At 43.2% G+C, this 72,089-nt stretch overlaps 1 protein-coding gene across 1 annotated transcript; it reads left to right on the forward strand.

Annotated features, from left to right (window-relative positions):
• The first annotated feature begins 5,368 nt into the window (after positions 1-5,368).
• On the forward strand, positions 5,369-54,016 carry dpysl3 (dihydropyrimidinase like 3). Its single transcript, XM_068332125.1, has 14 exons — positions 5,369-5,571; positions 20,880-20,968; positions 21,817-22,001; positions 22,750-22,914; positions 23,467-23,528; positions 35,884-35,964; positions 36,629-36,697; positions 37,581-37,701; positions 38,493-38,649; positions 39,403-39,544; positions 40,787-40,957; positions 43,262-43,441; positions 49,666-49,819; positions 52,499-54,016. The coding sequence occupies exons 1-14, from the start codon at positions 5,533-5,535 to the stop codon at positions 52,591-52,593; spliced, it is 1,710 nt and encodes a 569-aa protein (XP_068188226.1). The 5' UTR covers positions 5,369-5,532; the 3' UTR covers positions 52,594-54,016.
• The last annotated feature ends 18,073 nt before the right edge of the window (positions 54,017-72,089 follow it).

The following is a 72,089-nucleotide window of genomic DNA, read 5'->3' on the forward strand; positions in this document are numbered from 1 at the left end:
TCAGCTACAATGTGAAAGTAAACAGACAGAAAGTTGTAGACAACAAGGCAAAAAAAGTCTCCAGACCACAATGTTCCTTCATTTTTCTTTTCATTTTTTTTTGCAGCCCTGAAAGGACATTCTTCACATATATGAAATCAAAGTGAGTCAACTCAGGGTCATGAGGCCAGAAGATGTTTCAGTACAATGAAGACCCAGGATGAACTTGCCTTGGTTTTTGTCAAATTGGCGCTTACACAAGGCTACTTGGACTCTCCAGAAGTTGTACTGCCAGAAGGATGGTAGTACACAGCATAGACTGATGTGTACAGACACTTAAGGGGGACAAACGACACTCAGGTTGACACATCCTCGTCAGAATGGCTGTCATGAAGAGATACATAAAAATATAGTAAGAGAGATTGTGAAGGAAATGACACTTTGATCCAGTCCATCTCAAAATGGATCTTCACAGAAAAACAGCAGATCATCAGACGGCCAATGGATTTCTTAAAAACCAGGAGACTTCAAGAGATTGACTTTGATTATTGTTATTCTCCTTTCTTTACTTTTTACAGCTCCACCCACTTATACACCACCTCCTAAGATCTCCACTGAGAACAAAATTATACATTTGTCCATATGTACATGAGTCATTGAATCATTTCATGTAGTTTCCCCTGTTCAGTTTTTGTGAATAGATGCTCTTGCTTTTATTCTATGAAGGAGCATGAATACTTCATTTACCTGGCAGCTTATGATGAGCAATGAGTAGGTTCCTATGTTTTACTCTGGTGAAGGCTGCAAAGATTAATTTTATTTTATTGAAAGTTATATCTGAAGAGTTATTGGAACATGAATGTGGAACAGTGAGGCATTTGCTTCCTCTTTCTTTTGTCTTCTGCCCAAAATCACAAAGAAAATTTTATTTATTCTTTTCCTGCCTGAATGATGTGAGATGCTGTGATTGACCATTAGGAAGTGCTGGTTACACTTTAACAACTATCCATGCTCTGTTTAAAGAAATATGATCTTGAAGGAATTGTTTCACTACCGTGCAGAATGTCTTCATCAACTAGGTTTGGATGATTGGATTGAATTAAAATATAAACATAAACTTGTCAGTACTTGTCAAAAAGAAACGGGACAAAAGTACGAAGTTTTTGAAAATTAATTCATTCATTTTGAAGATGAGATGATGTGACAACATCAATCCTGCAGGCTCTCTCACTACTCCCCTTTTCAACCGTAACACTTTTGATAGTAATGACCATCTTATATTAAACATGACTCAACCTTCAGCGTAATAATAATGAATTGGATTTATACAAATTGTTTTCTAGGGGAGTCAAAAGTACTTTTACACTGAATCCACACTGCTGGTGATAATTTACATTAGTATCCGCACCTGCTCTGGGGCAAAATAACAGGAATGTATCTGCCATTTCATGCCGATGGTCTCTCCAACCACTACCAAACAATGTACAGTACATTCACATTCATAAACCACTGTGACTGTCATTGGAGGTATGATGGGTCTTCAACAAAGGATACAATGGCAGAGAATGGGATGGAGCAGGATTCCAATTCAACAGAAGAAAGTCATTGCAACACTCCGCCTGCTCCGCATCTCTTTTCTTAGACACAGTTTCTGCAATATTTACCAGTTGACCATTCTAGCAGAGGTTACCTCTGAAACTCAGAATTCTATCCCCCATCTCCAACTGTTATGTTTTTCAGGCAGTTAATATGATAATGTAGTTGTATTAAAAATATTTTTTTTATCTTTACCCCATCTGTTTTCTGATGAGAATTTAAACCTTCCCATCAATTCTATATCTAGATTATTAAATAAACTAGAAAAAAGAGAGGCTGTTTGTCCTTCTTTGACATTCACACATTTAGCAGACATTTTCTTTGCTATCAGTTTTGAATCATGAGCTTGCCTGAGAATTCACTCCACCTGGTACATTTAGCATCCTGTCACAAATGTTACATGTAACCCCAATGGAGAGATTCGTTTTCCAGTTGTCATGGTGTGTGTCCCCTTCATAATTTGAAAGATTTTCCGACCTGTTCCTCAGCCATGACTGAACATTCTTTATGACTATTCATTCTTTAAGTTGGAAACAACAGTTCTGCAGCTTTCTAAAGAATTGAAATGCTCAGTCATAGATATTTTGTTTGATTCTGGCAACTGTTTCTAAGCTGAAAAACAAAGCCTCCTCATTTTTTGCAGTGCACCTATGAGTCTGTTAACTCAGTTCTTATAGGCAAGAGCTGGGGTAGACCCCAAATGAGTTGCCAATTTATTGCATTGCTATAAATTTGACAAACTGTCTTTACACTGCATTCTTGCGATCAAGCTTGGAACCAGAAGGGTATGAGGACTTACTCTGGGCACAGACGAAGCAAACTGAAACAAAGCCCCTGGTACAGTATCTCTAGAGACGCAACAAGACCCAACTAGTGCATCCATCCCCAGAGGGGCTGGACTACCAGCTTCATGTCCCATTGGGCCATTCCGGCCACACAGGATGAGGGGATGATGGACTCCACCACAAGGAGTGCAAACTGTTGAGAGTGGGTGTCTGGCTTTCTGTTTCCGTATTCGGGATGGTAGGTGAAGGTGTCATCGAATAGGTCCAGAAACAAAGCCCATCAGGTAACTTTTGTCTGAAGTGCTTTGGGCCAATTATGACATAAATTTGGTGATAAACCAATTCACCAATGCTCTGTACTCCCCTTCCTGTCCATTCCCTACATACCCAACACCTGCAGTGTCAGATGAGAGCTTCTGCAGGTGTTCTAAGTCCAAGCTGTATTCAAATCAGTGGTTTACAGGCTGAACAGTAAGGGAGATAGCAGTCATTCACGTAAGTGTAGTGGAATATCTCAGTGTTTTACAGCTTGGCTTAGTCTCTACACCCCCCTAGGAGAAAATTAATTCAACAGAGGCAGGAATGTAAAAAAAGAAAAGGTATCTGTATTTCCGGAATACAGTATTTGTATTTAGTGAATCTGGGCGATACAGTGGCGCAGTGGGTATAGCGCTGTCGCCGCATAGCAGGGCGACAAATTGACCGTAGGTATGAGTGGGTGCGCGCATAGCTTCGTGTGTCTCTCTTTGGCTCCGCGGAGCACTTGCGTCACGCCTGGAGTTTCCCCGCCCCTCACCCCAAGCCAGATGGAATAGGCTCCAGCTCCTCATGACCCGCGACAGCAGATGAAGCGGTAGAAAATGGATGGATGGATAAAGTGAACGTTTTTTCCTCTAAAATTCCCAGAGAAATCTGTTTCAAAATATTGGCAATAAAATGATGATATATTCGGAATAGAATAATCACAAATCCAATTGTGTGTGCGCACGTGGGCGCGTGTGCTTGTTAGCGCGCATGCAGGCACGCCCTCAGTCACATGTTTCCTCATGGCATGCGTTAGTGCTAAGGAAAGGAGTCAAGGCAGGGCTCGAAATTAACTTTTTTTCTTGGTAGCACTGGTGCTGCCAAATTTAGATGTTAGTAGCAACCAGTAAAGACTTTAGGAGCACCTACCCGTCAAGCAAGGCAGTGACGGAGCGATAGAGACCGCTCCGTCCATCTCCGTTCTCTCTCCCTCGTCCAAGGACAGCAGCCGCAGCAGTGTTCTCATTGTTTCCTGGCAGGACCGTGGTCCTGCTCAGACTGTCGCGCACATTCTCCGGGAGGTCCACACTCACGTGTCCGCATCAAACAAACTGTCGCGGAAGTGCGTTCGAGGGTGCACACTCGGCGCCTACGCGTTTTCCCCACATTCACACAAAACGGTATGAGAGGTGCTCACCTGAGGATGCTGCGTTGGGCCGCCTCCGGGTCAGGGGCCCAACCTAGGCGCTACCTGGGCGTGGCTTAAATAGCGTGTTGTGGCACGCTGTCAGGCAAGCCCGGTACCTGTACTGAACCATTTTGGTTATTATTGGATTGTTTTGTATTTTAACATCACTAAAAGATGTTTTATGTTGCCCCCAAATCCACCATGCCTTTAGTGAACATTCGTTTGCATTGTCCTCGGTCATTTTGCCCTCAGCTCGGAATTCAGGGGATAATTCTGCTAAAAAGGTCTGTGCTTTGTTTCATCGTGGCACTTCATGTTACCACTTTTAATTCATGCTACGTGTTCAGACCATATGAGGTAAAATGGTTTTGAACTGCCTGACGGAGGAATAAACATAAATTTCGTCCACTCATTGTTATCCAGTGGTATTCCTCGTTAACCTCCCTTCGTTTGGAGCTATTCTGTCTCCCTTCTGCTGTGCTCTGCTGTAGGGTAAACTCACAGCGGCAGCAAGCAGTCTCAGTTCCTGGTGCACTTACAGCGCAGGGTAGATGAACGATCTGATTGGCTGAACTAAGTAGAGCTATTACCGTATTAACTGGAGGAGCAGCGCCCGTCGTCTGTAGCCGCGAACTGCAAGTAAAAATGATCCAAGAAAATCTACTCTCGTGAATTTATCATGGTGTGGTTGGGGGTCCTGACAGAAATATCACGCGGTCCGGATCCGGACCGCGGCCCGCCATTTGGTGACTCCTGCTCTATAGAGAAAGAGAAAGAGCGAGAGAGAAGATGAAAAAAAAGGCACACCAGATTTTTTTCCGTAGTCGCACCGGTGCTCCGAAATATATTTAATAGTCGCACTGATAAAAATTTGGGCGCATATGCGACCAAAATGGTCGCAGTTTCGAGCCCTGAGTCAAGGGAATGACTAGTGAAGTGAGGGTGGGAACTGCTGGTCGAAACATAAGAGAAACATGGCTGGGTGGGGCATATAAAGAGGGTGTGTGTGTTTGTGTGTGATTGTGTGTGTGTTTGTGTGTGTGTGTGTGTGTGTGTTTCAGAATATAGATAAACATGAATAGGAAATAATTATTAAATGATCCTAGTTGAATTAAATTATGCTGTGTCTCTTTGGTTAACAATATTCTAAATGGTGAGATTAGACTTTCACATGACCAAATACTTTAAAATTTGATGTTAAAAATGAGAATGACAACAATGATGGTGTCTTGTATCCTGCAGACATTGTTGTTTGTATTTGGGGCTGCACATTATCTTCTATCCCCTCAGCAGTCTTATCTTGAGGAATTCTTTCCATAGCAACAGTGTCATAGTTTAGAAAATAGTCGTGAATGACTAACAAGCTGGTTGAGATAAATCTGGTTTTAAGACAACAAACATTGCGGGTCAACACTGATCTCCATGTGTAGGATACGTTATCTGCTAATGGCAATATTTTTACTGTAATAAAAATGTCTGACAGTTCTGTAATGCAGACAACCGAGTGGGTGGAGGCTGAAGTCGTTGTCCCACGGCGCTCTCTAGTGGAGAGCTTTGCTCATTGCCACTGGAGGGAGGGGCCGGGTGACAACCGCAGACGCGCTCCTAGAGGCACTTTACATCGCGCTGGCAGGGCGACCATTCCCCGAGGCTTCCGTTCAGACGAGGATCTCTGCAGCATCCGTAAAGAGGAAATACGAACCAACCAGGCTTCATTTGTCAGGTGGGATTGGACGGAAAATGTCTTATCAAGGAAAGAAGAACATCCCAAAGATCACAGTGAGTATGAGGAGTTACTAATGCTTCAAATACTGATGGGAGTTTAATGCATGGTTTCTGTGAATCATCGTGTTTCACTGTCGTTTAACGTCGTCGCAGTGGTGAATCGTGATTATTTTTATTCACCGGCACGACTCAGCTTCGGGATTCCTAGTTTTTATTCAAGAACGGAACAAAAAAATCGGCACCATGAAATAAGTCGACTAACTGTCGTAGTGACGGTCAGGCTAGAGACGAGGCGTGTTCTTAAAGGTGTCCCGCATCTTCTTTGTTGAGGGATCCATGCATGCGAGCCGGCTCGCCCATGAAAATCACTGTAACGTGCCTGTTATTCGTGGACTTCAGATTGTCAGAGCGCGCACGCGCGCACACACACACACACATGCAAATGTAAAGGCCCATATATATTTGATGTAGTTTATTAGCATATATGTACAAAATTACATCAATCTGCAATGGATACATTTTTTCTGCACAATAAGCAATTAAAATTCTGTGTTAACCATGTAATGTTCAGCCATTTCTCTCAAATGGAAAAATGTTATGACCTCATGGGTGCCTCAACATTGATGTTTAATTTAATTTAAGACTTTTGTATCTAATGTTTTTAGTGACATGCTTTAATTTAGGCCCATCTTAATGATGCAATAGCCAAATGATGTTTTCCCTTAGCTGCTGTTTGGCAAATGAATGGTTAAAATGAGCGGTGTCAAATATTTACATCATCTCTTTAGTATTTGGGATCTTATTAATATTTTTGTTCAGGATAGAATTCGGCCCCTGCAGGCTGTGGACATGTTTGCGTTGCAGGCTTGTAGGGATGGAGGGAAGACACGCCCATTTGCGTTGCGCTGTGATTAGCTGGTTCCTTAATGAAGCGTTTGTGTTCCTGCACCAGAGAGAAGGATTCATTCTGGTCGGACTATCAAGAGTGGATTGTAGATCAAGTTCATGTGACGCAGTCAATTTGCTGGTTGTTGGTCTGTATTACAACTGCAGAGCCCTTCCACTCCCTCTACCTCTCTTAGTGTGTGTGTGTGTGTGTGTGTGTGTGTGTGTGTCTGTGTCTGTGTCTGTGTCTGTGTGTTTCTGTTGCCTAGGTTCCAGTTCTCCAGCTGCAGACAGGCATGTGTTGCATGAAAGTGGGAGACACAGCCTTTGTGTCGTCACCCACTGGAAGGACCTCAAAAGGGGGATCTGGGGGAAAACTGAGTAGCTTGTCGCTGCTCTCAAAGGGCTCTTGTCTCGAGAACATGCTAAAATGAGACGCACCTTTTTTATCCACCATTGAAGAGATTTAGTATTACCACAAGGTTTGGGTGTTTTATATGATGGAATTTTGCAGTGTTAAAAAGGAGATGACTTATGTCATCTCAGATTACTGAAGAAGTGAATACAGGTTCTGACAGAAATGTTTGAGAATACACAGTGCATTACAGGTTGTTGCATATGGGTCTGCACAGCAGCAGAATATTCAGGGTGTCCCTACTGACCTTCCTCGGTCCATCATGGAAAACATCAACAGGAGCATCATAAGTGAACCGTGAAACAATGGAGGAGTTTGGCCTGAGCTGCTGAAGATGGATGGCTATGTGTGTGTGTGTGTGTGTGTGTGTGTGTGTGTGTGTGTCCATTGCTTTCCTGCACATTGCAACAGTAAAAACCATGGGAAGAAGGCAAGCTGATGGAGGCAGTGCGAAGGTTTGGAAGTGTGAAAATTTTGGTATTGTAATCCGTGTTGATATTACTTTGACCTGAACCACTGACTTTGGCATTGTTGCAGACCAAGTACAACCCTTTTGTGGAAATGGTCTTCCCTGATGACAGTGACTTCTGTAAGCAGGATGATGCACCCACAAGGGAAAATGGGTCAGGAGTGTTTTAAAGAACACAAAGAGTGTGAGGTGTTAACTTTTTCTCCAAATTGTCCAGATCTAATTCAACGTTTGTAGGATGTGCTTGACAAACAAGTCTGATTAATAGAGTTCCCACCTCATAATATTTTTCCCCCCAGAAGGGAATTTCCTTCCTGGATTTGCTCCCATCCCAGATGGATGTGTGGGCCTGGAAAGCAAGTTAAGTTGAGGATCTTGCTTCAGACTAGATTGGCATGTAGACTGTGGGCTGGGGCTCAAACCATTGAGGATCCAATAAGTGACGATGCTCTTACCACCTAAACCACAGCTGCCACACACAGATACTTCAGCACACCTTCAGAAGTCTGGTGGAGTCCATTTCTGATGGTTCATGACTGTTGGTCATTATGTTATGACTTATGGTCTGTAGCCTTCTATCACAGGCTTTTTGGTGTTTCCTTGCTGACCAGTTTTGTTGCTGCGGCTTCCTCTTGTCCCGTTCACTGCAAGAGTGGTCTTTTTTTATATCCACTCTCAGCAGTCGTTGGTGTTGTTCTAGGCTGGTACATCTAATCGTTAATCCCCTCCAGCTGGAATGGGCATCTGTTGGAATGACACTGTGTTAACAGATGGCTACTCTGCCCAGTAAATGAAACCCATTCCCCCTCGAGATGCACCACAAAATACTGGGCACCAGCGGGGTTTAATACACTCTGTGGTGACTCTTAACGCTTATATACAAACAGACAACTTTTAGATGTCTTGACAGTTTCTTTTTAAGTAATCTGATCCAATCATGTCTGTATTGTATTTTTCTTTTCTTTTCTTTCTTTTCTTTACCTTTCTTGCATTATTGAAGTAGCCATAATTAGTTAAGATATATGAGTGTCATTCTTTTCACAAATCTAGAGTGTGAAAAAACATACCTGTGCAGTTTTGGGTAAAGGGTAAATATTTTGGCTCGCTAGGCAACAGGGTTGCAGCAGAGGCCATGTGCACATTCAGGATGAGTCCCCGCTTGCATTGGTTCTCTGGCTGCCTGCTTCTCTGCTGCTCTCCACAGCCACAAAAAGGCCTTGTCTAATGTCCTCTCAACCCTTTTCTGCAGCCAGCAAGTTTTCCAGGCTAATTTACATTTATTAAGGACAGAGGTTGCTATTAGGAATTTGCTTCCCAGTTTATGAGCACTTCTCCTTCTAGTCTGATAGAAGTGGAAAAAAGTTGTCAGTGCATATCAGGGTAGAAGTAAAACAACATTAAAATGCCCTCTATTTCTGATTATCCTGCAGGATTATGTAAGAGAAAATGTCAATTTCCTGTGTCTTTTATTTTTGGAATTGGGATAAGATTTTTCCTCACTGAACTTTTTTTTTGCCAACAGAAAAGAACAGAACATATAAGTTACAGTAAACTCTGATGGTGGTTCTAATAGTTATTAACATGTGGCTAATGCTAGCTTCTGCTCACAGCTAAGTTACTTTATTTTTCTATCACATTGATTTAATCCGTTACTAAGCTGCTAAATATTTGAGGCAGTCCTCTGTGACAAAACACTTACCACCATTACACCAGGTTAATGGTGAACTGATGTAGCCTTTATCTACTCTATTTTGAGATGTCTTCACCTGTTGTACAGGCTTTCCTGTGGACACTGTGAATGTATGCCAACAGCAGTAAACATCTGCTGTTTGGAGATACCATAGGTAGCAAGCTCACAGCCAAAACAACAAAGTTATGTCTCTTTTTGGCTACTTTTACAATTATAAATTCAAATGACCTTTACCATGTTTTTCACCGTAGGTTAGGAGCCATCTGCAGGTAGATGAGGTTCCGTGCATGACTCAACATCCTGGGTTCCAGCCTGTGCCTAAACGTGTACACCCTACAGAAAAGAACAGAACATATACGTACTTTTCAAATAAGATCCTGTTACAGACAGACAGACAGAGTGATAGATGCCTTTATATATTTTTGTGAATTTGTATGCACTTTACTATGAATTTATACTCTGGTAAGATGCCATGTACTGTACTTGTGTAGTGTTATAGTAGTAGATAGATCAAAAGATAAATAAAACATGTCTAGACATACATATATATACAATTGATTGTGTATATAAGTAAATGTAACTTCTTCAACATCACAAGTAAAAATGACATATTCAGCATAGTATCATCACGAGTTTATTTGTTTATGTGTGTGTGTGTGTGTGTGTGTGTGTGCATGCATGCGTGCATGCGCGCGCGTACGCAGGCAGGCACGCCCTCAGTCACAAGTTTCTTCATGGCATGCATTAGCGTTAGGAAAGGAGTCAAGGAAATGAATGACAGGAGTGGAGTGAGGACAGGAACCAATGTTTAAAACAGAAGAGAGAAATGGCAGGGTGGGGCATGTAAAGAGAGAAAGAGAGAGTGTATGCGCATGTGTGTGTGTATGTGTGTGTGTGTGTGTGTGTGTGTGTGTATGTCTGTGTGTGTGTGTGCGTGTGTGGTTTGGTCAGGGTTTTTGACAGCTGCTCTGCCTTTTTGACCATCCTTTGTTGTAAGGCAAACTAAAGCCAATCTGTAATAACTGATAAATATTTACGCTCATAATATTCATGAATTGAAAAGAATTAGTATTTCTTGTTAAAGAAATAAATTATATTTATTTTCACATTTATCAAACACATTTTTGTCAGTTCAACACATGCAAATGTCTGCCCTACCTCTGGGGACTGAACCCCTCCAAAGATTAGACTCTGGCATCATCCTCAAATTTAAAGGTCCCATATTATGTATTTTTAACTTAATGTCATTCAGCTGTCCAACTAGACTGTATTCCAAATATTTTGACCTAAAGTGATCTGTGGTCCTAAATATCAGCTTTTCAAAATCGCTCATCTGGGCACCTCACAAAACGCTTCGTTTCAGGCCTCCGGCTGTAGTATGCTAATGAGCTCCGCTGGTCAACGCCCCCTTCACCTGGGTCATGCCCCTCTGAAGGAGAACGTTAGGCTAACGGGACACTGACTGGCATTACATTTGCTATCATTATGGCCCCATCGTGTCGCCGTACATCTATGACCCTGAGTCGGACCCAGAAGCGGGGGCTCCTAAAGAAACACCGACTGTGCGGCTGCAGCAGGACGTTTCTGAATGGTTAGTACGTGTGAACGTTACTTAATTGGTTCTGTGTTTCGTTTTGTAACCTACGTCCTCACAGGACGTTAGCATCTCCGGTAGCTACTTTTGTTTCTACTCCCGCGTCTCATCGCACAGTAATGATGTCATATCTTATAATGTGTTTTGTATGTTGTATGTATACGGACGTTCAATGCTAAAATGTTGCTGTATTTCTATAAGTTACAGTAAACTCTGATGGTGGTTCTAATAGTTATTAACATGTGGCTAATGCTAGCTTCTGCTCACAGCTAAGTTACTTTATTTTTCTATCACATTGATTTAACCCGTTACTAAGCTGCTAAATATTTGAGGCAGTCCTCTGTGACAAAACACTTACCACCATTACACCAGGTTAATGGTGAACTGATGTAGCCATTATCTACTCTATTTCGAGATGTCTTCACCTGTTGTACAGGCTTTCCTGTGGACACTGTGAATGTATGCCAACAGCAGTAAACATCTGCTGTTTGGAGATACCATAGGTAGCAAGCTCACAGCCAAAACAACAAAGTTATGTCTCTTTTTGGCTACTTTTACAATTATAAATTCAAATGACCTTTACCATGTTTTTCACCGTAGGTTAGGAGCCGTCTGCAGGTTGATGAGGTTCCGTGCATGACTCAACATCCTGGGTTCCAGCCTGTGCCTAAACGTGTACACCCTACAAACGGCTGTTCATGTACTGAGGGCGGAGTATGGCCCTTCACGTCTGAGACCAATACATCGGTAAGTCGTTCTTTGAAAAATTTCAGAATAAAAACTACAGTTATGTCTTATTGCGCTTCATCAGGCAATTCATTAATGCAGTAACACATGACAAATATAGGTACAACAAAGTCTAATATATTGTATTTGCGACACCTTGATTTGTCTTATTAATAGACATGTTGAACATTTTTTGGTATTCACAATCCATTTCTGTTGACATATACAAGCATTTCTTTACATAAAAATACATCCAATAACAATAATGAGAACACGGGGCCAGGAGATCAACAACAGTTGTAATACTCAGGATTGAAAACATTGTGAAATAAATAATTTTGTGTCCTTTTTCTTTAGACTGTGCAGACATCTGGCCTATCACACCTTTGTTGGCTGGTGCTGGGACTACTTAGGGTGCAGAATCCGGGTCGTCATTCCAGCCTTTGTGGTCCTTCACATACGCCAGGAGTTTCCTGAAGATGAAGGCCACTACCCTGGATTTAGACTGAGTCTCGGTTGAACCTGGTCGTGTAGCTGGCAATGACCTCTTCCTTGTCCGGACGCTCATACTGGGCACAGATTCTCTGGGACAGCAATGGACAACATCTCATTTGTGTATGGCACGGGGTCCACCAAGACTTTGTCAAATATGAGGTCCAACATGTCAGCTACAAAACCTGTTCAATAAAACACAAAGATATATCTTTACTGTATTTTGTTCAAAATACATCCTGGTACTTGCTACTAATTTATTATTTGTATGGTTACTTTTTATTGTGTTTTGTTGTGAGCAATTACCAACAGAATTTCAAAACATGTTTGTTTGAAATATTAAAATATTGAAACACTAACAGAATGTTGGCTCGGTCTTGTGAGGTTTGACTCTGCATTGTCCCTTCAAAGCCTTTGGAAAGTGGATCTTGTAGAGGGGTACACCAATTGTAACGAAATAACGAGCCAAAACAATATATGACATACATGAATCTGTCTCAAATTTTTATACTAAACTCTTCACTTACTGTCTTGCTGGAATATTCCAATACACAACCCTATTATTTTTTACTGAACTACTATCAACACATGTCTACTCACTTAAACCTGTAGACAATATTTAGAAAATTAGTCTATTGAACCAATTTTATTAAAACATTGTATAGAATATGACTTGTACATACCTTTACTTCTATAGTGGGAATGAAGAATCCTGAAGGACAGCTGTGTACCAACAGTATGGGTGTCCACTGGGTCAGTTTGGCCCCACACGTCCTTTGAAGCTGTAGGCTGAAAGGATACACAAGGAAGAAGGACACTGATTTCAGGACACCAATGTTCTGATATTGGATGAGGACAGACCTGTGTGCGTTGTCGCTATGACGACCAACAAACAATCGACTCTTAACACGTGCGCGCGCACACAATACAAAACAAAGCACAACTCCCTATGTAGCCTAGCATAAACTGACTTTATTTATGCTGACAGATAATAGGAAAGAAAACATGAGACCAACTTACGTGCATTTTAGCTTTATATTGTAGGTCCGGCACGCACACACGTGTGGGAGTGCACGCACACACGCAACACGCAAACGCGAAACAAAGGAGACCTCCCGACATAGCCTAGCATAACATGACTTCATTCATGCTAACAGACAACAGGAAAAAAGATAAAATGTGAGCCCAACTTATGTGCGTTGCACCTATATACTGTCGGTTTAGCATGCACACACGTGTTGGAGTGCACACACACGCAAATGCGAAACAAAGCAGTACTACCTAATTAGCCAAATAGCACTCGATCACTCATGCTAACAGACAACTGCTAAAAAGATAAATGTGGTGAGACTTACCTGTAACCAGGGTGCAGGTCCTTGGTCCCGTATGGTTTGGAGTGATCCTTGAATGAGGATCAGTCTCAGGCAAAGCCCCGTCTGTACTGACCCGTATCTCTGTGTGGAGTGAAGTGGTTCACACACAAACAAACGGGCAGGCGATGTAGCCGCACATTGACATTAAAAATGAAATGCAACCACGGTCTCTTCTGTTCTTCATTGGATGGGATTAAAATTGAGCAACTACCTTTTCTCCTTCTCAGGGGAGCTTTTTCAACAGACTGCTGCCTCACCTCCTACGCAAAGATTTCTGTCTTTGGAATGGCCACACCCTTGGCCATTGTCAACCAATCCATATCGTCCACGCCCTTGAGCATGTCCACCAATCCATATTGTCCAATACTCTGTCCAATAGCACAGAGTGCATAGTCTGACGTCAAGAATACCTATTCTAGCGCTTTATGATCGATTAGAGTGGTTCAGAGCCATGACTTCCTAAAACTCCAAATATCTATTGATGCTGGAAGTGTTTGTTTACCAGATTCTAGGAGTTGGTCGGGTTAGGGAGGACCACTATCTATATGTAGAGACCTGAAAAAGTGTGATTGTCATAATAGGGCCCCTTTAAGTCTTCACATTTTAAAAGGCATCAGAGGAATGAACAAACTGGAAACAGGGAAGCTACTTAAAGAAATTATATTCATGTCACTTTCAATTCATGACAGGCAAATGTCATTTATTAGTCCTCAAATACACAAATTTTAATCATTCTAGCTTCACTGAGGAATTTCTCTTCTAAGGTTGCTATTATTCAAGGTCTACATGGAGGTCAAACACTGAGAATATTTTTCTTGAAGTTTGTAACAGTGGCCTTAATGACACGCATGGACATGTTCAGTGACCACGGAAGGCCACAGAGAATCCGGATCAACAACTTTTATTCATTATATTCATATCACTAACAATGTCAATATTGATAACACAGCCCAACATAAGAGCCTGCTTATGAGCAAAAATCCACTATTTTAAGAAAAAGTGTTTTTTTCATGGTCTAATATTCTCATAATTTTAAGTATGTAACAATGTATTTCTAAAGCAAGCACATCTCAGAACAAGGCAGTCAGATACTGCAATATCCCGCGACACCCCTGAATTCCTCATTTTTCCCTGACCTACACATTTTTGTGCCTCTGGCTTCCTGAAAACGTTGCTTTTTGTTTTGTGATTATATATCAGAGATGTGTGCCTAAAAAGGTATACAGTGCACTGTCGTTCCTCACGGTAAACGCGTTCCATGAACCACACGCGATTAACGAATTCTGCGATAGAGAGACAAACTATTTATCTTATTATTTACGGTGATTTAAATGTTGATGAACCCTCCCCATACTGATATTAAACCACCTTCTATCTGTATTATCTTTTCCAACACTCTTATTGAGTGTTTAAAGCACTTTTGTGTCTCACGGAAGTCCGAGACTCACAGAACGTAGCACACTTCCGAATGCCGTCAGTCAATGGAATGTGCATACGGTGTCACGTGACCTAGTTTTCTCAAGGTCAAGGTCATCATTTTAATTTCATCTCCTTTGTCGCCCGAGTAACATGCCTTTTCGTTCATCTTTCTGTCTGCAACTGTTGTAAAGATATGTGGTGGACGGACGGACCACCAGGTCGCGACCTGCTACCGTCCATCCGTCTGTCCGTCTGTCCACCATTAGGAACCAGGTGGCACAGAATGTTTGACTTTATTTTTTTTATTGATTACAGTCTAAAGATGTTTTATTTTGAAAAGTGATGTCTGTGCGGTAGGACGCACAGGTGAATGCTTGCGTCTGTCCCACTTGACAGGTCGCGGTCACGTGACAGGTTACTAGCCACAACCCCTAAATTAAGCACCCACAACTACACCAGTGTTCTGGATTAAAGTCAAGACAGATTATCCTGAGATGAGCCTAGGAGTATCGAAACTCCTGCTTCCATTTCCAACCTCCTTTCTTTGTAAAGTGGGATTTTCTGCAGTGACCGTAAAGAAAACCAAACTGCGGAGTGGACCGGGTGTCGGGAACACACTTCAGGTGTCATTGTCTCCCGTTTCCCCTAGATCAGCGATCCCCAAACCACTATTTCTCATTATGATAATTATTATTATTTGATTGACTTGTTCACTCTTTTATTAGAAATTATCAGTATTTCTCCTACGTTGCGGCTTCTTCCCACCTCCAACAACATGCGCTTCATGTTTATTGGCTGTTCCAAATTGCCCGTAGGTGTGAGTATGAGCGTACATGGTTGTCTGTCTGTGTGGCTCTATGGTGCACTGGTTTCCCCCACCTCACGCCCTAAGCAAGCTGGGATAGGCTCCAGCTCCCTGGGACTGGCTACGTCGGACAAAGCAGAAGAAGATGAATGAATGCAATGATTATAAGTCGCAATATTTTAAAATAAAGCTCATCAGTTAATGATAACCCAGATAATCAATCTGATGAAACTCAGGTTTGGAGACCAGACATGGCCGGAACACCTCCCCAGGGAGGCATCCAGGAGGCATCCGGAACAGATGCCAGAACCACCTCAGCTGGCTCCGCTCGAGGTGGAGAAGCAGCAGCTCTACTCCAAGCTCCTCCCTGGTGACTGAGCTCCTCACGCTATCTCTAAGGGTGCGCCCAGCCACTCTACTGCACGGAGGAAACTCATTTCTGCTGCTTGTATCCGGGATCTTGTCCTTTCGGTCATGACCCAAAACTCATGACCATAGGTGAGAGTAGGAATGTAGATTGACCGGTAAAACGAGAGCTTCGTCTTATGACTCAGCTCCTTCTTCACCACGACAGACCTATACAACGACCGCAACACTGCGGAAGCTGCACCACTCGGTCTGTCAATCTCACATTCCATCTTTCCCTCACTCATGAACAAGACCCCAAGATACTTAAACTCCTCCACTTCGGGTGAAGTCTCTCCACTGAACTGGAGAGGGCACACCACCCTTTTCCGGTCGAGAACCATGGCAACGGATTTAGAAGTGCTGATCCTCATTCCACTCGCGTCACACTCAGCTGCAAACTGTCCCAGTGCACGCTGAAGGTCCAGGTTTGATGAGGCTAACAGGAAAACATAGTCTGCAAAAAGCAGAGATATAATCCTTTAGTCCACAAACTGGACTTCCTCCGTATCCTGGCTGCACCTAGAAATTCTGTCCATAAAAATTATGGACAGAACTGGCGATAGAGGGCAGCCCTGCCGAAGTCCAACATGCACCTGGAACAGGTCTGACTTACTGCCGGCAATGCGAACCAAGCTCTGGCTTTGGTCACACAGGGACCGGACAGCCCTCAGCAAAGGGCCCCGAACCCCATACTCCCAAAGTATGGGGCACCCGAAGCACTCCCTGCAAGATACCACGAGGGACACGATCGAATGCCTTCTCCAGATCCACAAAACACATGTGGACTGGTTGCGCAAACTCCCATGAACTCTCGAGCACTCGATGGAGAGTGTAGAGTTGGTCCAGTGTTCCAAGACCAGGACCAAAACCGCATTGTTCCTCCTGAATCTTGACTATAGGTCTAATCCTCCTCTCCAGTACCCTGGAATAGACTTTCCCCGGGAGGCTGAGGAGTGTGATCCCCCTATAGTTGTAACCTCCGGTCCCCCTTTTTGAAAAGAGGGTCCACCGCCCTCGTCTGCTAATCCAGAGGTACTGTTCATGCCATGCAATGTTACAGAAACGTGTCAACCATGACAGTCCATGCACATCCAGAGACTTGAGGTACTCAGGGCAAATCTCATCCACCCCCGGTGCTTTGCCACCAAGGAGTTTGGAAACCACCTCGGTGACTTCAGCTTGGGTGATGAACGGTTCCGCCTCTGAAACCTCAGGCTCTGCTTCCTCTGTGTAAGACATGGTAGGCGGATTGAGGAGATCCTCAAAGTATTCTTTCCACCTCCCGACAATATCCTCAGTCGAGTTCAGCAGCTTTTCGCCTCTACTGTAAACTGTTGGCTGTGCACCGCTTTCCCCTCCTGATGCACCGAATGGTTTGCCAGAATTTCTTGGAGGCTGACCGATAGTCCTCCTCCATGGCCTCCCCGAACTCCTCCCAGACCCAAGTTTTTGTCTCCGCGACTACTCGGGCTGCAGTATGCCTGGCCTGTCTGTACCTGTCAGCTACCTGTTGGGGTTCGTAACCAAGCGCCTGGTGGTCGGGCCTCTGCCCACGGGGCCCAGCCAGGCTCAGCCCGAAAGGACAACATGGGCCCAACCTCCGGTGGACTCACTCTAAAATCATGTTAACTGGGTTATCCATGTATAGTTAGTGATGGGCAGATGAAGCCCCATGAAGCACTGACGCTTTTCATCCCAATCAGGTCATTGTGGTTCAAAGCTTCATTAGGCTTCATTTGCTCTAGTACGAAATCTACTGGATGCTAAAATATCAGTTGACATGAGTTTGAAGTGGGTAGCATTTTTCAGAAAGCCTGTGAATAAAAATGTCAGGAAAATAAGGTTGTATGCAAAATATATATGTATATTTTAGTGATGGCAGTACACTGTGTGTGTGTGTGTGTGTGTGTGTGTGTGTGTGTGTGTGTGTAAAAATAAAAAATAAAATAAATAAATCTATTAATGATTCCCATAAGGAAATTATTATAATTACATACCGTGCACACACACACACAAATACACACACACACACACACACACACACACACACACACACACACACACACACACACACACGCGCACACACACACACACACACACACACACACACACACACACACAATGGCAGTATGGAAAATGATCATTTGGACAAAAATGAAAATACAGTAAACATGTACGGTCAGGGGAGGGTGGTTGGGTTTGGGTAAGGACAATGACTGTGCTTTTGTTACGGTGAGGTATAGCCAGTGATTATGCTTGGGTCATTTCATTGATTTTAATTTAAAACAAATTTTTTGTCCACTGTGGCAGGTCTTAGGTGATTCCTTTTTTTTGACGATATTTCCCCTGCTTTAGAAAACACCTGCCTTATATCGCTGTCAAAACTTGCGGCACAACCACTACCCGAATCAGGCCATGTCCACTTGTTGCCGCATAAGTGCGTTGATCAACACGTTAATAAGCAACTCCGAGAACGGGACTGTGACGTGTGGAAATTCACTGTGTTCCCCCTTGAGGACGACCTCCATCAAAGAGTTCACCCACCAGCAGGCAGTGCATCCCGGTTTGACCCAGAACTGGCGTCGGTGGGGAACGTGAATGAATGAATGATGAATGAATGAATGAATGAATAAATAAATATATAAACTTTATGACTCATAAAGAAACAGACAAACAATATCCTACTGTCAAGCATGTTTCTTAACGCGCCTTCGACGTGGAGCTGTTACACGTCAGAAAATAACACGTTTTAACGCTGTCCATTCTGTGTGTACATGTAGACACGGGTCACACACACTAAAGTCACAGCGGTTTTCATCACAGGGAGACGCCCCCCGAATAGAAAAAGTTTCGGTTACAGTGTCCACACGACAACGCATACCCGGCATTTTCAAAAAACGTCATTTTGGCAGGCATTTTCGTCCTGGATATCTGGATTGTCGTGTGGATGAAAGGCGTAACCGTGACAAAAATCCTCGCTGCCCGATGCCTTACGCCAGTGGTCCTCAACCCCCAGGACGCGGACTGGTACCGGTCCGTGGGTCATTTGGTACCGGGCCGCAAAGAAAGAAAAATTTATTTACATTACTTCCGTTTTATTTATTTCGGAGTCTGAAAGATGTTTTATTTTGAAAAATTACCCTATTCTCTGTTACATCGGTCTATGTCAGTGGTCCCCGCCACCGGTTCATGACCTGGTACCTGGTCGCGGGACATTAGGTACCGAGCAACACAAAAAGTTTGACTTTCTTTTTTTTATTGATTACTGTACCAGTCAAAAGATTTTGAAAAGTGGCAACTATGAGGAATGACGCGCCAGTGTTCTGGATTGAAGTCAAGGCAGATTATCCTAAAATAGCCCAAAAAGTATCTTAATCCCTGCTTCCATTTCATTCATTATTTCTTACAATTATTTTGTTTACAGAGATGTTGATTATCAATTTATGAAAAAAGGTTGTTTGTTTTCTGTTGATGTCTGCATTTTACATAAAACCACTGATGATTTATTATTAGACTACAGCCGTCCTGGCGAAAACCGGTCCGTGAAAATATTGTCTTAGATGAAGCCGGTCCATGGAGCTAAAAAGGTTAGGGACCGCTGCCTTACGCCATATTGTTCACATGATTCCTTCTGGCAGATGTGCCGTGATTGGTTGGGTGCTTGATTAACAGGTAGTGGGTGGAGTTAAAAAGCGTGACAGCGTGAGGTTTTCAAGTGAGAATGGTCAGTGCCAGTAGTTTGCAAAGTGTTCAAGTCAGACTTAACATTGCTGCAAGATTTCTGTTTGAGTGACATTTCCAGGGCAGTGTTTTTTGCAGTATAATGTATGTTAGTGCTGTCTTCCAGACATCTTTGTCTGTTGCAATGTGTTACTACAGGGTGTGGCTGTTTGGGAAGGCTCACAGTCTTCACAGTGCTCCATCACCATCACACATGCACACATTCATCCATGTGTGCATGGATACACCATACATGAACATGTGAGATCTCAGTCTGAGATCTGAGCATGTACAATCTCACACAAAACAAGGAGTACAATTTTTCTTTTTTAGGTTAATACTGACAAAATTGTGAATTTACAAGATTATTGCATGACAAAATCTGGATGAAAATTAACATGAAAATCTGTGATCACACCTTCAAAGCATCCTCAGTTCTGTCTCGAACAATAATAGGAATATAGATAGATAGATAGATAGAATATGTTCTATCTGTTAATTTTATATCTAATTTTCAAATTTTATATGTAAAATTCATATTTGAACAGTAGAGATAAGCAATCTGTTACTTGAGGCTGTGACAAATTTTCACATAAAGTGCTACTAAAACAGCATTTTTTAACATTTGATTTTCATTTTGATGAAATATGTAACTTATCTATTTCCAAATAGGTGAGTGACCAATTATGAACCTAAATTAAAACGGTGAGCCTTGTTTGAGAAACACAAATTCAACAGAGAATCAAAGTTGAAAGATGCTCTATTATCGTCTGTGTTGAAGTATTAGTAACTTCATTGGTCCCTGCAAATTGCGATAAACTGGCGACTCATCCGGAATGTGCCTGTCGACCATAGTCAACTGGGACAGGCTTCAGCATAACTCGTGACCCAAATTCAGATAAGCGGCTGAAGACAAGGCGACCCTAATCATTTCGTCTTCAGTCGCTTCAAGAAAATGAGTGAATGAAATAATGAATGGTCTGTGTAGATAGTGCCAGGTGGTCTAAATTATTTGATGAATCATATAAAGATAACAAAGATATTGATGAATGTATGGAAGACCTGTAAAGAGCATCAAAATACTTTGGCAATGGGTGGTCCATAGTTGTGTATTTAATGAGAAAGGACTGACCCGCCCTCTTTTTCCCTACCCAGAATAAATGAATGAATGAATGGCACATTGTTCATCTTCTCTGGGTGGAAAAAATAGACATAATAAAACTACAGCAGGACATAATAACATTATGGAATTACTTTTTCCATTAGGGTTTTCTTTTAGCCAAACATTGATGTATTTCAAAGAGACTTGGGCTGACTGTTCTCTGTTTCTGTTCTTTGTTTTCATCCCCTCTTTCCATCTTCCCAGAGTGACAGGCTTCTGATCAAAGGTGGGAGGATCGTGAATGATGATCAGTCCTTCCATGCTGATATCTATATGGAGGATGGTGTCATTAAGTAAGTCTCCACTGTCCTACTTTCTCCACTACTTTTTGTCCCTCCCATTAACTCTCTATTGCTAGTCATGCTAATCATCCATTTAATTTATTTCAGTTAACTTGTTTGCTAGTATTCTATTTTCTATTTAAACTAAATAAAGATGTTTAATTTTTTCTCGATCCAGAACAAATAATACGGAATTTTCTTGTTTAGGGACATTGTGTCCTGCCAGCTGATCCAAACAAATCCGTCTTGATTTTCTTAAGTTATAGTCCCTTCAGTCAACCACTGATCATTCAGTGGCCCCCACTGAAGGCCTGGTATTACTTAATAAACACCCAGATGCCTGCTGGCAAACTTGCTGAGATACTAGTTCCTCTATCTTGGCAGATCTCTATTATAACAGCTGAACAAAAGAATTAAACAAGGGAGATTTAATATACTGACATGGTGACAGTGTGCTGCTTCAAGTATAACTGACTTTTTAAAAAAAATTTTTACATAGATATCTGAAAGAAAAATACCATTTCAATACTATTTCAAAATACTATTTCAAAATATACGTTTACATTTGTAGAAAATAAAACTTAAGAGGTCACAGTTTCTAAATCTTTTTAATGGCTTTTTTTTAAATCTAATTATAGCAGCTTTACATATTTATGGTTATTAGAGAAATGTACTTTCTTTTTCACTTTTTCACAGAAATTATGTACAGACACATATATGTCTAAAGACTCTATATGTTCTGGTTATCGAAGTCATTATGAAAATGTGTCAGAATAAATAAGGTGACATAATTTACTTAATTTTCTGTACATATCATAATAGCACTACACAGTGATGACATCCTCATCTGCCCTTGATAGGCAGATCGGTGACAACCTGATTATACCTGGTGGGGTGAAGACAATTGAGGCTAATGGGAAAATGGTGATCCCTGGTGGCATCGACATTCACACCCACTTTCAGATGCCCTACCGTGGAACCACAACCGTGGATGACTTTGCCCAGGGAACAAAGGCTGCTCTTGTTGGGGGTACCACCATGATTGGTAAGGGCTGAACGATAGGTCATCTACAAATTGATGGAAGGTTCCAGACAGACAGCAGCTATAAGGAATGAGAAGGAGGAAAGTGGCACAGACAGAGTCTGTGGAGTGTCTGGCACAGTGTGAAATACTCCCCAGCAGCAAAGCAACAACGTTTTCAGTCTGCAGTCACATCTGTGTACAAAGTGGGTTCATGTTACTGATGGACACTGTCCCCTGTTGTGTCCAATGTCCTCATTAACCACAGTATCTTCTTTTTATCTGGCTGGTACTTTATGGCTTGTGTGCCAGTGTAGCTCTGTGTTTGAAAAGATAATATTCACTAGCAGTTGTGCTAATGTAGTATTCATGGAGGAAGGATTATATAGATTATATTCTACTGGTAACTGTGTTATTGTTTGTATCTGTGTGTGTTCTATACAACAGCATGTGTCCACGTCTACCAATAGCTAATGTTGTATTTATTTGGTAGGGAGAAAATAAGTCACTCAGATGGTTAACAGGCATTGTAGATAAATTATGATTTGTCACTGTGGCCAAAAGCTGTATCTTTTTTTGCTCCTGTGTTCAATGGTAATTTGTTTTTATTCCACCATGAGTATGATGACAAGCTCATCAAGCCAACTTCCTTAGAACTGCAGACAAAATGTAATTTACACGCCAACTAACCTAATCTTTTCTTTCTATGAACATCTATTTTCATCTTCCTCTCATACAATAATCGCCACCCTCTGCTGTTCGTGTCCTCCAGTGGACCATGTGATCCCGGAGCCTGGCAGCAGCCTGATGGCAGCCTATGACCAGTGGAGGCAGTGGGCCGATGAGAAGGCCTGCTGTGACTATGCCCTCCATGTGGACATCACCCACTGGAACGATAGCGTAAAGCAGGAGGTGGATAACCTGATCAAGGAAAAAGGTCGGCTGTGTGACGTTTTAACATCAAATATACCTCAAGAAGGGACTGCAGTTATCATTATCCTCCTTATGATTGAATACAGTAAGGAATGTAAGCGAGAAAGCTATCCAGCCATCCGTCCTTTATTGTGGAAAGACAACAGTAATCGTCTTATCAACAGTTGACTTTCCACTTTGTGGGTCATGGGGGTGGCTGGAGCCTATCGAAGCTGAGGTGGGGTACGGTCCAGATACATCGACATATTGTGGGAACAAAAGCTATAAACTAAAAAAAAAGAGTTGGTACTCAGTAGCTAAATATGTTGAATCTGAGTACTTCAGATTTACTAAAACATACATATTGTAAAAATGTCAATCTTCGGGGAATATATAACATTAACAAAAAATATAGTCTATGCAGAAATTGACTAGAAATAAAGAAATCAATGTAAATTATACCTTAATAAGTTTGCAGCTTGATCATTAGATATTTTTATACACTTTTGATGTATTTTGGAGGTTATGATTTTACATTTTTCACACATTCACTTCATGGTTTCTTACTTTCTTTTAGGCGTGAACTCGTTCCAGGTCTACATGGCTTACAAGGACTACTATCAGATGAGCAACAGTGAGGTAGAATAACTTTTATTAATGCACACTTAGATTGTGTCTGTCCTCTAAATAAGAAAAAGCTTACATGTCAGATACACGTGAACACTTTAATATCTTTCTTTCTGTGCTGGCAATGAAAAAGTCCGAGTTAAAACCCATAGTTCCCCTTTGGGAAATAAATACACAGACTAGGGACTTCCATCTGTTACCTCAAGACTCGTTTAAATATAAAATCTTCTTTTAGTCCTTTACTCATTTTGCTGCAGTCAAAAAGTGATCATTGGTCAGTGGAGACCAAAGTAGGATTTTTTATACTCAAGGGATAGCAACTTGTGAAGATACTGAATCCATAATACTAACTTTAAACAGAAGAAGTACAGAATTATATTTGGCAGGTATCTGTTATTCACCACTAGTATGAACAGGAGGAATGAGCACAGCAAAAGAAAGCACTTTAGAACAAATGGTTCATATGTTTGTATGTATCCAAAAGCTTTTGAGTCGATCCACTGGACGTTACATCCAGTGGATCGACTCAACAGCTTTTGGATAACCATGACCTGGATGACTGAGAACCTACACAGACATGTTTGTATGTACTTTGGCACTACAGATCTAAACTAATAATTGTTTATGTTTGTAGGGTAACTGTTTAACAGTATGTGGTTATCAAATTAAAACATATTGATTGATATAAACATTCACTTCAAGTAGCAGAGAGTTAAAGGTCCCATATTGTGTTTTTTTAACTCAATGTCATACAGCTGCCAGATGTCCAACTAAACTGTATTATTTAGACTTTATAATTTGACAGAAAGTGATCTGTGGTCCTAAATATCAGCTTTTCAAAATCATTGATCTGAGCTCCTCATAAAACGCTTTGTTTCAGGCCTCCGGCTGTAGTATGGAATGAGCTCCTTTGGTCAACGCCTCCTTCACCTGGGTCACTCCCCTCTGAAGGAAAGCATTTGGCTAACAGGACACTGACTGGCATTAGATTTGTTATCACTATGGCGTTCAGAGGCCCTATTTTGTCACCGTATATTTATGACCCTGAGTCAGACCCAGAAGCAGAGACTCCTGAAGAGACACTGACTTTGCGGCTGCAGCAGGACGTTTCTGAATGGTTAGTATGTGTGAACATTACTGAGTTTGTTCTGTATTGTGTTTTGTAACCTACGTCCTCACAGGACCGGGGCATCGTCCGGTAGCTACTTTTTTCTACTCCCGCCTCTTATCGCACAATATTAATACCATATCTGTCTCATTATGTATTTTGTGTGTTGTATATGTACGGACGTGTTGACTGCTAAAATGTTGCTGTACTTCTATAAGTGACATTAAAGTTTGATCGTGGTTCTGATAGTAATTATCATGTAGCTATTGCTAGCTCCTGCGAACGGTAAAGTTATTTTTTTATCACATTGAATTTAACCTGTTACTAAGCTGCAACAAATTTGAGGCAGTCTTCTGTGACAAACTTGACTTATGTCAGACAAACGGAGCTAACACGCCAACATTACACCAAGTTAATGTGAATTGATGTAGCCATATTGCACAGTGATCCCTTTATATACTCTATATTTTGAGATATCTTCACCATCTGTTTATTGTACAGGTGTTCCTGTGGACACTGTGAACGGATGCCCACAGAAGCAGAAAATGTCTGCTGTCTGGAGATACCACAGGTAGCAAGCTCACAGCTAAACTACAAAGTTATGTCTCAATTTAGCTACTTTTTACACTATAAATTATAATAGATAGATACTTTAATAATCCCGAAGATACAAATAAATACACATAACAGTGACTGACACAGACAAAAAGACGGTACATAAATTACATAATTAACATAATGACATAATTACAACAACAATAAAACCTAACATAAAAAAGGAAGCATAGGAACCTGAAAGAAGCATTAGATGTAGATGTAGAAGATGCATAAGAAGATGTAAGATCAGAAGATGTGGATGAACCGAACTGTAGACTGACACTAAAGACCCCCACAAAGTATCACACAGTGCATCCCCAGTGCATCCCAAGCCCCCCTAGTCTATCCCCTATCGGCCGACCTTGATGACCCTCCGGCTTCGGCTTCGACCCCCCTCCTTCTGAGAGGGTGGTTGACCTTTAATGACCTTAACTATATATTTTTCATTGTAGGTTAGGAGCCGCCTGCAGGAGATCAACGACGGTCTGTTGATGACTCAACATCCTGAGTTCCAGCCAGTGTCCCTCAATGTGCACACCCTACAAATGGCTGGTGACATACTGAGGGATGAGTATGGGCCTTCACGTCTGAAAGGAATATATCGGTGAGTCGTTCTTTGAAAAACATCACAGAATAAAAACGATAGTTATATCTTATTTTGCTTCAGCTGGCATAACTTTGTTAATGCAGTTACACATGAGAAATATAAGTACAATAAAGTCTAACATATTGTATTTGCAACATCTTAATTTTTTTTGTCTTATTAATAGAACATTTTTTTGGTATTCACGATCCATTTCTTTTAACATATACAATCAATCAATCAGTCAAGTTTTATTCATATAGCGCTTAATCATGGCAGCAGACATTTCAAAGCACTTTAACAGACAGAGAAACCCAACTGAACCCTCCAGAGCAAGCATAAGCGACAGTGGCGGGGAAAAACTCCCTCCATGAGGAAGAAACTCCGGGCAGGACCCAGACTCTTTTGGGCGGCCATCCGCCTCGACCGGTTGGGTGGAAAAGAAATCAAAGGAAGACAAGAACAGCATCAGAGAGAGAGAGACAGAGAGAGAGTGGCAGATAGGCCAGATAGAGACAGTATCAATATGGTTAAGGTTGCTAAAGTCAAGGCACAATTACAGATGACTGTATGGCGGCACGGAGGAAGAAAGGAAGCAGCACCCCAACCGATGGATAGTTGAGGAGTGGTACTGATGGGCTTGGAGGAGAAGGTCCACAGCACATGGAGAGATGGGGGTGATACTGGTGGGCTCGGAGGTGCAGGTCCACAGAGGAAGGTCCACGGCGGCTGGGCGGATGAGGGGTGGAACAGTAAGATGACACCAAGGAAGAGAGGCAGCAGGACCCCAGTCGATGGTTAGGTGAGGGGTGATACTGGTGGATGGGAGGTGCAGGTCCACAGCAGATGGTCCACAGCGGATGGGTGGATGAGGGTTGGAACAGTATGGTGGCGTGGAGGAAAAAGGAAGCCGGACCCCAGCCGATAATTAGGTTAGGGATGGTACTGGTGGGATGGGAAGAGCAGGTCCATAGCAGATGGGTGGATGAGGGGTGAACCTGAGAAAAACCTGTGAGGACATAGAGCACAGAGACTCCAGGGAAGAAGTTTAGTTAGTAGGGTGTGATTGGAGACTTGGAGAGTGAGATCGGAGAAGAGGAGGAGTAACAGAGATGGTTGGAGAGAAGGGGGAGGAGAGAGGAACTCAGTGAGTCTGGACGTTGAGTCTCCAGCAGTGTAGGTCTATATGAAAATAAACGTAGTAACCTAAGTTGCCATTAATTGTAAAATTTATGAAAAAGAAAAGTTTTAAGTCTAGTCTTAAATAGTGAGAGAGTGTCTGCCCCCCGAACGGAGGTAGGGAGGTGGTTCCACAATAGAGGGTCATGATAGCAAAAGGCTCTAGCCCCCGTCCTACTTTTATAAATTCTAGGAACCACCAGTAGGCCAGTATGTTGAGAGCGTAATGCTCTAGATGGATAATAAGGAACTAAAAGTTCCTTCAGATAGGTCGGTGCCTGGCCACGAAGGGCTTTGTAAGTGAGGAGGAGTATTTTAAAATCTGTCCTAGCTTTCACAGGAAGCCAGTGCAGAGAAGCCAGCACAGGAGAAATATGGTCTCTGGTACTGGTCCTGGTCAGAACAAGGGGCGGCAGCATTCTGAATTAGTTGAGTCTTCAGCGACTTTTTGGGGCAGCCTGAAAAAAGTGCGTTACAGTAATCTAGTCTGGAAGTGATGAAAGCGTGGATTAATTTCTCTGCATCACTCCGTTTTAAAATATGCCAGATTTTAGCAATGTTTCGGAGATGGAAAAAGGCCGTTCTAGAAACCCGCTTAATGTGTGTGTTAAACGAGAGATCCTGATCAAAGATGACACCTAGGTTCCTCGCAGTGGTTTTGGCCTCAAACGTGATGCCATCCAAGGTTATTACATCACTTGGCACTACATCCCTAACAGTTTTTTGGTCGAGCACAACAACCTCAGTTTTATCAGAATTGAGATGCAAAAAGTTATTCGTCATCCAATCTTTAATCCCTTTGATACACACCTGTATTTGCACAACTGGTTGACTTCATCAGGTTTATGCAGTATTTGCTTTGAGGATGTTGATAGAGAAGTACAGAGAAGGCCAGAAGCAGCTGCATTGTGTTTTTGTACGTCTGGAGAAACCTTATGACAGGTTCCCCAGAGAGGAACTGTGATATTGTATGAGGAAGTCTAGAGTGGCAGATAAGTATGTTAGAGCGGTGCAGGACATGTCTGAGGACTGTAAGACAGTGGTGAGGTGTGCTGTAGGTTTGACAGAGGAGTTCAAGGTGTAGGTGGGACTGCGTCAGGGATCAGATCCGAATCCCTTCTTGTTCGCTATGGTGATGGACAGGCTGACTGTGGTGAGAGCAGGGAATAGGTGGAGGAGAAGCTAGAGACTGGAGGTTTGTCCTGGAAAGGAGAGGAATAAAGATTAAGCGCAATAAGACAGAGTACATATGTATTAATGAGAGGGACCTAAGTGGAAGAGTGAGGTTACAGGGAGAAGAGATCAAGAAGGTGGAGGATTTTAAGTACTTAGGGTCAACAGTCCAGAGCAATGGAGAGTGTGTAAAAGAGGTGAAGAAGTGTGTACAGGCAGGATGGAATGGGTGGAGAAAAGTGTCAGGTGTGATGTGTGATAGAAGAGTTTCAGCTAAAATGAAAGGAAAGGTGTACAAAACTGGTGAGACCAGCGATGTTGTTTGGTCAGAGCTGGAGGTAGCAGAGATGAAGATGCTGAGGTTCTCTCTGGGAGTGACCAGGAAGGATAGGATCAGGAATTAGTACACCAGAGGGATGGCACATGTTACTGGTTTTGGAGATAAAGTCAGAGAGGCCAGACTGAGATGCTGTGTTTTGAACTGCCAGGCAGGAGGGCGAGAGGAAGACCAAAGAGGAGGTTTATGGATGTGATGAAAGAGGACATGAAGTTAGTTGGTGTGAGAGAAGAGGAAGCCGAAGACGGGGTTAGATGGACGCAACTGATTCTCTGTGGAAAATCCCTGAAGGGAAAAGCTGAAAGGAAAAGAAGATTTACATAAAACAATACACACAAAAACAATAATAAGACAAAACAATAATGAAAACACAGGGCCATCCTATCAAGAAATTGACAACAGTTGTAATACTCAGGGTTGAAAACATTGTGAAATAAATAATTCTGTGTCCTTTTTTTGTAGACGTTGCCGATATCTGGCCTATCGCACCTTTGTTGGCTGGTGCTAGGGCTACTTAGGACCAGAATACGGTTCGTCATTCCAGCCTGTGTAGTCCTTCGCATACGCCGGGAGTTTCCTGATGACGAAGAACACTACGCTGGATTTAGACTGAGCCTTGGTTGAACCTGGTCACATAGCTGACAATGACCTCCTCCTTGGCTGTACGCTCATACTGGGCAGACATCTCATTTATGTATGGCATGGGGTCCACCAAGACTTTGTCAAATATGAGGTCCATCACGTTAGCTACAAAATATGTTCAAGAAAACAGATATATCTTGACTTTTATTGATATTGTTTGATTTGTTTCTTTGTTTAGAAAAATTGTGTTCAAAGTACGTCCTGGTACTTGTTACTAATTTATTTATTTCTATGGTTACTTTTTACTGTGTTTTGTTGTGAGAAACTAACAGTATAATTTTAAAACATGCTTATTTGAACTATTAAAATTTTGTAACACTAACAGATTGTTAGCTCTTTCTTGTGAAGTTTGACTCACATTGTCCCTTGAAAGCCTTTGGAAAATGGACCTCGCAGAGGGGTACCCCTTCCTGGGTCTCGGCTTGTGGTCTGTCTACGTTTTCATTGAAGTACATCGCAGCCAGGTAGAGTCTGGACGTTCACAGAAGATAAATATTAACAGATGATCATAATAAAATACAGTTTAGCCTGCATCTCTTACTGGAGTGACTCTTGCTTAATGTACCTGCAAAGCATTCCAATAAAGGGAAAAACAATGTTCTTCGGCGCAAACCTAAGGATTAAACTGTGGAAAGCCTCTAAAGATAAAGTCTGGTGGTGAGGGCTCAGTTTTGCCACATTCTTCAAAGTTCTGTTGTTGGTCAAAACCCTTCGTAAGAGTTTGAAAGTCACAGTACCTTGAAACGCTAAAAAAAATAAATGAATACAAAATACAACAAATATGTATCGCCGATAGCCCATAGGTGTGTGAATGTGTGAGAATGGTAGTTTCTTTCATATAGCTCCGCGCTATATGTCTGGAGTGTCCCCTCCATCTCTCGTCCATGGTCTGCTGGGATAGACTCCAGTAATGCCCACAACCCGCGAAGCTAAAAAAACAAGAAGAATTTTAATTGACATTCTTTCGATGATTTTCTAAGCACATTACTTGGTGTCCGTGGTGCACTGGCGTTGCGCCCGGAGTTTGCCCTGCCTCATGCCCTATGCCTGCTGGGATAGGCTCCAGCTCCCCGTGATCTGCTACGGCAGATACAGTGGAAGAAAATTAATGAATTACAAGGTGTAGTTGTCTTTTAGACAAAATATGGTCACTGAATGAAGATTATGAAGTAGCTTTTGGTGTATTAGTACATTTCCGTCTTTGGGCCATTTAGTAGTGTCCTGTGTCTGGCGATCCTCATGGAAGCACTTAGGGTAGAGAGGGTCATCACAGGTGTGGATGTCCTGCACATGGTTGAGGATTGAAGCCCATTTGGCATGTCTTTCTGGATGACGTTGATGCAATCCATTATATATGCATGTTTATGCTTCTCATCCACTTCTTTAGTGTTTGACACTCTTGGTCTTACTGATCTTGTCTAATTTCTTTGCAATACCTAAAGCTAATATTGATAGAAATACAGTGATCAGTCAACTGCAGCATTTCATAACCTTTTTCAAAAAATGACACTAACTGGCTCATAGCTTTAAAATACTACTGGAAAGACACAAATTTTGTAACATGTCACTCATGGAATGTGCAATACAAAGCGCTTTGTGCATAATGCACTTTCAGGAGCACATACTATGTGGATGCACATGATAATGGGGACAAATACATTTTGCAACGTACCACACATTGTAATAATGGGTGATATTTTTCTCCCTGAGGAACTTCTGAATTTGCGGATGATGGTCCGTGACCATTTAGTAAAGGTTCATGCCACGGTCATCCATCAATGCCAGACTCCTCCTCAGACACTCTTTCTCCATGTGGTAACTCCCACCAACCTCATTGCTCTGACAAAGTAAAACAAAACAAAAACAAACAAACAAACAAAAAAACTAAAATAGATTAAATTAACAAGAGCAATAAACTAATGTACATTTAAATAATGTCACTGATGATCCGTTTTACAATTTGAATTTTAACCACTCACCTGAATCAACTCGATGTCCATCCATCCATCCATTCTTGCACTGCTTATCCGGAGTCGGGTCGCAGCTACAACAGTGAGCCCCAAAAGTCCCTTTTCTCGGCCACATCCACCAGCTCTGCCTGGAGGATCCCAAGGCGTTCCCAGGTCAGTGTTGAGATGTAATCCCTCCACCTGGTCCTGGGTCTGCCCCGAGGCCTCCTCCCAGCTGGAAGTGCCAGGAACACCTCCCTAGGTAGGTGCTCCGGAGGTATTCGCACCAGATGCCCAAACCACCTCAGCTGCCCAAACCACCTCAGCTGACTCCTTTCCATGCAAAAGAGTGTGGTGGGGTTTCGTTTTTCGTAGGACAGGACACAGTGTACAAATACAAGATATTTATTTATCAACTCAAATCATGCATAGGTTGAGTAGAAGTCCAATAATATCATCGATGATATAGACAGACAGACAAGTTCAACAAATACTTATCTTATTATAATGAGATCTCTGGATAGTCCCTCGAAGTTTTATTACAGAATATTCTGGGTACAGGAAAACTCATACAAGAGCTGCAGTGGTGTTCAAGTACAAAGATATGAGAAGGATCACACATATACTCTAAAGGCATGGCTAGGGGAGGTGTGAATCTGTTGTTTAACTTCGGCACCTCTGCTCTCAACTAGTAGGTAGGTACATCATGACCTCTAGACGTTAACAAAAATGTCAAGTCGACAGTTTTACAAAGCTGATGACACAACATAATCAGTCATGCCAACCCCGCGAGGACACATCTATTGCAGACAAAATTATTCAAAGTTACCGACAGTTACGCAAGCTTTTCCAAACATGGTCAAACAGTAGATAATTTTTGTGCAGAGTCTTCATGACCTCGAGACAGCTTGGTGCCATCTTCCCAAGCGCTGGATGATTTGAGACACACACACAACAATCCAGATCTTTGGTTCTATGAAATTATATTATTTTATTGTATTATTTTATTGTATTTAAAACATTCCACCACATTAGCAGCGGCTCTACTCTGAGCCCCTCGCTGATAGCAGTGTTTCTCACCCTATCTCTAAGGGAGACACCAGCTATCTGCCTGAGAAAGCCCATTTCTGCCACTTGTATCTGCAATCTCGTTCTTTCGTCCATGACCCATCGCTCATGACCATAGGTGAGGGTAGGAACGAAGATTGAACGGTAGATAGAGAGCTTTGCCTCTCGGCTTAGCTCCCTCTTTGTAACAACAGTGCAGTAAAGCTACTGCAATACTGCTCCTGCTGCCCCAATTATCCTTGCAATCTCACGCTCCATTGTTCCTTCACTTGTGAACAGGACCCCAAGATACTTAAACTCCTTCACTTATGGAAGGACCTCATTCCCCACCCAGAGAAGGCAGTCCATCAAATTCCTGTTAAGGACCATGGCCTCAGATTTGGAGGTGCTGATCCTCATGCCCGCCACTTCACACTCGGCTGCAAACCAGATCAGTGAGTGCTGCAGGTCACAGGCCTATGATGCAAACAGGACCACATCATCTGCAAAAAGCAGCGATGCAATCCTTAGCCCACCAAACTGTAAATCTTCCTCACCACAACTACAGCTCGATATCCTGTCCATGAAAATCAGGAACAGAATTGGTGATACAGCGCAGCCCTGATGAAGGCCAACAGCCACTTGGAACAAATCCGACTTACTGCCGAGAATCCGAACGCAGCTCTCACTTTGGGCGTATAGGGATTGGATGGCCCTGATGAGAGGCCCCCTCACCCAATACTCCCGCAGTACCTCCCACAGTATATCCCTGGGGACTCGATTGTATGCCTTTCCAAGTCCACAAAACACATGTAGACTGGATTGACATACCTCCAAGGCCCTTCTAGGATAACTGCGATAGTAAAAAGCTGGTCTGTTGTTCCACGGCTAAGACGGAACCCACATTGTTCCTCGTCAATCTGAGGTTTGACAGTCGGCTGGACCCTCCTTTCCAGCACCTTGGAGTAAACTTTGCCAGGGAGGCTGAGGAGTGTGATACCTCTGTAGTTGGCACACAGCCCCTGGTCCCCCTTTTTAAAAAGAGGAACCACCCCCCCATCTGCCACTTTTTCGGCACTGTCCCAGACTTCCACACAATGCTAAAAAGGCGCGTCATCCACGACAGCCCCTCAACACCCAGAGCCTTCAGCATTTTACGGGTGATGCTCATCAACACCCAGGGCTTTGCCACTGTGAAGTTGGTGACTAGCTTGGTGACTTCGCCCAGAGAGATTGACTCAAATCCCCCATCATATTCCAGCTCTGCTTCTGCAACAGAAGACAGGACAGTTGGGGTAGTTGGATTCAGGAGTTCCTCAAAGTGTGCCTTCCACTGACCGACAACCTCCTCAGTCGAGGTCAACAGTGTCCCATCCTTGCCGTATACAGCTTGGATGATCCCCTGTTTCCCCCTGCTGAGGTGTCGGACAGTTCTCCAGAACAACTTTAGTGCCCTCCGATAGTCCTTCTCCATGGCCTCTCCGAACTCCTCCCACTCCCTCTGTTTGGCCTCCATCACAGCCAAGGTAACAGTCCTTTTGGCCTGTTGGTACCCTGCAACTGCTTCAGAAGTCCCCATGGACAATATGCCATCAAGGCCTCCTTCTTCAGTTGGACGGCTTCCCTGACCACCGGGGTCGAGGGTTACCGCCCCTTGAGGCACCCAAGACCTTGAGACCACAGCTCTCAGCTGCAGCTTCAGAAATGGAAGCTTTGAACATAGACCATTCAGGTTCGATGCCCCCAGTCTCCACAGGGATGCATGAGAAGCTCTTTTGGAGGTGTGAATTGAAGGCCTCGCGGACAGAGCCCTCCTCCAGATGTTCCCAGTTCATCTACACTACTCGTTTTAGCTTACCAGGTCTATTTAAAGGTTTCCCCCGCCAACAGACCCAACCCACCACCAGGTGGTGATCAGTTGACAGCTCTCCCCCTCTCCTCACCTGAGTGTCCAAAACACACGGTCGAAGGTCAGATGATACGATCACAAGATCGATCATTGACCTCCGACCCAAGGTGCTCTGGTACCAGGTACCCTTATGAGCATCCTTGTGTTCAAACATGGTGTTAATTATGAACAATCCGTGACTAGTACAGGCATCCAACAGCATACCACTGCTCGGGTTTAAATCAGGGAGGCCATTCCTCCCAATCACACCCCTCCAGGTGTCTCCATCATTGCCGACGTGTGCGTTGAAGTCCCCCATGAGAACAATGGAGTCCCCTGCAGGGATCCGTCAAGGACCCCATTTAGGGACCCGAAGAAGGCCGAATACTCTGAGCTCCTATTTGGTGCATATGCACAAATAACAGTCAGAGTTTTCCCTCCCACAACCTTAAGGCGTAGGGAGGCGACCCTCTCATCAACTGGGGTAAACTCCAACACAGTGAGTGAGTATCCCCACACCCGCCCTGTGCCTCACGCCTGACACAACTCCAGAGTAAAACAAGGTCCATCGCCTATCCAGGAGTTTGGATCCAGAACCGAGGCTATGCGTGGAGGTATGACCCACCAGGTCCAACTGGTAATGCTCCACCTCCAACACAAGCTACGGCTCCTTCCCCGCCAGTGAGGTGACATTCCACATCCCCAAAGCCAACTTTTTTCGCCTGGGTCTGGTCCGTTGTGACTCTCTCTAATCACTGCCACCCATATGGGAACGCAACGACCCCATTGATCTGCCTTGCGGGTGGTGGGTCCACAGGGTGGGAAGAATTTATGTTGCCTTTTTGGGCTGAGCCCGGCCAAGCCCCATGGCAGACCCGGCCACCAGGCGCTTGCTGACGGGCCCTCTGTCCAGACCTGGCTCCGGAAGTGGACCTCGGGTCTCCTCCAGGTAGCGTCACCTGTTTACCTTCTTGTTCTTTCATGGGATCTTCTGAACCATTCTTTGTTTGGCCCTTCACCTGAGACCTATTTGCCTTTGGTGACCCTACCAGGAGTACAAGACTCCCGACAATATAGCTCCCAGGATCCTTAGAGCACACAAACCTCTCCACTACGATAAGGTGATGGTTCCTCTGTGTATGGCTGTGTAATGTATGGCTCAAGAGGCAATTTGTCAGGACAGGAGTTAGCAGTCTTCCTTTATCCCAAGGAAGAGTGACACTAATTCCAGGACACAAATTTTTTCGATTTTGGATAAGAAGGACAGACCTATGTGTGTTGTCGTTATGACGCCAAACAAACAATCAACTCTAACGCGAGTGCTCACACATGCAATATGCAAACGCGAAACAAAGCACAACTCCCTACATAGCCTCGAATAACTTGAGTTCATTCATGCTAACAGACAATAGGAAAAAAGAAAATGTGAGACCAACAAGCAACTAGCTAGATACTGTAGGCCCAGCACGCACACACGTGTTGTCTATTTGTAACTTGAAGCCTGTGAAGTGTGAGTTCTTACTGTAAGGTCAGTTCATAAACGTAGAAACACAAAAGTTCATGTAAGGCAGAACTCTACGTGCTTCTCATACAGCCATGGCTAATTTTGTTGGCTCGAACAGCTCACAAGGTGACTGAAATAGTCCATCTTGAAAAGCTGATGTCATAGTGTTATTTGGTACAGGAGCAAAACAGCTACAGCATCTCATCCCACAGCAGTTCAACCATTTTTGATCTCACCCAATAATTGCAGTGTGTTGTGTCATGAGGGCGTTTCAGTCTTGTTTGTGCAGCTGAGCATGGTTTTCTGTCTAACAGCAGTGCTTATGTAATATCCTTTCTCTTTGTCTTCATCATATGCTAGCTCTACGAGGTTTTCACCTTCTTGGCAGAGAGGGGAGGCATCGCTCAGGTCCACGCTGAGAATGGTGAGATCATTGCTGAGGTGAGCTTGTTAACTTGAGTAAACAGACAGATACATTTCTTCAAAATGTCATTGTCTCTATTTCCCTGCAGGTTTTTTATTTGGCGTTTAGTTACTTCCATGTGTCCAGCTTGGACCTTCTAGTAGTGGTGACATTTTATAAATTTAAAACACCTTACAGGAAGGCCTTAACACAGCTGAAGACTAAATACACCATCCACGCTGAAATAAAGATTGTCTATCCACTACACTGTACTGTGTTTAAAGCTCTGGACCACGCCTGCAATCTGTTTCTTTGTGTGTGTTAGTGTATGGGATCTGATTTCTGTCCTATGCTTTGACCACACCTTTGAGGGAGTCACACTTCCATCAGCTTTAAGACCAAATATGTCTTTTTTGATACAAGGTTCAGATTTCTGTTATATTGGATATATTGTTATGGTTTAACATCGCAACTTTTGCAGTGTCTCCTCTATATAATAACAACTTGAAAAGTGCAACTGAGTGTCTGAACTCAGCCCTCTGATTCATCCTCTGTGTGTGGCCTGACCCAGATGGCAAGACCTTGGATCATTTCTTCACACAAGCTCAAAGAAACAGACAGAGAATATAATTCTGAAGCGTAACCAGAAACCTAGCACAGAGTAACCAGCTAACAGCCTACTTAAATGTGTTTCCGTAACAGGAGCAGGCACGCATGCTGCAGATTGGTATCACTGGACCAGAGGGACATGTGCTTAGCAGGCCGGAAGAGGTACCGCACATACACCTCATATATGTGTCCACACTAATTATCAATTATCATTTTAGTCATAAACATTTTAAAGACTGAAATACACACACTGATCAAACAAGATGATATTCTGTGACCAGTCTTCACACACACACACACACATTGCTCTTGTTACATGCATTTGGTTTTAGACACACCAGAGGTATTGTGTGAAACTTCTCATACAGTTGGCGGAATTATTTCTTCAACAAACAAGAAAATGAAACTCATGTTCCCAAAATTACATATTCTCTGCCTTTAGTAAGGTGAAGTTGTCCCATGAGTCTCATGCTATCATGCAGTTAGGTGGGGTTTTAAGATTCCGAAGTTTGATGACATCAAAACTGTATCAGTGGTTTCTCAGTGTTTGATGTTGTTTGTTTTTAATTTATTGGTTATTGGACAAAAGTGGAGTTTTAAATAATTGTCAGCTGAAGCACTTGGATCATAGTAACACTGATGAAAAATACGTACATTTAGGTGCTTAAATTAAAAAAAAAGAAAATTTAACATCATCATTTTAGAAAGTTGCCAGTTATATTTGCATTAATATGGAATATAATACTAATTATAGAATCCCAGGCGAGTCACCAACATGTGTTTTTTGAGATTTTTCTTTTTTGCATTATGTTTTGGATTTTCTTTTTACTACTTTTACAACTTCTGAGCAGACAAATGCATAAATTAGCTCCTCTTGTCTGCCAGTTTTATTAATGAACTTTCAAATAAGATTATTGTAAATTAATAAAGGTAAAATTCATTTCACCTTGTGTCACACTATATATTTTACTGTGTTTATATTTAATTGTGATCTTGATTAGAAAGACATCTCCACATTAACCACTGTGTTCCATACCATCTGCAGCTTGAAGCAGAGGCAGTGTTTCGTGCCACCACCATTGCCAGCCAAACCAACTGTCCTCTGTATGTAACACGAGTCATGAGCAAGAGCGCTGCTGACATCATCTCACAGGCCCGGAAAAAAGGTAAAGAACATAATTGTGACTTCACTCAGAAATACAGAATCCTTGAATCTACATATTTAGTTCAGAATAAGGTTAATTAACAAGGTTGTACCACCAGCACACCCAAATACACCAAAGAGAGGTATGTTTGTACACTGCAGTGACACTTTTATTTGACATATTTACATAAATATGCAGAAAAGACATGTTTCAAACAGATACTGTGATGTGTGAAATCTGTCTTTGTGCACTTGAGCACTTGACACTATGGATAGTGGAATGCCTTTGTATGCGTAGCATCATCAAGGGTATCTTAGCAACCTCTGAAGAGTTTTCAAAACGCATATTTCTCCCCAAAGTAACACTATCTTATCATCTAATTTTTCAGTTGTGTTTTTTTCTTTAGTTTAATTCTTCCTATGTATTATCATATAAAAACTTTCCTTATAGCCATTTAGAGTCTTGACTCCTCTGTATACTATATGACTTTTTTACATTTTTTAAAATTTCTGCTCATTACTTTACTTTACATTACTTTACTATACTTTACTTTACTTACTTTACTTTACTACTGTCAAATGTCAGACACATTTTACTGTAATTCCTTAATGAGGTGACGACAGAACTTTTCCTGTATCTGGTGAAACGCATAAGCATTGGTGGGTCTGCCTAGCATAAAGCAAACAGAATGCTGTTTATAGAAGAATTTTCAGCTCTGTTCAGGTGCCCTAATGCCAATTCTAATAATCAATATACAGTATGATTTTGATAGACTGTCTAACAACGGATTGCTCCTGTTGTTTCTTTACCAGGAAATGTTGTATTTGGGGAGCCAATCACAGCCAGTCTGGGGACTGATGGGACACATTACTGGAGCAAGAATTGGGCAAAAGCAGCTTTTTTTGTGACATCACCTCCTCTCAGCCCTGATCCCACCACCCCAGACTATTTGAACACGCTCCTGGCCAGGTACACATCACAGCACCTCTCTCTTTGGTAGGGGACCCATTTGTCACCTTGGAATCACTGGGGTGTTTACTATAGTGGGCATGGATAACACAACACAAGGCACACAAACCACAGCTGGATAATGAACTTAAACAGTCTGGTCACTTCCCATCATAGATTGTCTGAACAATATCCTTCTTGTTAGTAAACTACACTTTAAAAATTCTCTATTTTCCAGCTTTTTTTCCAGTCATCATATACAGTATGCTTTTACAGAAACAAATGAAGCAGCTCTTGTTAGAAGTCATCCATCCATCCATCCATCCTCAACTGCTTAATCCAGAGGTGGTTGCGGAAGCAATAATCTCAGCAGGGATGCCCGTACATCCCTCTCCCAAAGCGTTCTCAATCCAGCTGAGATACATACTGTAGCTCATGATCATAGGTCAGACTAGGAACGTAGATTGAGAGGAAAGTCAAGAGCTTCATCCTTTCACACAATGACAGATCTATACAGCGACTGCATCATTGCAGCCGCTGCACCAGTATGTTTCTAAGTCTTGTGTGCCACCCTTTCTTCACTCGTGAACATAACCCCAAGATACCTGAAGTTTCTTGAAAATCAGGATATCATTTTGAATTTGGAATCCAGGAGGTAAATAGGAAATTTAAAAATGACATCTGAGACATGATGCCTAAAAATCCTTCACAAGAAATATGGCTTGCCATCGGATTTTATCATAACTGTTTATTTTGATTATTTTTTGTACCTAGTGGAGACCTGAGTGTGGCTGGCAGTGCTCATTGTACCTTCAGTGTATCCCAGAAGGCCATCGGTAAGGATGACTTCACCCAGATCCCAGAGGGTATCAACGGAGTGGAGGAGAGGATGTCCCTCATCTGGGATAAAGCTGTGGTGGGTTGGTTTTTCAGATTTTTTCTCCCAGAGATTAAAAACAGTTAAAGAACAAAAAGGGGTTTTATCTCATCATTTTTTTCTTCTGATTCATTCATTCATTCATTTTCATGTAGCGCCGCTGTATCCTGCGTAGCAGGTCACGGGGAGCTGGAGCCTATCCCAGCTGGCATAGGGAGTGAGGCGGGGGACACTGCAGGCACGACGCCAGTGCACCGCAGAGCCACATACAAAGACATACAAACACGCACACACACAGTCACTCCTACGGGAACCGTCACCTTTTCCTCGATAAGACAAAATTTAATATATTTAGCCTTTAGCCTTTCTGTGTTGAGCACTACCTCCCTCTTTTGTTATTTGAATTTCTGTGCCTGTCCTTTCAATTTCCCCTCTCACTCTCGTAGCATTATAAAACTGCTAACAGACATGGAGCATGTAGGTTTGTACAGCTGTGGAATGCTGCACAGCCTATAAAATGTGGATTGGCAGTAACATGAATCTGAACAGATTTCTTGAAGAGGTTACTTAAAATCTTAGCTAACACCAAATTTGTACCAGCTGCAGTCTTTTTTAAATGCTTTTAGGTATATATTTCTTTTTTTAAATTTTGAATGGAGCCGTCATTTCTATTTCCAGTCATAATGTTAAGCTATTTAAATCCCCTCCTGTCAGCTTTGTACATAATGCATGGATATAAAAATTCTAGATCTCATCTAATACATGGTGCGAAAGCAAGAGAAAATGTTTTTTTAATGTATTACATCATATCTGATGTTAGGTCATTTGCAACCAATCATGTCATCAGTGGGACTGGAAACCATTGAAAGTTCGTCCTCTCTGTCTTCTTTTTTTAATACCGATTTTGTACAGAGAAATTAGTGGCACACCCTAGTTAGTTTTTTAAATCATGCTTATATATTTTTGTACTGGCCCTAAACACACAAACACACACACAGGGGGCCTGTACGCATACAGGGGGAGGTAGAGTGGTGGGCAGCTCCTTCGTGGTGCGCCCAAATGAGCAACTTGTAAGGGGGACGGCACCTTGCTCAAGGGCGCCTCGGCAGGGCTCCAGAGGTGAGCTGACACCTCCCACTGTCAGCTCACCTCTGGGTGTTGTTTTTGGACGGGAGCGGGAATCAAACTGCTGATCTCAGAACATTGGACGACCCGCTCTACCGCGCGCTCTACCACTGAGCCACTGGATTCTTATGATCTCTGTTCTTGTTTGCCTCTCAGACTACCGGGAAGATGGATGAGAACATGTTTGTGGCCGTCACCAGCACCAATGCAGCTAAGATCCTGAACCTGTACCCTCGTAAAGGTCGGATTGCTGTGGGCTCCGATGCTGACCTGGTCATCTGGGATACAGACTCCATTTGTACCATCACTGCCAAGACACACAACTCGGTATTTAATGTGCACCTCAATCAAGTTAGTCATTGTAATTCATTAAAAACCATAAGAATGTTCTTTTGCTTTACTGGTTTTTGCATTTCACTGTTTAATAGAGCAGGACAGTGCTTTGTTTCACTCCACACAGTGGACGTATGCAGTGGGGAATGCACTAAGAGTGAGGGAACCTTTTTGAGTAATGTAAGTGTCATTGTCGCAGGCAACAAGCCAGAAGTTCTGTTGAGAAGAAATGAGATTTGCAAAATGGGGGGGGGGGTAAAAAAGTGGTGTGAATTTTAAGGAGGGAGTAGAAATAGAACAGCAGATAAAGATAGAGAGAAAGAGAGAGAAAACGAGGATGTTAGAGGGGGAGAGATCACATATTTGAGTAGCTTTCAGAGAGTTCTCCGTTCCTCTGAGCGGAAATTCTGAAGTCTCAGTGGATGTTACTAATATGACTCACACTCTGTGAAGTTGAGCCTCACTAAATCCACAAACCCTCCAACCGCTGATGACATAGTTGTAAGATGGATTATTCTGATTCAATAAACATTTTGTCAGAAACTCAAATCTTTAAAAAAAAAATTCTTTACAGTTTGATCAAGGTAATCAACAAACATATGTTCTGTATAATCAAGTTATATTGAAATGTTACATATAACTTTCATTTGACGTGTTCATGAATGGACAAACATGGTAGGCTATAATGAAGGTCTTTAATTGTATCAGATTATGAAACAATATCTACTAATGTTTGGATGAATAATTTAAATAGGGACATTTTTGACACATTAGACACTCGTGAAACTATGTAATCTGATTACAGATTTTTTCCTCTCTCTTGGACCACCCAAGTCACACACATTTTTTTACACCGTTTAAAGACATAAACTGTCTGTCCAGCAAGCCTGATACATGGGTAATGAGGTTTTTTCCTAATTACACATAGGATTTCAAACTAGGCAGCAGAAAGAGTGTGGAAATTGCTTTGAGAGTCTAGAGATACCTCAGGCAAATGAGAATGCATTAATTAACAATGTATGGAGGTGGCTTTAGATAATAGTTGATATAGTTAGTTGATAACAATAGTTAGTCGATTTTTATTTGCCTTCTTTGCATTCCTGTTAGGGTTTTTTTGTGGAACAAACATTGCTGTCCAAATGGACGGATGGAAAGAATTACACTAATACTATGCTTGGTCTAAAGGTTGAGTGCATCTATCAAGGGTTCACGGGTTCTTACATTATGATGTCACCCTTCCATTTCCCATCGATGAGCCTTCTAAATAAAATACAAGAGAAACAAACAGGAGTTCAGGACGCTGCAGCTCCATTCCTAAGACATCAGCCTTAATGGGTAATCTGACTTGAGGCCAAACAGGAGCTAGCCTGTTTACAGAACATTGTCATGAGGAATGCCTTTCCCTGCAGTGTAAGTAAGAGCTACACTATGCTCTATTTTAGTTCGTTTTTGGTAAACCCGTATCTGATTTGAATTGCTTGTTGTTGTCAGAGTAAAATTGCATTGATGCACATGAGGATATCCTGAAACATTAGACAAGAAGCAGCAACATGCAGTCTGGAACATACAAGGCTTTGTCATGACATCACATTTGGCATGCAGCAACTCTTCATTATGTCCTGTTCTGGCCAGAATTTGGACAGCAGCAGAAATCTGGGCTCTGTGCAGAGGAAACAGTCAGGGGGAGGGGACAATCACAGATCACAGGCATGCAGAGGGAAGAAAGTTGGCACAAGAGAAATTCAGAAGGGGATGAATGGCACACAAGGTTGAACAAGAGGGATTTTGTAAATCAACAAAGATGGTTTGAGGTAGAGAATTGCATCAAAAGAGGGGTGGAAAAAAAGAAGAATACAGACAACCTGAAAGAACAATGTGAAGACAGTAAGAGAATGATGTAGAGAATCTGAGAAGGAAAGCAAGGAGTACCATGGAGGCATTCAATGGCAACTGGATGATGGCAGCTGTTTGTAAATGCCAAACAGACAAGTGTGAGACACAAAGTGTTGAATGATAATGGGTGGGAGAAAGGGATGAAGATGTGTCCGGAATTTTAAAGCCCAGCCAGCGTAACAGGATGCTTTGCCAAATGCTTACATGATAATTTAGTTGTCTTCTTTGTCTAATCTGAATATGTTACACAGGTATGCAGCATGTGTCATGTGAAGAGATGTATTAGTTTTCATCAGTCATTTTCACGGCAATCATTTTAGACATGTTTTGTAAAATTTTTTGACCCCAGAATTTTCAGTTACAAATTGTATTTTACTCCTCAATAATTTTATGTTTGTGCTTCAGGCTGCTGAGTATAATGTCTTTGAGGGCATGGAGCTGCGTGGCGCCCCAGAAGTGGTGATTTGCCAAGGGAAGATTATTCTGGAGGATGGAAACCTGCATGCCACTTACGGTGTGGGTCGCTTCATTCCCTGCTCTGCCTTCCCTGACTTTGCCTACAAGCGTATTAAAGCCAGGAAGCAGGTGAATACAATTTATTCCTCTGTGCATTCTGATTTTCACACTTGTGAATTATTTAGTCGAAAGTGTTGTATATATATTCTATATATAATGAATACATTTTTGAATAAAACTGACCTGCTGCGGAGGATAAAGCGGTAGAAAATGGATGGATGGATGGTGTTACATCCACAACACTCTTGTCAAAGAGAATTTAAACCTCAGTGGCATTTGGTAGATTAAAAGTTCAATAAATAAATAACACTCTTAGGATGCCATCTCCGCATTGCCGGCAGTAAGTCGGATTCGTTTCCAGTGAGGGTTGGACTCTGTCAAGGCTGCCCTTTGTCACCGATTCTGTTCATAACTTTTATGGACAGAATTTTTAGGCGCAGCCAAGGCGTTGAGGGTGTCTGGTTTGGTGGCCTCAGTATTGCGTCTCTGCTTTTTGCAGATGACGTAGTGCTGGTGGCTTCATCAAGCCGTGATCTCCAACTCTCACTGGAGCGGTTCGCAGCCGAGTGTGAAGCGGTTGGGATGAGAATCAGCACCTCCAAATCTGAGACCATGGTCCTCAGTCGGAAAAGGGTGGCGTGCCCTCTACAGGTTGGGGATGAGATCCTGCCCCAAATGGATGAGTTCAAGTATCTCGGGGTCTCGTTCACGAGTGAGGGTACAATGGAACGGGAGATCGACAGGAGGATCGGTGCAGTGTCTGCAGTGATGCGGACTCTGTATCTGTCTGTCGTGGTGAAGAAGGAGCTGAGCCGAAAGGCAAAGCTCTTGATTTACCGGTCGATCTACGTTCCTGCCCTCACCTATGGTCACGAGCTGTGGGTTGTGACCGAAAGAACGAGATCCCGGAAACAAGCGGCCGAAATGAGTTTCCTCCGCAGGGTGTCCGGGCTCTCCCTTAGAGATAGGGTGAGAAGTTCGGTCATCCGGGAGGGACTCAGAGTCGAGCCGCTGCTCCTCCGCATCGAGAGGAGCCAGATGAGGTGGCTCGGGCATCTGGTCAGGATGCCTCCTGGACGCCTCCCTGGTGAGGTGTTCCGGGCACGTCCTACCGGGAGGAGGCCCCGGGGACGACCCAGTACACCCTGGAGAGACTATGTCTCCCAGCTGGCCCTTGGAACGCCTTGGGATTCTCCCGGAGGAGCTGGACGAAGTTGGTAGGGAGAGGGAAGTCTGGGCTTCCCTGCTTTAAGCTGCTGCCCCCGCGACCCGACCCCGGATAAGCGCAGGAGAATGGATGGATGCCATCTTATATATCTTAAGTCATAATTATCACTAAGATCAATCAATCAATCAATCAATCAATCAATCAATCAATCAATCAATCAACTTTTATTTATATAGCGCTTAATCATATCTAAAGACATTTCAAAGCGCTTTACAGATAGAAAACCAACAATGCCCTCCAGAGCAAGCATAAGCAATGGTGGCGAGGAAAAACTCCCTCATTGAGGAAGAAACTCTGGGCAGGACCCAGGTTCTGGAGGGTGGTCATCTGCCTTGACCTGTTGGTTGGGAAATAGAAATACATTGGGGAAAGAGATAGGTCAAGTAAAAGAGACGGAGAGAGAGAGAGAGAGTGAGTGAGAGAGTGGCAGATAGGCCAGTTTGAGTTTCATGTCCATAGTACGCTGTCACTGAATTGGGGGCGGGATTTCCAGGCCTTTGGGTATCCTGTCTTCCATCCGCGTTCTCCACCCATGGAACAGAGGCACAAAGATAGCGGCAGTATCGTGCAGACAGAGAGTGTGATTTGACAGTAGTAGTAATAAATTCTAGGAGTAGTACCGTATTGGCCCGAATATAAGACGGTGTTTTTTGCATTGAAATAAGACTGAAAAAATGGGGGTCGTCTTACATTCGGGATTTGACATTATACGCATTCACAACGCTAGATAGCGCCAGATGTCTTTAAAGCAAATGCTGAACTTAACTCCCCAGGCAAAAGCGAACCCCTGTCACGAAGAAGAAAAATAGAAATAGCGGTAGCACGAAGAAGAAAAATAAAAAATAGCGGTAAGAAAGAAAACAGAAGAAAATAAGAGAAGAGATAAACAGAAAATGGAGAAATGTAGCAACAATCTGGAGAAAAGTGGGTCGAAGATCGGCTAGGTTAACCGGCAGTTCAGGAGAAGTTATGATGCAAACTTCAAGATGATGGTGATAAATGAGGCAGTCTTCAAACAATTCGGCTGTGAAATATGGTGTCACAGAGTGTAATGTACGGAGATGTACTGTAATTATTTTCTGTATAAAAATTAAATTAGGTGTTCAAAAAGTCTTTTTCAAACTTGAGTCTTGAAAAAGAGGGGGTCGTCTTATAATCAGGGTCGTCTTATATTCGGGCCAATACAGTAATAAATTCTAAGAGCATAGAAAGATAAAGAAAGCGAAGGAGAAGTGACAGAAGCTTCAGAGTATCTCCCTTTAACGGGAGAGATGGAGAAAATACCCTCAGCTGCCTAAGCCTATAGCAGCATATCTAGTGGCGTGAGTGTTATTTCTAATTGTAGGCTCTATCAAAAAGGATGGTTTTTAGTCTACTCAAATAAGCTGAGAGTGTCTGCCCCTCGGACCGAGGTTGGGAGATCTTTCCAGAGTAAAGGGGCCAGATAGCTAAAGCTTCTGCCTCCTTTTCTACTCTTAAAAACCCGAAGGGTCACCAGAAATCCTGCATCCTCGGATCGAAGGGCCCTGGGTGGTAATGTACTTCAATAAGATCCTCAATGAAGCCTTACAGTGGAGAGCTTTATATGTAATCATAAGGAGTTTGAATTGTATTCTATAATTAATCGAGAGCCAATGAAGTGACGCTAGGACTGGAGAGATGTGTTCTGTCCTCCCAGTTCGAGTCAGTAAGCGGGCAGCTGCATTCTGAACTAACTGTAGAGTCCTAATGAGGAGTTACAATAGCCCGATAATAAGGAATTGCAGTAATCCAATCTAGAAAGGCATGAATGATTTTTTCTGCGTCTTTAAAGGATAAGAAATTTCTAACTTTAGCAATATTTCGCAAGTGAAATAAGGCTGTCCGGGATACAGACTTGATATGAGAATCAAAGGACAGATCTTGATCAAAAATCACTCCAAAGTTCCTGACTTCATTGGTGGAGGATAGAGCAATGCTATCTAAGTGAATTGCCATGTCATGATCATCTCTGAGATGCTTCGGCCCAATAATAATGACTTCAGTTTTGTTACTGTTCAACATTAAGAAATTGTGAAGCATCCAGGATTTAATATCCCTGAGGCAGGATTCCAATTTAATTAGCTGATCAGATTCATTTGTTTTAATTGATAAATATAATTGTGTAATTGCGTATAATTAATGTTATGTTTCCATATAATATTTCCCAATGGTAACATACACAGATTAAACAGAATTGGTCCCAGAATGGATCCTTGAGGTACTCCACAGGTGAAAGTCCCTCGATGTGAAGATTTATTATTGACATAGACAGACTTAAAATCGGTCGGATAGATATGACCTAAACCAATCTAGTGCTGAGTTTTTAATCCCAACTTCCTCTTCCAATCTCCTTAAAAGACTCACTTATGATCAACAGTATCAAATGCTGCACTCAGGTCTAATAAGACTAGAACAGATAGAAGACATTTATCTGATGCTGTTAAAAGGTCATTTGTGACTTTTAGCAGTGCAGTCTCCATACTGTAGTTTGTTCTAAAACCTGACTGAAAATCCTTTAACAGATTGTTCTCTAACAAGTAGTCATTTAGCTGTTTGGCCACTACGTTCTCTAGGATCTTAGATAAGAATGGCAGGTTAGAGATTGGCCTGTAATTTGAGAGGATGACAGCATCTAGGTTTGGTTTCTTAAGTAGGGGCTCGATCATAGCCACTTTGAAAGACTGCGGTACACAACCTATTTTTAAGGATTGATTAATTATGGATAGTACAGGTATATTTATTAATGGTACAACCTCTTTGAGGAGCGTACTTGGAATTTTGTTTAGAAGACAGGTGGTGGGTTTAGCAGAAGAAATTAGGGAGTTTAAATCGGAGAGTTTCATTTGCTGAAAACACTCCAGGGTATTGCCAGAATTAGCTGATTCTTCTGTTAACTTATTTGTGTTCGGCAGTACATAATGGATCTCATGTCCAAGATTTGTAATTTTGCTTGGGAAAAATCTAAGACAGTCATCACATTCTAGATTTAAAGGAATGGTAGGCTCGATACGGTTGTGTTTCTTAGTCAGCCCGGCTACAGTGCTGAAAAGAAACTGAGGGTTGTTTTTATTTTCCTCTATTAAAGTAGAGTAGTAAGTATTTTTACTTCTACCGAGAGCCTTCTTATACTAGGATATGACAGTTACATTATTTAAATTACATAATTTCAAATAGCCCGTTCTATATATTACTAAATGTAAGCATTGTTCGTGCATGTACACTACACCGTTTTTTTAAAGTGGATATACTAAAAAAGTATTGCAGGAGTTGTCAGATGTTGAATGGGTGACTAAATACAATCGGACTCAAAGAACAAGAGTTTGATTCTTGGCTTGAGGTGAGCTGTAAGTGCAGTTGTGAGTTATAATCTTTAGAAATCAGATTATATGGACCAAGTTGCGTGGGTGTCTCCTTCGATTTAGTTCTTCCATCGTCAAGTCATATTCATCAGTAGGTCCGCCTACATGGAAATATCACTAGAATGAGTATTAGATATTTTTAGTCTCCTCCTTCTTAGTGTTTCAAATGGTCACTCACTTAATATAGTATGACCAAACATTATGGGAACAATGTACATTAAAATAATGATGATGATGATGATGATGATGATGATGATGATGATGATGATGATGATTATATCATTATTATTATTGTTATAGGATAGCATTGTCAGTTTAGAAAAATAAAATGAGGAAAAAGAAAATAACATGTACAGTGAGGGGAGAGGGGAGAGTGGTTGGGGTTGGGACAATGATAGTGCTTTTGTAACATTGAGGTAAAGCCAGTGATTATGCTTTGATGACATCATTTGTTTTTATTTAAAAACAATTTCTCCACTGTGGCAGGTTCCATTTCCTGATTCTCTCCTAAACCAACTCTCTCCACATTATCTATACCTCTCTCCAAAATATGTCTGACTATCCAAATTCCAAACTGTCTCCACACTAGCTAACCACAACTCTCCACCAAACAACCACATTCTGAATGGAGTGTGATCTCTTCATATCGATGTTAATGCACGTGTCACGAGCCTAATCAGTCACGTGGTATCAGACGCGTAGCGAGGCGTTCCCGTGATGGAAGCCTCGATACGCAACGTCACGCCCGAAGCCTCACTGCCCGGCTTTGGACATCATCCTTTTCAGCTCCTCCCTTTTATGAAGCAAGCCTCGATACGCGCTTCGCGGGAACTCCCCTCCCCTACTCGACACACGCTTCGGAGCTTCGATCCCCAGCGTCACATCACTAGGACCAAGGCCTTGGGACCGTGACAATTGTAGTTTACTGTCACTTCTTCTATGGCCGAGGAAGAGGAATCCTCAGGCGAATCCATGGGATCACCAGCACCCCCTACCATGAGGCACGAGAACTTCATGCCTTACTTTGTGCATTATCCAAAAGCTGTTGAGTCGATCCGCTGGACGCTAAGAAAGTTCTTGAAGACATTTCGTCTCTCATCCAAGAGACTTCTTGGAAGAAAGTGATCTCTCCAAAATAATAATAAAATAATAATAATACAACTAAGTTTTATTGTTCAGAAGACAACTTCAGAAATGTGTTCTATATGGTCCACTTGGTCTGTGGTATAACCCACATAATTTTCCTGTAAGGATAAATGAGTGTGGGTTCTTTGGGGTTAAAGTGGGCCAAATCACTTATATTAAAAGTAAACCAATGAAAATTGCTACTGTAGTTTGATTCTTTCAATAAGCCATGTATTTTTCTATGATCCAAGGTTTTGAAATCGTGTATGGCCACATTGTGCAAATCTGATGTTCACAGTAGTCCTCTGTGCTCAGGAAGCTTGTGTGTTTAGCCAGGTTCATGAAAAATTAGAGGGAACATTGCTTGCAACCTAAATTTGGATAAATGGCTGAAGATGAGACAATTGCGAATTGTCTCGTCTTCAAAAAAAAAAAGCATGAATGACTGAACAAATGAACGAACGAACAAATGAATGAGTGATAATAATTGTTGAATAGAATAATTGATAATAATCTTTTCCTTCTTCTGCCCCTTCTCCTTTTATCTCTCCATCCCGTAGCTGGCTATCCTGAGGGCAGTACCGAGGGGAATGTATGATGGTCCAGTATCTGACTTCTGTATATCACGCGGCGGTACCCCATCTGCTTCAGCACGTACCTCTCCCACCAAACAGCCAGTCCGAAACCTGCACCAGTCTGGATTTACTCTAACAGGTAACCTTGCACCATGTGGTGAGCACAGCTTCTTAGTACAGTCTTCACCTGTTTCGTGCCTAATGAATGACAGCGTAGCTGAACTCACCTTTGCGTTGCCTGTTTTTGCATCTGTTTTTTTTTTGTGTTTGTTTCAATCTGAGAACAGGAAGGAGTGTGTTAGCGTCTCTGCATATCTACTCACTCTATTTTTTGCATCTTCACTTTCAGTTAGTGAAAGTTACTTCGCAGTTGTGTTGTTTGAGAGACCTTTGCGGAGATTAAGAGGCACTATGGTGGCCCCGAGATGGGCTACCACGGAGGAGAAAGCCGCTCTGGCAAAGCTCACATGGCAGCATGGGATAAAGTTAACATCCCCCCCCTCAACTGCTCAGTGGGGAATGTGTGTTTAGCGGTGGGAGAGCAGGTCCGTTACAACAGCGTTAAAGCAGGCTCCTGAATGAACAAAGGGGTAGTAATTTTTCTCAACGAAATTGAAAAGGTGCACAAGGTGGTTGTGAGCAGGATGGTGAATAAGAATACCTTCATCCCCGTCCTAACACAGATGCTGAGGGTTAGTCGCCGGCCGCCAACCCGGAGCCACAGAATAGCACGCAGGATACGGATAACAGCACAAAGTATGGACAGATTGATTTGGTGAGGGCTGAAGGGGCCAGAGACAGCCGCCAATGTGGTAAAGTCTCTCCTGGTTGTAGGACGAGGGGGATGATGATATTGTGATAGACGAGGAATTATTAAAGATAGCTCTTAAAAGGAAAAACACTAACACAAGAATGAAAATCAAAGACAATTGCTAAAGAAACACCTGCTGATACAAGTAGCTTTGAGAACGAAAATGACAACAATTTGAAAGAGATCATAACAGAAAAATATGATTTGCCCAATATTAAAAAATTCCTTCAAGACAAGGTTCAAGGGCAAAAGTAGAAAAAACATTTTCCTGACCTAAACATGTTTCTGTATAGCGTCAGCTTTTATATGAAAAGTATAACAAGAAGTGGTGAGGCAGTTTTTACAGACCAAGAGTTTTATGGATTGAAAAAACTAATGAAAAAGTAAAAGACATGATTGTAGAAGAGATAATAGGGAGAACGGATCTTCTTCTTTTCCTTTCGGCTTTTCCCTTCAGGGGTCGCCACAGCGAATAGGGAGAACGGATAATTGTTGTTTTTTTTCTCTTAATTTTGTCTGGTTTTTTTTAGTTTGATAAATGTTAAAAGGTTAGATGTTTCTTTGTTCAGAAAACAGACAATGCTATTGAAAACCTTCTTTACGTGAATATCTTTGGATTTTGTGAATGTTTTGTAATTTGACTTTTATGAAAAAAAAGTGATGTTAAAAATCAAAATCAAATCTCTCTCTCTCTCTCTCTCTCTCTCTCTCTCTCTCTCTCTCTCTCTCTCTCTTGCTCGCTCTCTCCCCCCTCTCTCTTTCTATTTTATACAGCACATGGTGTGATGACATTTACCATATATATATATAAAAAAAAAAAGTCCCTCTCACCCTTGTGGGGTGGTATCTGTGTGTCATCCTCAAGCTCGGGTCCTCTACCAGAGGCCTGGGAGTCTGAGGGTTCTGCGCAGTATCTTAGCTGTTCCTAGGACTGCACTCTTCTGGACTGAGGCTTCAGATGTTGTTCCAGGAATCTGCTGGAGCCACTCTTCCAGTTTGGGGGTCACTGCCCCAAGTGCTCCTACTACCACGGGGACCACATTAACCTTAACCTTCCACATCTGTTCCAGCTGTTCTTTCAACCCTTGATAGTTCTCAATCTTTTCGTGTTCCTTCTTCCTGATGTTGGCATCAGCTGGAATCGCCACATCTATCACCACTGCTCTCTTCTGCTCTTTGTCCATCACCACAATGTCCGGTTTGTTAGCCAGTAGCTGTTTGTCGGTCTGGAAGCTGAAGTCCCACAGGATCTTAGCCTTGCCGTTCTCAACCACCTTCGGTGGTATGTCCCATTGGGATTTGGGTACTTCTAGTCCATACTGGGTACAGATGTTCCTGTACACTATCACAGCTACTTGGTTGTGCCTTTCCATGTATGCTGAGCTGGCGAGCATCTTACACCCTGCTACCACATGCTGGACTGACTCTGGGGCTTCTTTACATAGCCTGCACCTTGGGTCAGATCTACTGTGGTAGATATTGGCCTCTATTGCCCTTGTACTTAGGGCCTGTTCTTGTGCTGCCATGATCAGTGCCTCTGTGCTGTCTGTCAGTCCAGCTTTATTCAGCCATTGGTAGGTCTTCTTGATATCAGCCACTTCCTCTATCTGACGGTGGTACATGCCGTGTAGGGGCTTGTCCCTCCATGTTGTCTCCTCCTCCTCCTCAGGTTTCTGCTGTCTAAGGCATTCACTGAGCAGTTCATCTGTTGGGGCCATCTTCCTATATATATATATATATATATATATATATATATATATATATACACACATACACACACACACACATATATATATATACAGTATATATATGTATATCATATATCGCACATTATATAATACATAAAAATAAATAATGTACTATGATGGTAAAGAATGCTATTTATAATAAGTTCGAAAAGACTGACTAATTACAAAAGTAACTGTTTGTGGCACAGGAGTTTCTACTGGTTTTTGTTTATTGGTTTGTTTTGATCCTTCATTTTTCTCTTCTTTGTTCCCTGGCCAGGTCCACCCACTCCAGATGACATCCCCATCAGGCCTGCTGGCCGGCGTGTTGTAGTGCCTCCTGGTGGTCGATCTAATATCACATCACTCAGTTAAACAGCAGGAGGATTGATGGGACTAATCAAGAAATGGAACACAGCCAGTGTGCAGGATTAGGGGTGGGAGGGAGGGAAATAGGAGGGGCACACAGGAGGGAGGAAGAGAAGCTTAGGACCAAGATTACTTAAAAATTGATAGAGCAAAACACTGAATCAACATGCCTTACCTGTCACAATGCTACCTTACTCAAATAACTGGCCCTTTTCTTGGAAAATTAAAAAGTATTGAGATATTTTGGAATCGCTAATAAAGAAGATATTGCCACCAAAGCACAGCACCCAACAATACATCAAAAACATACTGCTTGTTGCTTTGGTAAAGGGAAAATAAAGGTGTAAAACTGCAAATCAATTCAATTAAAAGTCAAAAACAAATTAGGTAAATGGGTACTACAATTCTAAGAACCATGCTATTGTTCTTTCATTCTGTTTAGATTTCAGTGTCACCTTTTTTCAGTAGCCTGCCTTCTTCATTCGACTTGTGTGATCATATGGTTCCATTAGCTCTAGGTGGCAGTGTTAGTTGTAATTGTTTGGTAAAGGTAATGTAGCATTATGAATGATGTTCCAGCTGGTTTACTGTACCAGGTAAAAGGTATTTCTTAAATATTCGAGCAGGAGTGCAGTTTGGTATGATCAATTTGCATCACTTTGTGGAGGTGCTCAATAATCCCTCTGATGCAATAATTGCAAAAAAAAAAAAAAAAAATTGTGAAGAAAAAGTGATATCAGAAATTGCATTGCCCCAAAAAGTTTCAGCATTTTTGCCCCGTCATGGCTCCATACAAAAATCAAAATGAGAAACTGTCCTTTGCCTTTGCTTCCAGCTTATTTCCTGCTGCTGTGATTCTGAAATCTTCTTGAGAAGGAGAGCAGAGGAAAACATAGTAGTATATAAAAACTTGTTCTCAAGTAAGTGAGGACAAAGAAAACAGATGCAATGTAATGAATAAGTAACAACAGCCTGTCTTTGGATAATAGTACTTTACCTCTGGATTTCTTTTTCAGTGCTGACAAACTGATACATCATTTTATAGGAGTATATAACAACATAGACTTGAAATGCAATTCTGACTACTTCAACATCAATCTGAATATGCAAAATACAATATACCAAAACACTTTGGATCTATTTACATTTTGATCCTCAATTCTGTAGTCTCACTGCAGTTTTCTGATAAGGCTGAGGTTATAACTTGCTAAAGAGAGATGGATAATTTTTATTGGGCAGAGTGTGGCAGACTGAGGCAAGCACAAGTGATGGTTTGCTGTATTTATGTTAGTTTGACAACCTTTGTTATTTTTTTAAAATGTTTTTTCTTTTTTACTGTTGTATCAACACCCAGAGAGGGCAGGTCAAAAATAAGGTGTGTTGTGGAGGAAAGATTTCTTTCCTGAATAAACACGAGTTGCAACTGACAGTCTTGGATCTCTTATTTACATTTTTTCAAGAAGACTTTAACTGGTCAGTGGCGCAAAAAAGTTCGGGGACCGCTGCATTAATCTACCAAATATCTTCGCAACCGTTGCAGATAGAAAGATGAAACAAAGATGGCGCCGCAGATGGAGTTCTCGTTACAGAGTTCTCTCTTGTTTTACTTTCTTTTGTGTTTTTTGTTGACCTTCGGGTCTGTTTCTGAGTGCCATCCCATCACCTACTCCTCAGATGAACAGCTGGCCATCAGATAGTTCTTACCGGATAATTTTATTCCACAGTTTGTGTCAGATCCGAGCAGTTTCGCAGAGTTCTTGGTTGGTGGAGCTGCGGCCCTTTTTGGGCTGCAGCCACGCAGATGTCGGGGTAAGAAAGCTGGCGTTCTGGTGAGACTCCACCAGCAGGGATTCAGGACCCCGCTGCCACCAATACATCTGGCAAATCTCCGCTCATTGCCCAACAAACTGGACGAGCTGCACCTCCTCTGTGGGAAAAATATGGACTTTGCATGTTCCGCTGCCCTGTGTTTCACTGAAACGTGGCTCAGTGGATCGATCCCCGACGGTCACCTCAGACACTTGGTCAGTCAGCACCGGCGCCCCTCAGGGTTGCGTCCTCTCTCCGATGCTCTTTTCCCTCCACACGAACGACTGCACATCTACACACCCAGCTGTCAAACACCTGAAGTTTGCGGATGATACAACTGTAATTGGACTCATCCAGGACGACTCTGCATACCGACAGGAGGTGAGACAGCTGGTGGACTGGTGTAGTCGTAACAACCTGGAGCTGAACACGCTCAAGACTGTGGAGATGACAGTGGACTTTAGGAAGTTCCCCTCTGCTCCCCCTCATCATTGCCAACAGCCCTGTGGACTCTGTGGAGAGCTTCAAGTTCCTGGGGACTACTGTGTCCCGGGACCTGAAGTTGACTCTCCATATAAGCTGCATCCTCAAGAAGGCCCAGCAGAGGATGTACTTTCTCAGGCTGCTGAAGAAGCACGGTCTGCCACAGGAGGTGGTCCTGTTTTACACGGCAGTCATTGAATTGGTTCTGTGTTCCTCCATCACAGTCTGGTTCGGTGCTGCCACCAAAAGGGACAGGACAAGACTACAAAGGACAATCAGGTCTGCTGAGAAGATCACTGGGACCTCCCTGCCCTCCCTCAAAAAGTTGTAGTCCTCAAGAGTTAGGAGTCGGGCAGGGAAGATCATCTTAGACCCACCACACCCTGGACACAGACTGTTTGAAAGTCTACCCTCTGGGAGGTGCTAGACTTTCAAAAACCACCAGATTAAAGAACAGTTTCTTCCCCCAAGCCATAACTCACTTGAACAATAAATATTAAATTATCATGTCTTCCAGTTCTTGCACTTTGCTTACACATGCACTCTGCACTTGTACATTGTGTCCCCCACCCACTCCGTTTTGTGTTTTGTATTTAGCATAGTAATTTATAGTATTTATGGTATTTAGCATAGTGTATTTAGCATAGTTAATTTAATGTTACGAATGTAAAGTTTGAGACACCACCTGCCGGAAGCAAAATCCTTGTCTGTTTTTTAAACATACGATGGCAATTAAAGTTGATTCTGTTTCTGATCCTAACCCTAACCCTAACCCAAAAAACACAATACTCAGGTGGCAAAGGGGATCAAAATGAGATGATGACCCTGACCCTGATAAAACAAGGTCAAGGTAAAATTTTAACTTTTGTATACTGTGTGAGTGTGAGCGTGCATGGTGTCTGTCTTTGTGTGGCTCCTTGGCGCACTGGCATCGTGCCCAGAGTTTTCCCTGCCTCACACCCTAAGACAGCGGGGATAGGCTCCAGCTCCCCATGACTCGCTATGGTGCATAAAGCAGTTCAGAGGATGAATGAATGAACACTCAGGAACTGGATGAAATAGAAAGACGAGGGAGAAGGCCAGTGTGACTAAGACTGTAGATCAAAGCTACTGCTTTGATCTATGAAAGTAGAACAGAGCACTAGCTTTGATATTTGACTTATGCAATTAGGTTATGGTAAATATTGAATTCAGGGACGTCGTGGGATGTTGCAGTCTCTGACTGCATTGGTTCTTGTTTCAATTGTTTGTTTACCTTTGTATTTATTGTTGTGCTGTCTTGTTGAATGTGTTGGTGTACAGTATGTGAGTGATGGTATGTGCAGTTTCCTTAGGGATAAACAGTGGTCTCGATTGCATGTGTCCTTGTGTTTTTGACGCACAGGGACACACGACCATCAGACAACGTGCGTCCCTCGGACACCAGCTTCAAATACTTACAATAAAAAAAATAGATTCTACCTTTTTCCACGATATAATATTGGGAAAAAATGTGCCTCAATTCAAGAAAAATATTCACAATTTATTAATTTCTTCACATAAATTTCGAAACTGGAAATCGCCATTGTGTTTTGATCTGGTGTGAGTTTCTCGTCACGAGACTCTCCTTCTTGATTCATTCATTCATTCATCTTCTCAACCGCTTTATCGCCATAGCTGGTCACGGGGGGCTGGAGTCTATCCCTATTGACAAAGGGCGTGGAATACTCCGGGTGCGATGCCAGTATGCTACAGCTGCTTGATTCAGCCTTGGTTTGCATCCTGCTCTATGTGGAGTTTGCTTGTTCTCCCCATGTCTCCGTGGGTTCTCTCCGGGTTCTCTGACTTCTTCCCACCTCCAAAAACATACGCTTCAGGTTTATTGGCCATTCCATTTATTGGCACTGTCTGGCTCCCCAGTGCACTGGCATTGTGCACCGATTATGGAGTTTCCACCGCCTCACGTCCTCAACCAGCTGGGATAGACTGATGAAGCGGTTGTGGTAATGAATGAATGAATAAAATCAAACAAACGGCAACATGACGTCTGCTCATGCTGCAGTGACAGAACAACGAGTCAGTCTCACATGATCACGATGTCTCCAAAAAAGATGCAAAAGTTGGAGAAAACCCAAGTGACAATGAGTCCTTTCCTGAATATAAAACATAAGTTAATGAAAAGAAAGACAGATATTACTGTGGGCAGTACGGAAGAATATGCAGAAGAAGCCGAGCGAAAACCAGCAAAAATCCAAACATTTGTACCGCAATGGACGCAATTTTTTTCCATGGGTGAGGCATGGCTTAATGTCAGCACCCAAGACGAAATGCAGCTTACAAAAAATATATATGTGGAGAAGGCTCCATCAGCTTTGTGCTGTTTCCACAGGAGAATACTGTATTTGAATTTAAGGCAAAGAAAACTATTGAGTGAAAATCAAAAGGGAAAAAAAAACTGTGTAGAGGAGGACAGTTAGAATGAAGAGACACATTTACAGCCATCTTAGCAAAAAATAGTCCTCTGTAGTGAAACTGTAGCAGGTGGGTTACCTCATTGCCAATTTGTAAAGGTGGACAGTTAGAATGAAGACACTTTAGACATGGATTCTATTTCAATCGACAATTCTTTGTTTTTTTTGTGTATCAGCCTCACTCACATCATCGTATGCCGTACCTGTCACTTTCTCTCTACCCACTTCTTCACCTCATCCCATAGAACCTCTACAGGCAGGCTTCCCACAGTGACACCATGTGGTGCAAAACAGTAGTGCATGCATTCAAATAATGTGTAGCCTAAGCAGTATAACAGGACAAAACATTTCCCCTCTTTGTGGAAAAAGAAATTCTTCTGAGACAAAACAAAGGAAGAACAGAACCTGCACTCATGCATAAACAAAAAAATCCATTTCCATCTCTTTTCAGGACTGAGTAAATACAGTGCAAACCAGACATTAGAACATGAGGTATATAGACAAAAGAATCAAGTGCTTTACACTCTGAAATAAGATACAACTGTAGGACTTTTTTTTTCACACACTCTACATTGCATCACTTTGAAATTTAAAAAAAGGCAAGAAAGACTTATGAATTCACAGCTACTATAAGCTGATAAATAGCTAATCAGTCACATAGTCTTGCATCCAGTTAGGCTTCTTTCTGACTCTTGATTTCCTTGGGGAGGACGGAGAGGCACTGGCGGGTGAAACAGGAATGTCCTGAGTCTTTGCATTTGCACAGCGATCAGGAGTTAGGTGAGAGGCGTTCCATTTTCGGCCATCCTCCAGCAAGTATGTGCTTTGGGCTACCTTCTTTGTAACTCTCAGAGGAGCTCCAAACTTAGGGTGAGCTTTGGGCACATGGAGTGGTTTTTTAACCCGCACACTATCCCCTTCTCGAAAAGACGGAGTGCATGCGCCTCATTGTCCATCAGTATAGGACTTCATCTTGTTTTGATGGCGTGTGACTCTCTTCCGCACCTGTTCTATGGCAGGGTCAGCATTAGAGGGCGGCAGGACAGTCAACTTTGTGCGCATCCTCCGGCCATGCAGCAGCTGAAAGGGAGACACACCTGTTGCTGCAGGCTGTGTGGCACGGTAGGCAATCAGGAAGGCAGTAATGGCAGGTTTCTATGGTACAGACTGTGTGATAGCCATCTGCACACTCTGTTTCAGGACACGATTGAAACACTCTATAGCACCATTCGCAGCAGGGTAGTAGACAGACACTCTGTAGTGCACAATGTCTCGTTCAGCTAGGAAAGAAGCAAAGTCAGCTGATGTAAACTGCTTTGCATTGTCTGTCACAATCGATAATGGGTTGCCGTTCCTGCTGAAGACGGAGGAGAACAAGGTTGTAACATCCTTTGTAGCAACGTTGGCAGTGGAGGCAACCTCTGGCCACTTACTGTAGTAGTTGATCAGAGTGATCGCGTATCGACAGTCCCATGTAGCAGTCTCAAAAGGACCAACGATGTCCATGCCAAGCTTCTGCCATGGTCCATCCGGCAATGCAAGTGGTTGTAGTGGAGCAGGGCGTGGCATTGCAGTCTTGTCATGGAACTGGCATGACTTACATGACTGAATCGTAGACTGAACAAGGTCATCCATTTTGGCCACCAGTAGTATTCTCTCAGCTGTTGCTTTGTTCGCACCACTCCTTGATGTGTCTCATGTGTGAGAGCCACAAGTGTAGCATGCAGTGTGAGTGGCACGACCAGACGTGTTCCCCGAAGCACCAGTGAATCACTGACAGTTCATGACGTATGGGGAAGTATGGGGCAACTTGCGGACTCACCATGTTTGCCTTTTGTGGCTAGCCACGAGCAATCTTATCGCGTTGTGCAGAAAGCTCCGGGCAAGAGGCAGCAGTAGCCTAAAAGTCAGTAATGGGCAAAGCAGTCAGAGCATCAGTGATGTATGCGACCATTTCTGGCTCAGCATCCAGGGCAGGATCAGTAGCACCAGGAAGGGGAAGACGGGACAGGCAGTCAGCAGTGTAGTTGTCCGATCCTGGGCGGTAGATCACATCATAATCATAGGTCAAGAGCCTGGCAGACCAACGTGCAATACGCATTCCAGCTCGACCAATGCCCTTAGTAATCAGCAGTGTTGTGAGGGCTTGGTGGTCAGTACGCAGGGTGAATTTTCAGCCCCACAAGTATGTGCGCCACTTTTCCACTGCCCAAACACATCCCAGTGCTTCCTTTTCTACAGTGGAGTATTTGTGTTCCACTGTGGTGAGAGCCCGGGAGGCAAAAGCCACTGTACGTTCCATGCCATCAGGATGAATCTGGGTGAACACAGCTCCCAATCCATAATCTAAGGCATCAGTAAACACAACTGTATGCAGGGAAGGGTCGAATAGAGCAAGGGCAGTACTGTTCACCAGCAGCAGTTTAATTTTCTCAAAACTTTTCTGTGCCTCACTCGTCCAGTGAAAGTCAGTGTCTTTCCTGATACAGGCCCGCGTTGGCTCAGATTCTGTGGCATAGTTAGGAATGAACTTTGAATACCATGACACCAGGCCTAGAAAAGAGCGAAGGGTAGCAGCATCTGTCGGAGATGAGGCATTCAGAACAGCTTCAATGTGCTCTTTATCAGGAATGATGCCTTCAGCAGACACCACATGGCCCAGGAAGCGTAGACTTGACTGATTAAAGCAGCACTTGTCTTCATTCAGGAGTAGGCCAGCCTCTTGCAGACGGGGAAGGACTTGCTTCAGACGAGCATCGTGCACAGTGCTGTTTTCTCCGTAAATAATTATGTCATCAAGATAATTCTGCACACCTGCAGACCTTTCAGGATGGTAGCCATCATCTTTTGGAATGCTGATGGTGCAGAGGAGAGACCATAGGGCACCCAGCAGTTGCGGAAGAGTCCATCATGGGTAATAAAAGCAGTCAGGTCCCTACTTTCCTCATGTAGAGGCACCTGATGGTAGGCACTCGCCAAATCAATGGTTGAAAACACTGCGGCTCCACACAGAGTGGATAACAGCTCATCGATGTGTGGAATTGGGAAGCAGTCTGTAACGACAGCCTTGTTTGGCTCTCGGAGATCCGCACACGTCCGAATGCCTCCTTTCTTCTTTCGTGTGACCACGATAGGAGACATCCAGGGGGAAGCATCAGTTCTCTCTATCACACCAGCAGCCAGGAGTTTGTTTATCTCTTCTGTGACCGCATCTCTCACAGACAAAGGCAAACGGCGTAGCTTTTGTCGAACTGGGGGAACAGAGGCAGAGACTTTGACCAGGTGCACAAAATTTTTAGCACAGCCAATTAGTGGGGGAGAGGTGGATAGGTGCATCACAGGAGCAATTGGAGCATTGGCAGGAGGAGGAGGAACTACAACACCCCCCACAATGTGAATGTTCAGTGCGACCATCGGATCAAGGCCAAGCAGTGGTGTCCCCTTCTCCACCACTAAGAAGGTCGCTGCAGCAGTAACATCATCTCTAGTCACCAGTGCTGGAAGGCAGCCCAGCACAGGTATGGGTGACTTGGTGTATGTGGCCAAACAGATAGAAGGTGGTGTCAAATGGGACTCACCAAAATGTTCATCAAACATGCTGCGAGGCAGTATGGACACTGGGGACGCAGAGTCGACAATCAGGTCCATAGTATGGGCTGGTGAGTCTTGAGGGTTGGATCTTGACATTGCACTTTATTTTATCCGATATACAGGCAGTTTTTTGAATGCACAGGACAGTCAATTCAAGAACCTCCACTTCCCTCACTTGATGGGTAGAAGTAGAGCGGAAAACATGGGCGAAATGTCCCTTCTTGTGGCATGATTTGCATGTAGCTTTGGCAGCAGGACATGAGGGAGCATTTGCAAGGTGACTGTCAGATCCACATCTGAAACATGCAGGGGAGGACTTTCCAGTAGCAGCAGTAGGTGAAGGTGCATGTGTGGATGGTTTGTTCTGTTGCCGTGGTCGGAATGATTTCTTTTGTACTGCTTGTACTTGTAGGCTAGGTTTATCTCCAGCCATGCATTTAGCCTGTTCAGCTGCAGACTCAATCTGTAGCAATTGTCATGGCCCTGTCTAGAGTAAGATTAGGCTCCAGCAGTAATTTCTCCCTAATATGGGCATTTGTGACATATTGAATAAGCTGAGGGTGGCACGGTGGCACAGTGGTTAGCGCTGCTGCCTCACAACACGGCAGACCCGAGTTCGAGTCCCGCTCTGTGTGTAGTTCGCATGCTCTCCCCGTGTCTGCTTGGGTTCTCTCCGGGTTCTCCGGCTTCCTCCCACCTCCAAAAGCATGCGCTTCAGGTTGATTGGCCGGTCCCAAATTGACTGTAGGAGTGTGTGTGTGTGTGTGAGTGATTGTTTGTCTCTATGTGGCTCCGCGGTACACTGGCGTCATGCCCAGAGTGTCCCCCGCCTCACGCCCTGAGACTGCCGGGATAGGCAACTGTAATGCGACCTGCGTAAGCGGATTAAGCGGGTTAAGAAAATGACTGACTGACTGAATAAGCTGATCACGCAGCATCTCATCAGCCTTATCCCCAAAGTCACATGAAGAAGCAAGCACTCTGAGAGCAGCCACATATTGGGGAACAGTCTCATGTGGGCCTTGTGTTCTTTTTCTGAATGTGGCATTCCACTACCACATTAGTCATCGGTATGAAGTGAGCTTTCAATGCAGCAACAGCAGAATCATATGTATCACCTGTATCCGGAAATGAGTGGAAGATCCTCTGTCCTTCTGTTCCAAAGCAGTGAAGTAGTACAGCTCTCTTTCTGGCAACAAGCCATGCATTCCCTGTTGCATTTATTACCAGCAGGTAGTTGTCAAACACTTGCAACCATGTCTTGAATGGCATTATAGGGGTCCCAGGGCATGGCAAAAACGGAGCAGGACAAGGCACATTTACAGCCATCTTAGCAAAAAATAGTCCTCTGTAGTGAAACTGTAGCAGGTGGGTTACCTCATTGCCAATTTGTAAAGGTGGACAGTTAGAATGAAGACACTTTAGACATGGATTCTATTTCAATTGACAATTCTTTGTTTTTTTTGTGTATCAGCCTCACTCACATCATCGCATGCCGTACCTGTCACTTTCTCTCTACCCACTTCTTCACCTCATCCCATAGAACCCCTACAGGCAGGCTTCACACAGTGATACCATGTGGTGCAAAACAGTAGTGCATGCATTCAAACAATGTAGACTAAACAGTATAACAGGACACAACAAACTGCATTACATCTTTCTTTATTTTTTAAACTGTTTTTTAAGACTGACCACCAGGCTGTATCATTTTGATAAAAATTTTCCTGTTTTTTCCTTTTTACTGAAACAGTTATGATATTGTTATAAATAAAATCATTAAAATGAACAGTTTGTTTAGTTCTTATATTGTAATTAGGGCTGTCACTTAAACGCGTTAATTAGATTAATTAATTACGCTGCAAATTAACACGCTATAAAAATTAACGTAATTAATTGTGAGCGGCAAGTCAATGCGCAAGCATTTCAAATTTGGCCCATTGAGCTACCCGTAGGCTGCAGTGGCATGTCATTTCCTACCTGCACCACTAGTCAAAAGCAGGATGACTGACAACAGAGATGGGTGCTACACAGGAGAGCGAGGCAAGCCCAGTCGCACCTTTGGGCGGAAAGTTTATTCATAAAAAGAACAAAGACGGGGCTATCAACAAACACGCAGTGATTCTGTGTTGCCAATCAATGCTGTAGATGCCTCCGTCAGTCTGCCCCAGGGTAGCTGTGGCTACACACGTAGTTTACCATCACCAAGTGAGGAGTGAATGAATAATGGATCCGATGTAAAGCATCTTTGAGTGTCTAGAAAAGCGCAATATAAATCTAATCCATTATTATTATTATTATTATTATTATTATTATTATTATTATTTGTACCTTTTGTAAAAGAGAATTTTTATTTTACCGAAGCAGCTCCAGCCTAACGTATCATTTAAATGCAAAACATGTCAAGGACAGAGTTGAACGTTAGCTTACCCTTTTAAAGGACATGCCTATTGGCATCTTGCTAATGATGTTGCCTTATTTAGAGGCATGTTATACTGTTCATTTTGAATTGCTGTATTGAGTCAGCTTTAGTATTCGTTTTGATTGAGAGTCTGATTATGTGCCTATTTGAGACTCAGTCTTATTTTATTTCTGAAATTAATTTTATTTAACTATATTTGTATTGCATTTTTGAGAAATGCACCTTGGTTTGCTGATGTGCTTGGCCTTTTTTCTTTTGAATTTCATTTATAAAGCACACTTAACCAATAAAAATGTGGATGTCAAATCTTCTCTTCTTAGTGCATTCTATTGATTAGTCATGCACTACAATTTTGAAATGTCCTAGAATTGAAATTCTTTATTTGGGGTCCTTAAGCAGGTATGTACGGAAGCGTAGAGCTGCCACACCAAGAAAATAAAAACCGGGACGTATCACGTTATTTCGTGATACGTATCTCGGAATTTCGTGATAGTATCTCGGAATTTCGTGATAGTATCTCGGAATTTCGTGATACGTATCTCGGAATTTCGTGATAGTATCACGTAATTTTGTGATACGTATCTCGTTATTTTGTGATACGTTTCACGAAATAACGTGATAGGACTTTTTAAAGTGGTTTCATTTACTGTCTGCTGCCCATCAGTAAATCATGGCTCCTTTACATGATGCCATTGAATTATATTTCATGCTTGGCTTGAGACATGGTGAGATTTTACAGTTATTGGGCTCCGTGGATGACATTTATATAAGCATGCGTACCCTACATTTGAAAAATATGGGGCTATACCGGAGGAAAAACGAGTCGGACCCTCTTGAGGGTCGTTCCTCATTGATGAGCTGGAGGGACACAGCCGGCTGCATGGATACAAGCTCCATCATGTCAACATAACATTCATTCATTCATTCATTCATTCATCTTCTAAACCGCTTAATCCGCAAACGCAGGTCGTGGGTCAACATAACATTTTATCACGAAATTCCGAGATACTATCACAAAATTCCGAGATACTATCACGAAATTCCGAGATACGTATCACGAAATTCCGAGATACGTATCACGAAATTCCGAGATACTATCACGAAATTCCGAGATACTATCACGAAATTCCGAGATACGTATCACGAAATTCCGAGATACTATCACGAAATTCCGAGATACTATCACGAAATTCCGAGATACGTATCACGAAATAACGTGATACGTCCCGGTTTTTATTTTCTTGGTGTGGCAGCTCTACGCTGCCGTAGGTATGAGATTAAAATGCGATTAATTAGATTAATTACAAATCCTGTAATTAATTAGATTAATTTTTTAATCGCTGACAGCACTAATTGGAATATTGGCAAAACTCCATCCTTGCATTTACAGTTTCTCATTTTGGGATGCACAGATTTTTGCTTAAGCACATCCCAGGGATGCACTACTTCTTGAGGTTAAATGAACTCTGTATAAATAAATCTGTCTGTCTGTAATCCATCCATTCATCTATCTATCCATCCATCCATCCATCCATCCATCCATCCATCCATCCATCCAACTATCCATCTATCCATCCATCCATTCATCCATCCATCTATCCAGATAAATAGGTACTTTATTAATCCCGGTTGTAATTGCATTTTTTTTTTAGATGGATGGATAGGTCTATCTGACTTATCCAATTTTTTTTTTTTTGAAAAATTCTGTTATAGAGTAGTATCATGTGAATTTTGTTGTATTGTAAAATGTTTTTATTCTTATCCCTGTGGGTGAGTGTTTACACGTCAACACAAGTCTTAAACCAAGTATCTCTGACACACTAGAGGGCTCTATTATTGATTCATTCATCTTTTGAACCTCTTTATCCGCTATAGCGGGTCACAGGAAGCTGGAGCCTATTCCAGCTGTCATAGGGCGTGAGGCGGGGCAAACTACTGGACACGACACCAGTGCGCCGGAGCCACACACAGAAAGACAACCACGCTTGCTCACACTCACACACTACAGCCAATTTATGGCCAATTAAACTGAAGCGCATGTTTTTGGAGGTGGGAGGAAGCCGGAGAACCCGGAGAGAACCCACGCAGACACGATGAGAACATGCAAACTCCACATAGAGCAGGACTCGAACCCGGACCCGCCTTGCTGTGCGGCGACAGCACTACCCACTGAGCCTCCGAGCTGCAGGGTTATCCTCTTGTTTCACTACTCCTGATTTTGATTTAAAAAAATTGTTACTATTAATTTACCAGTGTTCCAATTAATCCTTATTCAATAAAATGTCATAAATAAAACACAAACAACAGTCAAATAGGTTCAGAAAAAGAGTCATTATTTAAGGCACACCTTAATAGTTTGCAACTCCATCACATTTGAATTACAACAAACAGACAGTGATAATTAAAGAACAGCATGTCTCCATAGGTATGTAAGTTTGGATTTGAAAAGTCAGGAATCATTTTAGTGATAATTTTTGTTCTCAGGGTTCACTCTGTCTCATCAGATGGTTACCATTCATGAACCTGATGTAATGACACATCTAGTTCTCATACTGTATATTAAAAAATGAAAGTATTCATTCACAAATAATATTTAGTCCGGGTTTAACGGGATTAGTCCATCAGCTTATCTATTCCACTACTTTTTACAATTTATTCAGGAAATCACCTTTCATATATATTAAAACAATATCAGTGACAACAACACAATGATAAAACAAGATAAAAACAAACCCTTGTATCACTTTTTGAAAGAAAAGTGCTAACAGTCACAAATTTAATAGAGACCTTAATTTAAAATATAACAAGAACCAATGCAGTCAGAGATTGCAACATCCCGCAACACCCCTGAATTCAAAATTTTACCCTGACCTACTTGCATAGGTCAAAGAGCTGGTGCTCTGACCTATTTTCATAGATCATAGCAGTAGCTCTGATCTACTCTTAGTTACACTGGCCTTCTCCCTCATCTTTCTATCTTATCTAGTTCCTGAGTGTTCATTAATTCTTTCATCTTCCGAATCTGCCATAGTGGGTCAGGGGGAGCTCAAGCCTATCCCAGCTGTCTTAGGGCGTGAGGTGGGACAAACTGGCATGACGCCACAACCTGGCACAATGCCAGTGTGCCGCGGAGCCACACAATGACAGAAAACCATGCAGGCTCACAATCATATAGCGTACAAAAGTTAAAATTTGACCTTGACCTAGTTTTCTCATCATCTCGTTTTCATCCCATTTGCCACCCGAGTAATGTGCTTTTTGTTTCATCTTTCTATCTGCAATGGTTGTGAAGATATTTGGTGGACTAATGGACAGACGAACGGACTAACTGATGAATGGATGAACACACAAACCTGACAATTACAATACATCACCGCTTTGTAGCCGCAAGAGGACACAAGCCAGTGTCTTATTGTGCCGGTCCCAAGCCCGGATAAATACAGAGGGTTGCGTCAGGAAGGGCATCCGGCGTAAAACTTTTGCCAAATCAAAGATGCGAATCAAACCTATGACTTCCATACCGGATCGGTCGAGGCCCGGGTTAACAACGACCGCCATCGGCGCTGTTGACCTACAGGGCGCCGGTGGAAATTGGATTACTGTTGTTCGAAGAAGGAGAGGAGGAAAGTGCGTTCGCACGAAGAAAGAGAAGAGGAACACCAAGAGTATAGGACTGAGAGTAGGGACGTTGAATGTTGGAACTATGACAGGAAAAGGTAGAGAGTTGGTTGACATGATGCAGAGAAGGAAGGTAGACATACTGTGTGTCCAGGAGACCAGGTGGGTGTGAGCTGGAGGAGAAGGAGAAATTCTGGTCGGACCTTGATGAAGTGATGCAGAGCATGCCTAGAAGTGAGAGAGTTGTCATTGGAGCAGACTTCAATGGACATGTTGGTGCAGGAAACAGAGGGGATGAGGATGTGATGGGCAGGTTTGGTATCCAGGAGAGGAACGCAGAAGGACAGATGGTAGTTGACTTTGCAAAAAGGATGGAAATGGCTGTAGCGAATACTTTCTTCCAGAAGAGGCAGGAACATAGAGTGACCTATAAGAGTGGCGGTGGGAGCACACAGGTAGACTACATCTTGTGTAGATGGTGTAACCTGAAAGAGATCAGTGACTGCAAAGTAGTGGTAGGTGAGAGTGTAGCCAAACAGCATAGGATGGTGGTGTGTAGGATGACTCTGGTGGTGAGGAAGATGAAGAGGGCAAAGGCAGAGCAGAAGACAAAATGGTGGAAGCTGAAAAAGGAAGAGTGTTGCATGACTTTTAGGAAGGAGTTAAGACAGGCTCTGGGTGGTCAGGAGGTGCTTCCAGATGACTGGACAACTACAGCTAATGTGATCAGGGAGACAGGTAGGAGAGTACTTGGTGTGTCATCTGGAAGGAAAGTAGATAAGGAGACTTGGTGGTGGAATGAGGAGGTACAGGAGTGTATACAGAGAAAGAGGTTAGCCAAGAGGAAGTGGGACACTGAGAGGACTGAGGAGAGTAGACAGGAGTACAGGGAGATGCAGCGTAAGGTGAAGGTAGAGGTAGCAAAGGCCAAACAAGAAGCTTATGATGACTTGTATGCTAGGTTGGACAGTAAGAAGGGAGAGACTGATCTATACCGGTTGGCAAGACAGAGAGATAGAGATGGGAAGGACGTGCAGCAGGTTAGGGTGATTAAGGATAGGGATGGAAGTCTATTGACAGGTGCCAGTAGTGTGATGGGAAGATGGAAAGAGTACTTTGGAGAGTTGATGAACGTGGAAAATGAGAGGGAACAAAGACTAGAAGAGGTGACTGTTGTGGACCAGGATGTAGCAAAGATTAGTCAGGATGAAGTGAGGAGGGCATTGAAGAGGATGAAGAGTGGAAAGGCAGTCGGTCCTGATGATATACCTGTAGAGGTATGGAAGTGTCAAGGAGAGGTGGCAGTAGAGTTTCTGACTGGGTTGTTCAACAGGATCTTAGATAGTGAGAAGATGCCTGAGGAATGGAGGAGAAGTGTGCTGGTGCCCATTTTTAAGAACAAGGGAGATGTGCAGAGTTGTGGCAACTACAGAGGAATAAAGCTGATGAGCCATACAATGAAGTTATGGGAGAGAGTAGTGGAAGCTAGACTAAGGGCAGAAGTGAACATTTGTGAGCAGCAGTATGGTTTCATGCCAAAAAAGAGTACTACAGATGCAGTATTTGCTTTGAGGATGTTGATAGAGAAGTACAGAGAAGGCCAGAGGGAGCTGCATTGTGTTTTTGTAGATCTGGAGAAAGCTTACGACAGGGTGTCCAGAGAGGAACTGTGGTATTGTATGAGGAAGTCTGGAGTGACAGAGAAGTATGTTAGAGCAGTGCAGGACATGTATGAGGACTGTAAGACAGTGGTGAGGTGTGCTGTAGGTGTGACAGAGGAGTTCAAGGTGGAGGTGGGACTGCATCAGGGATCAGCTCTGAGCCCCTTCTTGTTTGCCATGGTGATGGACAGGCTGACAGACGAGGTTAGACAGGAATCTCCATGGACTATGATGTTTGCAGATGACATTGTGATCTGTAGTGAGAGCAGGGAACAGGTGGAGGAGAAGATAGAGAGGTGGAGGTTTATCCTGGAAAGGAGAGGAGTGAAGGTTAGCCGCAGTAAGACAGAGTACATGTGTGTGAATGAGAGGGACCCAAGTGGAAGAGTGAGGTTAGAGGGAGAAGAGATCAAGAAGGTTCAGGATTTTAAGTACTTAGGCTCAACAGTCCAGAGCAATGGAGAGTGTGGAAAAGAGGTGAAGAAGCGTGTCCAGGCAGGATGGAACGGGTGGAGGAAAGTGTCAGGTGTGATGTGTGATAGAAGAGTTTCAGCTAAAATGAAGGGAAAGGTGTACAAAACTGTGGTTAGACCAGCGATGTTGTTTGGTCTAGAGACAGTGTCACTGAAGAAAAGACAGGAGACAGAGCTGGAGGTAGCAGAGATGAAGATGCTGAGGTTCTCTCTGGGAGTGACCAGGAAGGATAGGATCAGGAATGAGTACATCAGAGGGACAGCACATGTTAGAGGTCTTGGAGATAAAGTCAGAGAGGCCAGACTGAGATGGTTTGGACTTGTCCAGAGGAGAGATAGTGAATATATTGGTAGAAGGATGCTGAGTTTTGAACTGCCAGGCAGGAGGCCTAGAGGAAGACCAAAGAGGAGGTTTATGGATGTAATGAAGGAAGACATGAAGGTAGTTGGTGTGAGAGAAGAGGATTCAAAGGACAGGGCTAGATGGAGGAAATTGATTCGCTGTGGCGACCCCTGAAGGGAAAAGCCGAAAGGAAAAGAAGAAGAAGACCGCTTTGAAGCGGGATATAATATACATTCATTTTGCAAGGATCAAGTAATATTACAGATAAATAAAACAAAAGTCAGTAACATTATCAAATATCAGACTCAATCAGTGGTTGTGAAAAAACACTTGAGTTGTCTACACACATCATTTACAGGATTTCAGGGACAAGTAATTATTACCTCTGCTGAGGAGGTAATATTCTCACCTTTGTGCCATTTGTTTGTTGAATTTTAAATCAGTATTACACATATATGTGAACTGCGCATGCGCGAGCTAGCCGCAGGTTTTCGTCTGCTCCGCTGTATGTCTTCTTTCTATTCTTTTTCTTTGTCTTACCTAAGTCTTCTTCTTATCTAATTAACCACGATGGATAGCAGTGTTTTCATGTACTCCAGAGAACAAATGCTGTCCATGAAAGTTAGAGGAGAGCCCGGTATACGCGATCTCATCCCCACTGAGATCCAGCGGCGGTACAGAGGGAGCCGGGGAGGTAAACAAAAGCGGGATAGGCTAGCGGCTAGAGCTAACAGCCGCCGGCGGGTCCGACCCTCGGTTCCCTCCGTCATCATGGGGAACGTGAACTCGCTGCCCAACAAGGTGGACGAACTGACGGCGCTGTGCAGGACTGAGCAGCGCTACAGGGAGACCAGCTTGTTGGTGTTCTCTGAGACGTGGCTGACGGACCACGTTCCCGATGCTAACGTCGGACTGACCGGCTTTTCCTCCGTACGAGCGGACCGGGACACGAACACCGCTGGCAAGAAGAAGGGAGGCGGTCTGATCATCTACACCAACAACAGATGGTGTCACCCAGGACATGTGACCGTGAAAACCACGCTGTGCAACAGGGATCTGGAGCTAACAGCTGTTAGCATCAGGCCCTACTACTTGGCGCGTGAATTTTCACACGTCATTGTCCTCGCCGTCTACATCCCCCCACGTGCAGACCCAGAGACTGCACGAGAGACCATCTGTGGGACCACCTCTGATCTTCGGACCCGGCACCCGGAGGCGCTTGTCATCATCACGGGGGACTTTAACCACGTCACCTTGGACTCATGTCTCCCCACCATGTCCCAGTGTGTAGACTGTCCCACACGGAAGAACAGAACCATCGATCTGTTTTACACGAATGCCAAGGAGGCATACACCGCCACCCCCCTCCCCCCACTAGGCAGATCGGACCACAACCTAGTGTGCCTTCAGCCCACCTACATCCCGCTGGTGAAACGGCTGCCAGCAACAACACGGCAGGTCAGGAGGTGGTCCCCGGAAGCAGAGGAGACGCTGAGGGACTGCTTCCAGACCACCGACTGGGATGTTATTGTGGGCTCACATGGGGAAGACATTGAGGGGGCAGCTCAGTGTTTTACAGATTATATGAACTTCTGTGTGGACACAGTGGTCCCTGTCAGGACAGTCAAGTGTTACCCAAACAACAAACCATGGGTAACAAAGGAGGTGAAGGCTGTCCTGAACAGGAAGAAGCGGGCGTTCAGGAGTGGGAACGAGGATGCGATGAGAGAGGCTCAGCAGGAAGTGAGACTCTGCCTGAGGGAGGCCAAGGACAGCTACAGGAGGAAGCTGGAGAACCAGCTTGGGCGCAACCAAGTGCGGGAGGTCTGGAGTGGCATGAGGGCCATCACCGGCTATGGAGAGGGCCGCGGTACAGTGGAGGGGAACGTGGAGAGAGCTGATGAACTTAACAGCTTTTTTAATCGGTTCAGCTCCCCCATCACTCCATGCGCCTGTCCCCTGAGTTCCCCCGGCCCATCTGATCCGACTCCACCAACCTCCTTCTCCCCCTCTCCGTCCGGCTTATCTGCATCCCCCTCTCCCTCTCCGTCCACCTCGCCCACTTACTTCAGCCCAAACCCAGATCCTTCCCCCACCCCAACTGCCGGACCCCCCGGCCGGAGGGATCAACGTGCCGCGCCCCCACTTACGGCCATCACCGTGGAACAGGTGACGTCTGCGTTGCGGAGGCTTCGCCCAAGGAAGGCGGCCGGACCAGACCAGGTCCCCCCTAGACTCCTCAAGGCCTGTGCTGCCGAACTGGGCGGACCCCTACACCAGGTCTTCGACCTCAGTCTCCGGCTGGGGAGGGTCCCGTCCTTGTGGAAGACATCCTGCATCGTCCCTGTACCCAAGCGGAGACGCCCCACTGAGCTCAACGACTATCGACCAGTCGCTCTCACGTCGCACGTGATGAAGACCCTAGAGCGACTGGTCCTGGAGCTCATGCGTCCCCTGGTGCAGGGTGCGATGGACCCTCTCCAGTTCGCCTACCGGCCACAAGTTGGGGCTGATGATGCAGTCCTGTATCTCCTCCACCGGGCCCTCTCCTACCTGGATGTCGGGAGTTGTGCAGTGAGGGTGCTCTTTTTCGACTTCTCGAGCGCCTTCAACACCATCCAGCCCCGGCTCCTGCGGGAGAAACTGTCATCCATG

This window comes from Antennarius striatus, chromosome 13, assembly GCF_040054535.1.
Source record: "Antennarius striatus isolate MH-2024 chromosome 13, ASM4005453v1, whole genome shotgun sequence".
Lineage (NCBI taxonomy): Eukaryota > Metazoa > Chordata > Actinopteri > Lophiiformes > Antennariidae > Antennarius > Antennarius striatus.

What these genes read in the sequence shown, in the direction of transcription:
- dpysl3 (XM_068332125.1), top strand. Translation starts at nt 5,533, where the DNA reads ATGTCTTATCAAGGAAAGAAGAACATCCCAAAGATCACA. An exon ending in ATCAGATGAGCAACAGTGAG is followed by an intron (nt 23,529 to 35,883) that starts GTAGAATAACTT and finishes ATCATATGCTAG; the next exon opens with CTCTACGAGGTTTTCACCTT. An exon ending in GTATTAAAGCCAGGAAGCAG is followed by an intron (nt 43,442 to 49,665) that starts GTGAATACAATT and finishes TCCATCCCGTAG; the next exon opens with CTGGCTATCCTGAGGGCAGT.